The sequence below is a fragment of the Salmo trutta genome, chromosome 2, assembly GCF_901001165.1.
Source record: "Salmo trutta chromosome 2, fSalTru1.1, whole genome shotgun sequence".
Classification (NCBI taxonomy): Eukaryota; Metazoa; Chordata; class Actinopteri; order Salmoniformes; family Salmonidae; genus Salmo; species Salmo trutta.
The window spans coordinates 59,999,642-60,071,730 of record NC_042958.1 but is presented as its reverse complement, the minus strand read 5'-3'; the positions used below and the strand labels follow the sequence as shown (position 1 = coordinate 60,071,730).

Genomic DNA, 72,089 nt, shown 5'->3' with positions numbered 1-72,089 from the left:
ACATTCCTGCAACCCGCCTCACCCAATGTGGTACGGATCAGCTATTTCTTTTAGACCTTATAACTGGAACCTCCATCAGAAGCTAGTGAGCTAATTAGCTACTAGCTATTGTTAGCCTCTGCTAGCGGTCTTTACCTTTAGCTCGGACTCCTGCCGCTTTAGCCTGGATAGCCCGGATAATACCTGCCAGTCTGCACAGCGCGATACCAGCCCTGAGCATATCGGACTGCTTTTTTCCACTACATCACCGGATTCCTGCCGCAAGCTCTGGACCATTACACCGGATCTTTGAAAGCTAGCTAGTTGCTACCGAGGAGCTATTGTGGCTAACGCCCTTGTCCAGACGCATGCACCAGTTAGCCCCGAGCTAGGCCCATTTCCCGGCTAGCAAACAAAGTACACCAACTACAACACTTCTCTTGTCAATTGGCCTGGACCCTTTGTCGACACGGAGCCCGCCGATCCATCACGACTGGTCTGCTGATGTAACTCGGCTGATGTGCTCTCAACCGGGCTCTGCGTCGTGGATGTTTGGTGATGATCCATCTGCTAGCTCCCTAAACGGCGTGTCTCCCGCTCGCTCAACATAGTAATCGACTACCAAACGGTTCCCTGTTTCATCTAGTGCTGCTCATTGGACCCTATGATCACTCGGCTACACAGCCAATGCCTGCTGGACTGTCCATTAACACGGTACTTCATTTTGTTTATCTGTCTGCCCCAGCCTCAAACTCAGGCCCTGTGTGTAGCTAACTGACCCTCTCTGCCCATTCATTGCCATATACCCGTTGTTGTTGTCCTAGCTGTTTACCCGTTGTTGTCTCACCCGTTGTTGTCTTAGCTCTCCCAATCAACACCTGTGATTGCTTATGCCTTTCTCTAATGTCAATATGCCTTGTATACTGTTGTTTAGGGCAGCTCTCATGGTTTTATTTTACTGAGGAGCCCCTAGTCCTGCTCAACATGCCTCAGATAGCCCCTTTGTCCCACCCCCCACACATGCGGAGACCGCACCCAGAGATGCAGCCTCTCTCATCATCACTCAATCCCTAGGTTTACCCCCACTGTACTCGCACCCTACCTTACCCTTGTCTGTACACTATGCCCTGAATCTATCCTACCACGCCCAGAATTCTGCTCCTTTTATTCTCTGTTCCCAACACACTAGACGATCAGTTCTTATAGTCTTTAGCCGTACCCTCATCCTACTCCTCCTCTGTTCCGCTGGTGATGTAGAGATTAACCCAGGCCCTGTGTCCCCCCAGGCGCTCTCATTTGTTGACTTCTGCAACCGTAAAAGCCTTGTTTTCATGCATGTTAACATCAGAAGCCTCCTCCATAAATTTGCTTTATTCACTGCTTTAGCATACTCCGCCAACCCTGATGTGGTAGCCGTGTCTGAATCCTGGCTTAGGAAGGCCACTAAAAACTGACATTTCCATCCCCAATATTTCACTGGTCATCCCCAAAGTCAGCACCTCCTTTGGCCGCTTTTTCTTCCAGTTCTCTGCTGCCAATGACTGGAACGAACTGCAAAAATCCCTGAAGCTGGAGACTTATATCTCCCTTACTAACTTTAAGCGTCAGCTGTCAGAGCAGCTTACTGATCGCTGCAGCTGTACACAACCCATCTGTAAAAAGCCCATCCAACCAACTACCTACCTCATCCCCATATTTGTTTTTGTTTTTCTTCTCTTTTGCACACCAGTATTTCCACTTGCACATCCTCATCTGCACATCTATCACTCCAGTGTAAATTGCTAAATTGTAATTACTTCGGCACTATTGGCCTATTTATTGCTTTACCTCCTTATTTGCACACACTTATTTGCACATTTTTGTATTGTGTTATTGACTGTACAATTGTTTATCCCATGTGTAACTCTGTTTTGTCGCACTGCTTTGCTTTATCTTGGCCAGGTCGCAGTTGTAAATTAGAACTTGTTCTCAACTGGCCTACCTGGTTAAATAAAGGTGAAAAAAAAAATTTAAGAGTGGAGGCTGGTGACGTGAAAAATGTATGATGATGGAAGACCCTCAGTATAGGCGCGGACCAAACAGACACGACAAAGCTTGTTTCAAAAATCATCAAAGACAAATTATTGTAGAACCCTTTCCTGCAGCCTCATGAGTGGAATGTTATTAATATTTGTAATTTCATAATTAAATCAACATTAAAAAAATGTAACTCTGAAAATCCGCTGTTTCTATGTGAAATGTCCATGTGTGAAGTGTATACTTTTGTTTCAAAGTAGATTTGTTTAAGACTACCAAGAAACACTGTCACCCTGATTTAGCACACTGCAGTAAAAGGTTAACCTAAAACATGAATTGTAAAAATACTATGGGGAATGGAAATGAGAGGACTACTGCACAGGGTTGGGAAGGGATCACATCAGTGATTGAATGAGGTATTGAGGCATGAGTTGAGGTGTTCAGAGGCTTCAGTGCAGGACAGGCTCATCATGGATGAATGGTGTAGGAGAAGAGCTTGACTTCAACTGAGGGCAGGACAGGATTTTCCTGGGAAGGAAAAAAACAACAACAATACAGTTAGACAAAAGAACTAAGAATGAGTTAGTTCAATTAAGGATTAAAATCACATTCAAATAAAAATAGCAGACACATGCTATTACAGCAGAGCCATCTGCCATTTGGGCAACAAATTTCTCCATAAAATTTAACTCAGACATCTAAAAAAAAAAATCTAAGTCATATAGACTTCCCAAGAAACGGTCCTGAATAAAGCCCTGATCATCCACATAACTGATGATGACTGACAACTGCGAGCGACAGCTGATGTCTGTTGTATCATCCATTTGCAATGTGAAAATAAATCACTGATTCAACCTCTCTTTTAATCTCACTTTTAATGGATGATGCAATGGAAGCCATCAAATCATTCTGAATTGATTTTGACATCCCAGAGAAGACAGTAAAAACATCCATATGCTCAGCAAGTAAAGCATGGCAACGTGCAATTAGCTCTGCAAGGTCCTTGTAGTAGTCAAGTGTTAGCTTAACTTTCCCTCCCGTAAAAGCTAACTCTTATATGCCCGAAAATGCAGTAGTGTTGATGAGCTGCTTGAAACATCTGTTTCTTCTTACCTTCTCATTGTGTTGCACAGTTTGAATACGCAGACCTTCTTCCATTACATGATCAATGCATCTTTTTCCAGAAGCTTGAATCTGATGTAGACTATGTAAGGGGTTCCTCAACAAAATTCCACTACATTGTCATTAGTGTTAGCTAGCTATTCTGGCAGAGAAAGCTACACTCTGCTAGCTACTAAAATTAGCAAGACAAATTGAAATAAATGTATCTCATTTTAAATAAAGCTCTAAAACCAAGAAAAAAAGATATAAAATCTACCTCCTCCGTCTCCTGTAGTTTGAACAAACAAATTTGAATAGAATAATATCCTAAAATCCTCAACTATCCCTATTACTATCTCAATCTATCCAACAATGTCATCAACTCACCAAGTTTCTAAATCACACATGCGTAGTACTAGGTTCATTCTCTGATTCTTTGATTGGATGGACAACATGGATGGACAACATGTACTACAAACGCTTTGATTGGTTGGAGGACGTCCTCCAAAAGTCGACATAATTACCATATAAGTCTATGAAAAGTGGGTGAGGAGCATGCGCCTCCTAGGTTCTTATGAAATCAATGTAGCCAGAGGATGGGAAATAGCTGTCCTCCGGTTACAGCATGGTGATACCCTAGAGGGTGCTGTTGAGACTACTGTAGACCATCACAAAACAGTTTTAATTAGGTATTTGGTAACATGTGAATATATTTAGTATAGTTTTATCAAAAACTTTTTTCTGTTTTATAAATGTTGTATTTTTCTGAAATTCACTAAGTAGGATGGTCCTCCCCTTCCTCCTCTGAGGAGCCTCCACTTATGGCAGTGGGGTTAACGTGACAGCCGAGTTGAGACGTTCGCTCCTAGTTAGGCAAGCTATGTCAAGCTATGTACATGAACAACTTTTTGTCTTGTGATAAATAATCAGTCGTGCTTTGCATTAGAGCCCTGGACACCAACTCTTTTAAATAATTGAAATTGGAGTGATTAAGTCAACCTCCAGTGAGTGACAGATGTAGGATTAGCGTAGCTAGCTTGGGTTGTGGTGAGCTCAGGGAGCGAGTGACACTGGGATCACAGGGTCTGGAGAAGAATCAGCTCATGGAGTTATGTAATGGGGTTTGGTTGTGTCGATGAGAGGCTTTGGGGGGTTTTGGGATGTCAGTGTCACATGTATGGGTGAAGATGCCATATGTTGGATTACTGGTGGATAGTAATAATGGGTACATACGGTATCACATGAAAACAGCCCTCTATGATGGTAACTGCAAGACATGGTCAGTGAGGTTCTGTGCATGATAGGTAGCACACACAGATCCAAAATGGCTATCATCACAAAATGTTAATACTAGCTGTCATGCTGCTTCAAAGTTCAAGCAATGTTGTAACATGGATTCGTGTTGCAGCATGGAAAGGGTGCACTTGCACGACATGGGAGAAGATAAACTCTTATGTAACTGAGACTAATGAGACAAGGGTCACTTTAATTTCAGATATGTCATACAAATGCCACTCTGAAAAGCTCGGACCTAAAGGACTTATTCATGGTTAATGTATCAGAGTAATCGTAAGGGTTACAAATATATTTTGGTTAACTAGAATGATATATGTTTGTTTGAACTTGCCATGTCTATTCCAGGGGCGGCTTTAGCAGTTTGGGGGTGCGTTTCAAAATGCTGTTAAAAATTATGAAATATATAGGCCATATACAGCTGTTTTTAACACTTGTGCATTACAATTCAGTCAGTGGGGGCCCCCTGGGCAACTGGTGCCTGTTTCAATTGACACCTATGAAACATAGCAAAGTCTGCTTTTGGTCCATTCTACTCATTACCCTTACGCATATATAAAAGTTTGATGTTGCTGGGAACCAAACATGGCAGAATATTACAAGGAATAAAGATCGAACGTGTTCTGTGTTCTTAATATTTGGTTATTTGGTTAAGTAAAGAAACTCAACCAGAAAAACATACAAAAAGTGTCACTTTCTTTAGATTCCAGCATGTTCCTAGCTGTACCCCCTGTGGCTGGAAAGGCTTGAATTCAAATAGGTCTATTAGCAGCAGTCTGAGCCCCTAGGGTGAGTGTGTCACCACTGCCACGGCCTCTCCCTTGACACCCACACCACGGTCCCTGTGAATAAAACCCATTACAGTTTTTTCCAAGCAATTTTTGGATCTGTGTTGAAACAGCAATGGTGAAATACATTAGCAGAACATCTGATAAGTGTCTTGCCTTAGTACCTCTTGCATATCTTAAACCACCTTTTGCAAAACTTTAAATACAAACGTCATCAGTAAATTCACTGATAATGGTGACTATATGCGAGATAAAAAAATGCACAGATTGTGAGTGCAACAATAACCTTGTGTGAGAAACAAACTTCCCTTATTTATAAGATTTATATGTTTGGTTGTAGGCCCACCTCTTTCAAAAACAATTTGGAGTACTCTGTAGGTTCACACTTCCCTGGCACCACCAAGTCTGACAACAGGGAAATCTCCGGTCCTTCCCAGCTCAAAGATGTGCTTACTGCACCCTGTATTGCTTGGCGACGTCTCCTCGAAGTTGTAGGTCATCTTGGGTCATCTGATCTCAGGATCATTCTCCTTGGTAACCCCAATTGAGAGCCCAGTCTTAACACTGCTCTCTGAAGTTCTGGGATGTCATTGTAGTCCTTTGGCGTTTTCAATGCGTAGACACTTCACCTTCGAGATTTGTTATTGTAGATGTGTTGATTATTGGAGGAGTGTTGTGTTAGCTGGGGCGTGTCACCAATCAAGCCCCCAAGCACAGGAGTTGAACATTTACTGACCTAGATTAGAGATAAAACTAGCTAGTTTTAGAATGTTGTGTTGTACAACAGCTGACTAAAGACAGGGCATTCAGATCAAGAACATGAGATCTGCGGTTGAGAATGTTTCCATGGTAACAGTGTTGCTTAATTTCATGATGAAATTTTGAAACAAAGTTGCCTCTTGTGGCAAACGAGTGTGATGAAATACATACACCAGAAACAGGGTACAGTTTTAGACTTGTCAGAAATGTCAGCAATCCAGGCTAGCTGTGTACAGCAAAATAGCTAGCTAGTTTCTTTGCTGAACACAGAACATTAGCGCACTGCTCTTTGAAAAGTAGCATTATGACTAACTAGTGAAGAAACATTTTATATTCAAATGAAACAAACCAATGTCGCAGTCTGCTTACAAGCTACCAACCAATGTTAGCTAGCTAATACAAACTATTGGACGTGTATCTCGAAAACAATCAAAACAAGTAATCCAAAATACTACTCACATACATATTTACAACCAAATAGCAACATTTCACTTTATATCTAGAAAGATATATTATCAAGCTTGCTATGTCTTACCTTTTCAGCAGGAAAAAAATCTAATTCTCGGTCAGTTATGAATTCCTTCAAGTTCTCTCCCATGTGTGAACGTAAATCTGAGGTTTACTCTCGTCTTGGCCCGGGGCTCTGTCGCTTTCCTTTTTTACCTGTCTGCTCTCCAAATTTCTGCCGGAGAACCGCTGCATCATTGCTGCTGGGTCAGGTCGTTAGGCCATCGCGTCTGCAAATGCCTGTAAGCTAGCTATCTCCTCTAGCCATTAGCCAAGTGTTGGCCATGGGCTAGGCTACTAGCTAGCGATCACACCCCCTCCTCACTGACGGAAAACACGCCACTCATTGTGCGTCCCACAAAATGAATACATGGGTTCCCAGGCAGGCTAGGAGTGAGCTATTGTTACTGTTGCATCACAATGGATGAATACTAGTGACTTGTTGGAGCTTATGAACATACTTTTTTTTTTACATATTGCAGCTTTAAGTGTTCTGTTTACAAAATATAACGAAGGTTACATATTTTACCCACGGTTATGTGAGCTATATGGATCACTCCAATATATTGGTATCACTCCGCGGTAGAGGTGAGGATTTACAGATTTACTCCCGTGTACACCTGTGTCATGGCAGGGGTCCGCCCATATATAGACAACATGGCCGCGACACACGTTCTCTACATCATTTGAGGTGCCTCTAGCACCGTAAAGGATTGGAGTGATCCATATAGCTCACATAACGAAGGCTATGTATGTAACTGGTTATGTTTCACTATATTGGATCAGTCCAATATATTAGTATACCAGTACCAGATTTAGTCAGTGCTAGAGGGACCTGGCCAGTCAGCGGCGAAGTCCCAGCGCGGGACCAAGGCGCAGGGGCCGTCAATGTGGAAGGGGGGGGTCCTGGCACTGACCCCGGAAGGGAAGGCGACGGCCAGGACCGCTGAACCAACCGCAGAGGGAGGTGCCACATTTACCCGATAGTACCTAGCAAAGGTGCAAGAGGAAGCCCAGCCCAGGGGCACTCCTCTCAGTAGAGCCCAGGACGTAGCCACACCTCGTGTTGAATGTGCCACCACAGACACCAGCACTGGCCTGCCAGCCAGGTGGTATGCTGTCGGTAATCGTGTTCAAGATCCAATGAGAGAGACTCTGCTTTGATAACCCAGCCCCCAGGACACTCTCACCATAGCAGACAAAGAGCTGGTCTGTTGTTCTTACTGACCGTGTCCGAACCCACTTAGGCAGCCAGTTCCCGCACAGGGCACAGCATGCCAGAGGGAGGCCCGGACTCCCCTACAACTGCCACTGGGGGGGGGGGGGTCGTAAGCAGACAGGATAAAAGGGATGTTCACATGCCTGTCTGACAGAACCTTCGGGAGGAATGAAGGGTTGGGGCAGAGAGATATACTCCTCCCACCGGGTTCCATCCAGTAGCACTCACAACTTACTGAAAGTGCATGGAGCTCACCCACCCTCTTCATGGAAGTAATCGCTATCAAGAAAGACACCTTCATAGAGAGGTTTTTCAGGGAGGCAGACTCCAATGGTTCGAAAGGCGGCTTTGCCAAAGCTGCCAAGATCACATCCAGATCCCAGCTCACCATTCAGCGGGTCCTAGCTGGACGCAGGCAACAAACCCCCTTCGTAAACCTGGAGACCAAGGGATGGCGCCCCACTTGCCTGTTCATCCACCCCACATAGCAGGCAGATATAGCGGCCAAATACCCTCAGCGTAGAGGCTGCCAAGCCCTCATCCAAGCGAGACTGCAGGTATTGAAGGACATACTGCACCCCGCATGACTTGGGCACAACCTCAATACCAGTGCACCATGAGCAGAACAATTGCCGGCGCAACTGGCATGCTGCGGTTGTAGCCAGTGCCCTTGTGCTCTGCATGGTGTACATTACACCCTCCTGTAGGCCTAACATGGACCATTGGTGCCGTTCAGCGGCCAAGCCCACAGACTGAGGCGGTGCGGTCTCGGATGCCACAGTCCCCCCGACCTGAGACAACAGGGACAGGAGAAGGCTGAACCAGGGTTGTCTGGGCCAGTATGGGGCCACCAGCAGCAGACGATGCTCCGCCATCTTGGTCCTGTCCAGCACAGCCTTTTCATGGGAAAAGGGGGGAATGCATAAAGCTCCAGCCCTGGCCAATCGTGAGCCAGAGCATCTAATCCCAGAGGCCCTGTTGGCTCCGACATGGAGTACCACAGGGGGGCAGTGTGCATTCTCCAAGGAGGCAAACAGGTCCACCTGTTCCCTCCTGAACTTGTCCCACAGGTGTTGCACCAACTGGGGATATAGGCTCCAGTCCCAAGGTGGCGGGCCCTCTCTCTCTCTCGAGAGAGAGCATATCCGCTGCTACATTCAGGATGCCAGGTACGTGCGCTGCGCGTAGAGACGCTAGACGTCCCTGAGCCCAGAGAAGGAGCTCCTGTGCCATAAGATGGAGGCGGTGGGACCTCAGTCCACCCTGATGGTTGATGTAAGCCACCACTGTGGTGTTGTCCATTCTCACAAGGACATGTTTTCCCTTCAGATGTGGAAGGAAAGACAGAAGGGCCAGCAGTACAGCTCAGAGCTCTAGTGTATTGATGAGCCTGCCGCTCCAAGGGGGTAGCCAACAGCCGCTGGCCGACCTGCCCTTGGTCACACCACCCCAACCGTTCTGGGAGGAGTCTGTGCTGACCAACTCTCAGCATCTCCACCCCACCTGAGAGAGAGGAGTGACAGCGCCATCTCAACAATGCCCTGAGGCACTGTGCGGTCACCCGCAGCTGGCGGTGACGGTGACGCTTCGGGTGCAGCCGGTGGGAGTTGAACCACTGTTGAAAAGGCCGGACATGGAGCAGACCTAGGGGAATTAGCAATGAGGCCACCGTCAGCAATCCCAACTGGCGTTGGCATCCGCCCCTGCCGAAAATGGTCGGGGCAAGATAAGATCGCCTGAACCCTTCTGGTGGGCAAGCGTGCTCTCATGAGGATTGAGTCCAGTTCCATGCTAATGAAGACCACTCGCTGGGTGGGCATCAGACGACTCTTCTTGTCGTTTACAATAATGCCCAGCCCGCCGATGTGGGTCAGGAGCATGTCTCTGTCTGACAGGACCTGGGTCCTGGTCGTGGCACAAATTGATCAATTGTCCAGGTAATTGAGGATCAACAATCCTCGGGACATGAGATGTACTAGGACAGTGTCCATGCACTTTGGGAAAGTGCAGTGTGCCAAGGAGAGACCGAAGAGAAGAACCATGAATTCGTAAGCCGTCCCTTCAAATGCAAATCAGAGGTACTGCCAATGAGCTGGGTGAACAGGAACATGGAAGTACGCACCCTTAGGTCCAGCGTCACAAAACACTGGTTCCTGGACACGGCCTGCAACATGCGGGCTTTGGACAGCATGTGGAACCTCAGTACCTTCAAGCACCCATTGAGGTTGCGGAGGTCCACAATCGGTTGAAACCCTCCGTCTCTTTTTGGGACCACAAAATAAGTGGAGTAGAACCCATCAAGCCATTCTGATATCTCAACCCTGCGGATGGCACCCTTGTCCAACAGTGAGTAGATCTCCAGTCGCAGGGTTTTCTCCAGGGTGGTCAGCAACCATGCTAACACGAAGGCCCCTGAAGGACGGGGGCCGGTACCGGAATTGGAGTTGGTACCCCTTGAGCATTGTGGACAACACCCAGGGGGACTCTACACCCTCCTCCCACTTTGCCCTTTGAGACTGGGAGAAGCGGCCGAGGCCAGGGAAGGGTGTGTCAGGGGTCCTGCCGGGGCCCGCCTCAGGGAGGGGCTCCACCGCACGCTGTGCCCCTCCCCGCTGTTGTCCCTCTGTCCGAGGTGATGGGGCAGGAAAGGGACCCCACTGTCGTTCGGGTGCAGGCGGGTGGCAACGGTCCGTCTGCCTGAGGCGGCGGCATGAACCGTCTCAGGGTCTCCCGGTCCCTACGAACCTCTTCTGCAAGGCCTCGCAGAACTCAGTAGAGATGGGGACAGATGGAGAGCCATCACTGTCCACCAGTTTGATGTCCAGTGCAGTGGCTACCCGACTGAGTAGGCTCCTCATAGCCTCTCGAGCCGCTGGGGGCGATTAAGCCCCGCTGCCGGCTTCTGATGGCCTGTCAGCCTGGTAGCCCCGCTCACGGTGGAGAACACTGCCAGCATTGTCCCCCAGAAACAGCCTATCACTGGCCAACAGGAAACAGCTGTCGTCGCCATCGAAGCTATCAACCTCCTGACACAGGGCATGCGCCCTCCATCCAAGGTGGTCCCTGCGGTTCTACTCCTGGCCCCATCCAGGACTGGCAGCAGCTCTACCTGCAGTGGCTCCGGCCACACTTCCTGGGAGGGGTACTGGGCGCAGTGCAGGGACTAACAGCTCGCTGACGCACCACTCCTAATGGAGGGAGCTCGTCCCCAGCCTGAGCCCGAGCCTGGCCACCCACTCGCGCATGGCCTCCAATCGCACTAGGGGCAGGCGTTCTGAGAACACCACACAAAACAGGCATCCAGTAGGGCACTCCACCGCCCTCTCTGCGTGGCTCAAACCCAGGCAGTGCATACATGAGGTACGCGAATCCCACCATCTCACCTGTCACAAAGGGAAGCCATAAGCTCAGCCAAGCCAACAAGGCCACGGAGCATGGGTCCGACGCCCTAGGAAAGCTTATGTCATGACCCGCTTGGAGGTATAGGAACCCGGTGAAGGATAAACTATCCAGTACCTCTGCAAAAAAACAGGGAAGACCCATGTGGTAAAAGCAGGCATACAAAAAAAACAGGGAAGACCCATGTGGTAAAAGCAGGCATACAAAAAAACAGGGAAGACCCATGTGGTAAAAGCAGGCATACAAAAAAAACAGGAAAGACCCGGGTGGTAAAAGCAGGCATACAAAAAAACAGGGAAGACCCATGTGGTAAAAGCAGGCATACAAAAAAAACAGGAAAGACCCGGGTGGTAAAAGCAGGCATACAAAAAAAACAGGAAAGACCCGGGTGGTAAAAGCAGGCATACAAAAAAAACAGGAAAGACCCGGGTGGTAAAAGCAGGCATACAAAAAAAACAGCAACCAGGTAATGGATTTGATTTATTTATTTTTTTACGCCAACTTTAATATTACCTAGCCGGTTTAATATCCAAGCAGTAAAAACAGCAGCATATGATGGAATAACTCCGTTAAGGAACTCCAAAGTTAATGTCTCAACATAGTGAAAAGCCCACCATGATACTCTTACACTCTGCAGGGGAAAGAACAAGAAAGAAAAAAACCTGCATGGTAATTAGCAGAGAACCAGCCGTTAAAGCACATAGAACAAGCCAGTCGGCAAGTTGTGTAAGGTAAATTACAGTTTGTGGCAGCAAGAGCTACCATACTAACAGGCTGACCACACCGCTCGCGTCACGTGCGTTGCAAAATAAATGTAGAAATCTATGTTATTCAATTATTGCACCCACACTGCTCGAGTGTCTGCGTTGCCAAGGGCTAAAATAGAAATGCGTTCTATTTCTGACGCAGATCGTGCTGCAAGTCCTGCCTCTCCCATCTCTTCATTGGTTTATAGAAGCAGGTACCCACGTGCCATCTCCTCATTGGTTATACTCACGTAGGTGACTGAAAGACGAATGAGGTCAGTTGGCGGTAATGCACCTAATTTATGAAAGTTGCCAATGGCAATATAAAGTCAAGAGAAGAAAAAGCCTGGAAGGAAGAGAGATGACTAGAAACGATTTGGTTGAACGTTTTGTGGGTGGATTAATTGGCGGAGTAGAGGACCTTGTGCATATTAGGTAAAATAACAACTCAATGTTTATATCCCAGGACAAATTAGCTAGGAACAGCAAGCTAGCTAAATAGGACAACTTAGCTAGCAAGTGCAAGCTAGCTAGCTAAATTGCCATAAAGTTTTAATGCTTTTCGACCTGTCCCCAAATTAATGTAATTGGTTCAGAGTTAGTTTTGATATTTTAACCTGCGTGTCGTGATCGCGTTTGGTGTGGGGGGACAAAATAAATGTATGCATGATGGCACACGCACACAGCCGGTTTGGGTTCCGTGTAATGGATGCACACAGAGTCATAGGGTTGCTTAGGGTCCCAGGAACTCAGTCGGGGTCTATACTTACTGTTATAGTAGAATAGTAGAATACAAAAGGTGCAATTTTTCTCTTGTTATGTCAGTCACTGACAGTCACTCAGGCATGTAGGGCCCTGACATCCAGTGGGCCCTGTGAGAGCTAAACTCATGACTATGATTACATTTCCACTATTAGCAGCATCTAGGCTGTATACTTTGAAGAAGCTGAGACAGAATGGCTATATAAGGAATGAAACATATAGGACCAGGGCCCTGCTACCATTATAACCTATACAGCTGTCAGATGTGGGCGTTAACAAGCAAGAACTGAGATGGAAAGATGACGGAGAAAGGTCAAGGAAAGCTATTTTCATATAGAGGGAGGGGACTCTATACGTTATGCAAAGACAGAATCCTATAAAGGCAGGACTCTGTAATATGAGAATTTAGTCTTTTCCATCAAGGGGCTAGGCTCTGTTACGTTTGTAATAAAGTCTTTTCATGGAAGGGCTCGGCTTTGCTACTTTGTATTAAAGTCTATTTTGAATTCACAAGTTCTACTAAGAGTGTTATATTTCTGAGTCAATATTCCACCACAGCCCCAACTGATTTTGTTAGTCACTCTCACTCAGATATCATTAACATGGCATTAGTCATAGCAAAATGTGTAGAATTGCAGGAAATCAGCTGTAAAACTGAAAAAAATTTCTCTCTGCCCCATGGCAAAATTTGTAGAATAACATAAAATTTGTCATGAAATTGTCACACTCTGATCTGTTTCACCTGTCTTTGAGCTTGTCTCCACCCCCCTCCAGGTGTCACCCATCTTCCTCATTATCCCCAGTGTATTTATAGCTGTGTTCTCTGTCTGTTGCCAGTTTGTCTTGTCTTACCAGTGTGTTTCCCTGTCTCCCTGCTTGCTCAAGTTCTGTTTCCCCGGTTCTGACCATTCTGCCTGCCCTGACCCTGCCTGCCGTTCTGTACCTGCCTGACTGACTGGTTTGTGAACCTCTGCCTGTCCTGACCCTGAGCCTGCCTGCTGTTCTGTGCCTTATTGACTCTGCCCTGGATTACAGACCTGTGCCTGTCTTTTGCCTGCTCCCTGTTTGAGTCAATAAACATCTGACTCTAGCTGTCTGCATCTGGGTCTTATCCTGAGTTCTGATAGAAATTAGGGTGGGGAAACTAGAGCCGGCCCTGATTTGGATAGTTGTACTTCCAATTTTGGTCATCATTTAGTGACTGCATAGAAAATGTTATGATTTACTGGGATTTTTTAAGACAGATTAACTTTCTGTTTTGTCTGCTTCGACTCGATAAAAGTATGGTTGCGTTAATCTTTTTGCAGGCAGTAGTGTTCTTTTGATGAATCTACTTGTATTTATATTTTGAGAAGGCATTTACTGTTTTGCACAAGGCCCCAGAGTTCTGTGTCTTGTGAACTCTGCTTTGGAAATTGACAATTGTAAAACTGTAATTAACATACGGAGGCCTCCCCTTTATATGTTTCCCCCATGTTTTTGAGGCACCCAGAAAATATGTTATCAGGTTTGACCATTAATGCACTCAAATTCCTACTATTTGCTGAAATTGTTAAAAAATTTGAGAGAGTGAGGATGATACCCATGACCCCCAAGGGAATGTCAGCCCCTTCTGTAGTCCAAGTTAACATATCCACACACGCCCCGGCCAGCTGGGGGCTTTCATTCACATACTATGAAACAAGGAACAACCCAACAACACACATTCCTTTCAAGAGAGGAGACTGACTGACTTTGGGAGCCAGAGTGTGTAGTACATTACTGTACAGTCAGCCATGCTCTCTGTGAGCCTGCCATATAGGTTAATTAGCCCCACATCACACTCTCAATGGCTGGGGCTCTGGCAGGGGCTCTTGGTGACAGTAAAACGATGGGCAGTCGTGTTGAAGGGGCTATATAAAGCACTACCGTGTCAAGCTGTACGGCTCTCCGGCCGCTTTCATTGCTCAAAGTACTCGCTATTAGTTACCAAGATGATATCACTGAGTGATAGACTTTTAGCTCGGTGGTCTCTAGCTATTCAATCAGCCTACCTCCGCTTTTAAATACATGAATAGAACATTCTTCCACTGCAAATCCACCACCTTGTGAACAGTGTTTGATGCCACAAGGCAAGATTAATTATTATCATATGTACATTTGCATCACAATTAGGCCTAATCTTTATAAAGCCAACATTACTACGTGGTAAACATAGCCCTGAATTCAGGGGCTTTGCACCAAGTAAGAAAAACATTTCATTTTATTCTAACATGAGAAGCATTGGCCAACTTTATCACAATGAAATTCAGTATCAATGGTTTCTTGAATAACTTTAGTTAGCTCTATCTTAGCCTAGTATAGTGCCCTGTGTGGTGAAGTCATGAGAAAAGACCAGCAGCTCTTTGGTCTGTCTGGGAGGGAACTGGCATCTGTCATCAACTACTCTAATAGCCCTTTCACTGGGAGAAAGCATGGATTTGATTCTCATCTCTTTAGCTCTCCATCCACCCCTCCCTTATCGCCATCCATGCCAGCAGGAGTAGCATCTTTCTATTACTGATATCACTGTGTCCCAATTGGACACAGGACCTTCTCCGGCCGAGACAGAGTCTCCTGTGTAAGGCAGAATGGGGGCCATTGTGGGGGGGGGAGGGGGGGGGGGGGCTCTGGGGAAAAGAACATCCACACAAAGACAGGCTGGGTTGGAGGCGTGGGGTGTTCGGGGAGACAGCACCTCGTCCAACCTGTCTATGGCTATGCCCCTTTAAGCCAGGAACAACAACAACCAGGGAAACCTGACCTCATAGGACACCTCACTTGTTTTTTATTTTATTTATTTCACCTTTATTTAACCAGGTAGGCAAGTTGAGAACAAGTTCTCATTTACAACTGCGACCTGGCCAAGATAAAGCAAAGCAGTTCGACACATAACAACACAGAGTTACACATGGAGTAAAACAAACATACAGTCAATAATACAGTAGAAATATAAGTCTATATACAATGTGAGCAAATGAGGTGAGATAAGGGAGGTAAAGCCAATAAATAGGCCATGGTGGCAAAGTAAATACAATATAGCAATTAAAACACTGGAATGGTAGATTTCACAGTAGATGAGTGTGCAAAGTAGAAATACTGGGGTGCAAAGGAGCAAAATAAATAAATACAGTAGGGGAAGGGGTAGTTGTTTGGGCTATTTATAGATGGGCTATGTACAGGTGCAGTGATCTGTGAGCTGCTCTGACAGCTGGTGCTTAAAGCTAGTGAGGGAGATAAGTGTTTCCAGTTTCAGAGATGTTGTAATTCGTTCCAGCCATTGGCAGCAGAGAACTGGAAGGAGAGGTGGCCAAAGGAGGAATTGGCTTTGGGGGTGACAAGTGAGATATACCTGCTGGAACGCGTGCTACGGGTGGGTGCAGCTATGGTGACCAGCGAGCAGAGATAAGGCGGGACTTTACCTAGCAGGGTCTTGTAGATGACCTGGAGCCAGTGGGTTTGGCGACGAGTATGAAGCGAGGGCCAGCCAACGAGAGCGTACAGGTCGCAGTGGTGGGTAGTATATGGGGCTTTGGTGACAAAACGGATGGCACTGTGATAGACTGCATCCAATTTGTTGAGTAGGGTGTTGGAGGCTATTTTGTAAATTACATCGCCAAAGTCGAGGATCGGTAAGATGGTCAGTTTTTGTGTGGGAGGTCCACTTTCAAAACATAGTCATGATAGGACTGATGTTATTAACCTATTAGTGATAATCATGATGACATGGTATCATGTTGAGAATAAATAGTCTAGTATGGCACAAGCTAATATATACTAAAAGTAGCCAGTAACACTCAAGATTGCCAGTCAAATGGAGTTTCAGCATCCTGCTTTTAATGGCATGCACGTCACTACCTTTCAACTCCAATGGTTTGTATGGTCACTAAGGGCACTTAAGGATGGGCCATTGGCAGAAGTCTAATATGGCGCCTGAGACGGGCACACAGAGGACATTGCTGCTGACAAAGACAAGTGAAACTGGAGACACACAGTGACAGGTCCCCATTGCTGCAGACAAGGACCTTACTGAGAACCCCCCAAAATGAATGGCCCTATTACATAAGAACTCCATTCTTTCTCACGTCATTTATTCACTCTTTGGTAATCTAATGTGGTATAGTTACATTATGTAAGATGTCAGATAACACTTGTTGTTCTTAGGTTTTCCAACATTAATTTAACTAGTCATGGTCTATTGGCGGAATATTCAAAACACCCCCTGAAGGGGGGGGGGGGGACAGTAGACCTATTGTGGCATTTTCAGTGTCATATGTTAAACCATTAAATTAGTAATTGTGTCTCAATATCAGATGTATTGTTATTCTACACCTAACCTATCCTCTGAAGATTTGTTCGCGTTCCAAGTTCTCAGCTAAACTGTTGCAAAGGAGCTCAACATAAGTGTGAAAGGGGGGACATCTAGTGGCGGGCCAATGGGCCTGTTGTTTCATCAAAACTGTTTCTCTTGACCAATCAGTGTATACGATGTTTTTCTCGTAGTTAAAAAAAAGATGGCGTTCATTGTCTTGTAAATCCAACATTAAGCAACATTTATCTATTAAATTCATACATTGTCGACGTTTCATGTAAGTATTTATTTAACTGGTTATTTATCTAGCTAGCTACGTATCATAGTCTTCACATTGAGTAGGCCAAGGCTCTCGTTGCAAGCTAAAACAGTAAGCTGCTAACTACTTTGCTGGGGAAGACAGCTTGCTAGCTAGTCGTTGTTGTTAGTAGGCATGTCTCAAATGTACATTGCAATACGTGAACAACTTTCCTGCAAACAGTCTACACGGGGAACAACAAAAAGCTATCTAGAAAGGCACTCTGGGTACGGTAGTATCATACTAGTAACGTTACGTGCATGATGCATAATAACGCTGGTAAATTACATGGCGTTAAAGTTCTCTATAGTTTTCTCTAAGTTCTTCAGCATGACCTTTCCAGAATTTTGATTAGTGATGGCTTCAATATACGGTTGTTACTCGCCAAATAGTGAAAAGCGACTTCTCACCAAAGTAAAGATGTCGGTAGTGTTTGGACGAACTGTTATCTGTTATTAGCTTCGACCGCAACTGAGGATTCTGAGGGGACATTGCGTTGGTAGGGTGGTAAGTTTCGAAATGGAACTTTTGTTCTCGTATTGTATCCCGTGTTATAGAGTAGCTTTTCAGAAACACAGAACACATTTTTCTCGGGGATATTACTTATTTAGGTGAAGATAAGGTGGTCTTTGTCCTTTGAGACACTGACAGCCAAATACTCCATCTAAAAGTGAATCGATTCTCACTTGCGATGCCTTTCATATCACGTCAAAATAATTTCACAAAAACAAAATACATACTTTGTACACTGTTTTAACCAGCTTTATCCCAGTTGCAGCCAACAGTATTTTTCAGTGACATCACGTTTCTGGCTGCCTTCCGTTACACACAGGTGTTCAGAGCATTTCAAATAGCTAATTAGTACTAATTAACACGCGATGTGATATGGAGATGGCAGTGTGGGGACGCTAACCGTAACCCTATGAAATTGTGTATCAATTTAACGTTTCGTTTTTTAATTTTTATTATTTCTCGCTGATATGAAAGATAAGGTCCTTGTGCCTACAAAACCAGGTGGTTGGGGCACTTTATAAAACTCCCCCATACAAAGAGGCTTTCCTCAAATGACTTATGTGTAATGTAATGGAACTGAGTCACGATCAAGAGCTAGCACTTGCTATGAGATATCTTCTTTTCAAGTGATCAGAAAAGGTCAAAAAGTTAGCGGACAGGTCAATGATTCCCTTGTCAATAAGAAACCAAATCACATGTCTGGAATCATAAATTCCAAATCAAATTGAATTTCTTACACGCTTCCTAACCACAGGTGTAGACCAACAGGGAAATACTTTCTTTCGGGTCCTTTTCCAATAATGCAGAGTTAAAGATAAAATAAACATATAAATAGTGACACAAGGAATAAATACACAGTGAATAATGAGTCAAAATAACAATATGTCCTATATACAGGGAGTACCAGTACCGAGTCGATGTGCAGGGATACGAGGTAACTGAGGTAGATATGTACATATAGATAGGGGTAAAGTGACTAGCTAACAGGCTAGATAAGACTGAGCTGTAGCAGCAGCAGCGTATGTGGAGCAGTAGCAGCAGAGTATATGTGTTTGTCATGTGTGTGTGTTGGGGTGTAAGTATATGTGTGGGTAAAGTCCAGTGTGTGCATAGTCAGTGCAAAATAGTTAGTTAAAAAAAGGGTCAATGCATGTAGTCCAGGTAGCCATTTGATTAGCTATTTAGCAGTCGTGTGGCTTGGGGGTAGAAGCTGTTTAGGGTCCTGTTGGTTCCAGACTTGGTGCATTGGTACCGCTTGCTGTTCGGTAGCAAAGAGAACAATCTATGGCTTGGGTGGCTGGAGTCTTTGAGGCCTTCCTCGGACACTGCCTTTTATAAAGGTTCTGGATGGCAGGGAGCTCAGCCCCAGTGATGAGCTGGGCTGTATTCACCACCCTCTGTAGCATCTTGCAGTTGGGTGTCTTACAGTTGCTGTAACAAGCCATGACGCAGCCAGTCAAGATGCTCTCAATGGTGCAGCTGTAGAACTACTTGAGGATCTGAGGGCCCATGCTAAATCTTTTTTTAGCCTCCTGAGGGGGACGAGGTGCTGTCGTGCCCTCTTCACAATTGTGTGGCTGTGTGTAGACCATGTTAATTCCTTAGTGATGTGGTCACCGAGGAACTTGAAGGTCTTGACCCGCTCCAGTACAGCCCCATTGATGTGGATGGGGGCGTGCTCGTTTCTCCGTTTCCTGTAGTCCACGATCAGCTCCTTTGTCTTGCTGACGTTGAGGGAAAGGTTGTTGTCTCTGACCTCCTCCTTATAGGCTGTCTCATTGTCGTCGGTGATCAGTCCTACCATCGTCGTGTCATCAGCAAACTTGATGATGGTGTTGGAGTTGTTCGCAGTCATGGAACAGGGAGTACAGGAGGGGACGAAGCACACACCCTGAGGGGCCCCTGTGTTGATGGTTAGGGTGGCAGATGTGTTATTGCCTACCCTCACAGCCTGGGGGCGGCCTGTCAGGAAGACCAGAATCTTGTTGCAGAGGGAGGTGTTCAAAATTCAACACTTTTTGTCCAATATCTCAAGATACAGTGGTCATGTTGTATATTTTCAGGGCTGATGTAGAACACAGAGACTATTCAAATAAAAGTAAAATACACACACCAGGGGTGGTAACAGAGTAGATATAACTGGGATTTTCGTGAACAAAAAGTAGAGTTACAATTTACCAATTAGTAAAATTTTGGCAGCATATATCACAGGTATGTTGTATTCAGTAGCCCAACTGATTAAGCCTAGAGAGACAAATAATACGTCCAACCGTGTGCCCTTGCCACCTTTATGCGCACACATTGCTTAATTAACACAAACTTATCAGCATCACACACATCACACACACCAGGGTTTGAAAAGCCGATTAAATTTACTGTTGTCGGCCCCAAAAAAATCCAATTGCAAAATAATGGTTTTTATATTTATTGCTGGAAATACATTTTACCATCATGCTTATTGGTCTATAGGTTAATTTGCATAATTTAGTGGAATTAAATTGCGCTGTGTGTATTTTTGTGAACATTTTTGAGCGCGATTTCTCCTGCAGCTCCTAAATTGGTTGCTGCTGGAGTAAAACGTGCGCTTTTATAACCTCATTCATTGCGCTACAATTCTAAATGCAATCGCGTGATAAAAACAGTTTTGGTGCATGATTAAAAATACCTAGTATTGTTATTTCTCAACGGGTAATGGAAGCGGGCCTCATATTTACCATTTCAGTGCAGGCAACAGGCTAACAGCGCATCACCCACCACTTTACAATGAGAGCTGGGGGCAGTATGCATTTTGAAAACATACTTAATTGTTTGAAACCTGAATGTTTTATTTATGAGGCATGTTTTACCTTTATTCAAAGTAGCCTATAGGGAAAATCCCACCATGGAAACATGGAGGCAATTATTTTATAAAGACTTCATAGGCCGCGCAGTGAGTTTCGAGTTTGATTAATTAAGCTTAGGCTACAATTTAACCTATAATTTCTACAGTTCTTCTTGCCCGTTCTGATTTTAATATACGCATTTTCGTGGAACACTTTCATTTCATTAATAACGGTTTCGTTTCTCAAAGTCATTGTCACGTGGTTAGTCATACAAATCTGACTTAAAATGATACAAATCAAGAAGTTATAAGTCAACTAATGCGAGATCATCAGCCTCTACCATATGGACACATTGTGATCCGTTGGCGGATAAATAAGTTAACTCGTAGCCTATAGGCCAATGCAGCATTGCTCTTTCACACTGAGGATAGGTGATTATGGAGGGGGAGTTTGATGGAAAGATTTTTCAAATAGCTTACTGTGAGGAACTATAGTTTTAATATATTATCATTTGCAATGGATGTTAAACAAAACACTCTCCTACATTTCTGTGCAGTGGTGGAAAAAGTACTCAATTGTCATGCTTGAGTAAAAGGGAAGATACCTTAATAGAAAATGACTCAAGTAAACGTGAAAGTCGCCCAGTAAAATACTACTTGAGTAAAAGTCTAAAAGTATTTGGTTTTAAATGTACTTAATTATCAAAAGTAAATGTAATTGCTAAAATATACTTAAGTATCAAAAGTACAAGTAAAAGTATAGATTGTTTCTTATTCCTTATATTAAGCCAACCAGACAACACAATTCTCTTGTTTTTATTTATTTATGGATAGCCAGGGGCACACTCCAACACTCAGACATCATTTACAAGTAAAGCATTTGTGTTTAGTGAGTCCTCCAGATTAGAGGCAGCAGGGATGACCAGGGATGTTCTCTTGATAAGTGTGTGAATTGGACCATTTTCCTGTGCTGCAAGGCATTGAAAATGTAACGAGTACTTTGGATGTCAGGGAAAATGTATGATGTAAAAGTACATTCATTTTCTTTAGAAATGTGGTAAAGTAAAAGTTGTAAAATATAAATAGTAAAGTACAGATACTCAAAAAAAAGTACTTAAGTAGTTCTTCAAAGTATTTTTTTACTTAAGTACTTTACACCACTGGTTCTATGCATGCTCAGGTGCGCACGCTCCCTCAACATCATCAGGACAGAGAAACCAGACACATGCTCATTGCTCACATGGCACACTCCGAACAAAAGACAATGAAAGAATGGACACATCTAGTAAATTATTGTTATGAAATAAACCAAAACCAAGTGTAGCAGGTTGGGAACTCTGCAAATAACGTTTCCACTCTTGAGAATGAGAATGCTAAATGACTGTAATTAATATACGCATTGACAGAAATGAATGTGCCCAAATTGCGGGCTTGCCAAAAAGGCACTGGCCTATGAGCTTGTGATTTGAAACAATCCACAGCTATTTGTTTAAAGAAGCGAATGATCCTCCATTCCTTTGTGGCTAAGTCATGCTTTCTGGTGAAGTATTTTATTTATTTCTGTATAGAAAAGAGTAATTACACTGTATAGAAAGAAGTAATTACACTGAACAAAAAATGTAAACGCAACAATTTCAAAGATTTTACTGAGTTATATTCATATAAGGAAATCAGTAAATTGAAATAAATTCATTAGGCCCTAATGTATGGATTTCACATGACTTGGAATACAGATGGTAACAGATACAATAAAAAAGAAAAAAAGAAAAAGAAAGAAACAGTCAGTATCTGGTGGGACCATTTGCCTCATGCAGCACGATGCATCTCCTTCTCATAGAGTTGATCAGGCTGTTGGTTGTGGCCTGTGGAATGTTGTCCCACTCCTCTTCAATGGCTGTGCGAAGTTGCTGGATATTGGCGGGAACTGGAAAGCTCTGTAGTATACATCAATCCAGATTATCCCAAACATGCTCAATGGGTGACATGTCGGGTGAGTATGCAGGCCATGGAAGAACGAGGACATTTTCAGCTTCCAGGAATTGTATACAGATCCTTGCGTGATGGGGCCGTGCATTATCATGCTGAAACATAAGGTGATGGCGGCGGATGAATGGCAATTCTGTTGGGATACAGAACCAGAATCCCTTAGTTGCGGCACAATCCCTTAGTTGGGGTCAAATAAGGTAGTTATTTCTGTGTGCAGGGTGTAATTTATCCAAAATACAAAATAAACTACTTTTGAACACTTTGTTTACCGCCAGACTACTTCTGGTTCATGTGCATGCGTTGGATCTGCACTACGAGCTTCATTGAGCATCCGACGCTACATGCATGGGCTAGCATCAACGTCGTGAGCCAGCAGTGTCACTAGGCACAACTTTGTGGCTACAGTTTCACCAAGACGTACATAATGGAGCTGATCCATCTTATGACATTTACATATGCTAAAAACTCTTGATTTCCATGTAATGTGTGTGTTTGATAATGTGTTTAGCTTTTGTCGGTATGAAGGTGGTCAATTTGAAACAAGCCATCCTCCAGGCTTGGAAGGAGCGCTGGAGCGACTATCAGTGGGCCATCAACATCAAAAATAACTTCCCAACGGGAGCCACATGGGACTACCTCAACCTGGCAGGTCAGCTGACTTGTGTTGATCATGCATGCGAAGTGGAAAGTAAACATTTAATTCATATGATTTCAGGGTATGAAATAAGTCATTTCTTTATTTCCCTATGTTCCAGGGGCTCTTATGGAGCAGGCAATGATTGGCCCTTCTCCCAACCCGCTCATCTTGTCCTACCTCAAGTATGCCATCAATTCCCGGGTATGGTTGACATTTTGAAACCCGTCTTTTACCCTATACATAGCGTCAAAATAGACATATATGATCTGTATTCTTTGGTTGTAGCGATATTGAAGGGTTAATCTTCATATTCTGCACATAGTACGAAAGGCAGTGTTCAAGATTTGCTATTGTGCTTGATTTATTATGCACAATAATTACAAATGGAAATGTCTTTCCTCAGATGGTGTCTTATTCAAGTGTACTCTTAGCCATCAGTAAGGTAAGTTTGGCCTCCTTTTTCTATCTCTCTGGCTAATACCAACTGTCTGACCGCTACTAGACATGCATCATTTCATCGGATGACAACTTGTCTGACAAATGCCCCTGTTTGTTCCCAAGTTTGATGATTTCTCCAGAGAGCTCTGCGTCAAGTCCCTGTTGGAGATTCTGGACATGTTCTCCCACCCTCTCAGATGGGCATCCTTTTATTAGTCCTTCCTTTAAATTTGGCATTGGTGTTAGCCCTGGAAAATGTTTCATCCTGGCTCTGCGTATAAAGAGGTGCAACCTGACAAAGATGACATGCCTTCTATTTACAGTGGGGGGGGGGGGGGGGGGGGGGGGGGGGATTTGATCCCTTGCTGATTTTGTACGTTTGCCCACAGATAAAGAAAGGATCAGTCTAATTTTAATGGTAGGTTTATTTGAACAGTGAGAGACAGAATAACAACAAAAATATCCAGAAAAACTCATGTCAAAAATGTTATAAATTGATTTGCGTTTTAATGAGGGAAATAAGTATTTGACCCCCTCTCAATCAGAAAAATGTCTGGCTCCCAGGTGTCTTTTATACAGGCAACGAGCTGAGATTAGGAGCACACTCTTAAAGGGAGTGCTCCTAACCGCAGCTTGTTACCTGTAAAAAAGACACCTGTCCACAGAAGCAATCAATCAATCAGATTCCAAACTCTCCACCATGGCTAAGACCAAAGAGCTCTCCAAGGATGTCAGGGACAAGATTGTAGACCTACACAAGGCTGGAATGGGCTACAAGACCATCGCCAAGCAGCTTGGTGAGAAGGCGACAACATTTGGTACGATTATTCGCAAATGGAAGAAACACAAAAGAACTGTCAATATCCCTCGGCCTGGGGCTCCATGCAAGATCTCACCTCGTGGGGTTGCAATGATCATGAGAACGGTGAGGAATCAGCCCAGAACTACACGGGAGGATCTTGTCAATGATCTCAAGGCAGCTGGGACCATAGTCACCAAGAAAACAATTGGTAACACACTACACCGGGAAGGACTGAAATCCTGCAGCGCCCGCAAGGTCCCCCTACTCAAGAAAGCACATACACATGCCCGTCTGAAGTTTGCCAATGAACATCTGAATGATTCAGAGGACAACTGGGTGAAAGTGTTGTAGTCAGATGAGACCAAAATGGAGCTCTTTGGCATCAACTCAACTCGCCGTGTTTGGAGGAGCTGCCTATGACTCCAAGAACACCATCTACACCGTCAAACATGGAGGTGGAAACATTATGCTTTGGGGGTGTTTTTCTGCTAAGGGGACAGGACAACTTCACCGCATCAAAGGGATGATGGACAGGGCCATGTACCGTCAAATCTTGGGTGAGAACATCCTTTCCTCAGCCAGGACATTGAAAATGGGTCGTGGATGGGTATTCCAGCATGACAATGACCCAAAACACACAGCCAAGGCAACAAAGGAGTGGCTCAAGAAGAAGCACATTAAGGTCCTGGAGTGGCCTAGCCAGTGGTTTTCTGGATTTTTTGTTGTTGTTATTCTGTCTCTCACTGTTCAAATAAACCTACCATTAAAATTATAGACTGATCATTTCTTTGTAAGTGGGCAAACGTACAAAATCAGCAGGGGATCAAATACTTTTTTCCCCCACTGTACCATTTGTTATTATTAAATATGGTTAAAGTGCTAATCGTTATGAGTCTGCTGGTCGAAGGATTTTCTCAGCGCTACAGAGAGAGTGCATTTCTGATGTCAAGTCACCTTTGATATTGAAAAATAATCTGCAGAATAATCCCAAACCTCAATTCACATGGTAGCGTGGTTGCTGACAGGCTGTGCCTGGTACTGCGAGAGGCTCAGGGAGCTGGGGCCGTCTGCCAGCACAGAAGCCAGCCTGAGGGCCTGCCAGGAGAGGCTAAGGGACCTGGTGAACAGCACCAAGAACAGGGCCCTGGTCCACATCGCACGCCTGGAGAACCAAGGTCAGTCAGGAGCTACGGAATCTTCTAAGGGATTTTCCTATCACGACCTGTGCTTAGCTGCATATTATTTTGATCAAACTGAAATGACAACAAAATATTAATATTGTTGTTGTAGCATTTGATTGAATGGATTTCATTGGTATGTTTAACTCCACATCATATCTGAGGGCTTGGCTCCGTCCATTGTATGTGTATTCTTTCAGTTCGTAGGATAAATCTTACTTTGTCTTATACCGATTTTCTGCTTTTCCCCTGATGTGTTTCAAAAGCCTCCTGGACCAATGTGGAGCAAGCTTTGCTCAAAGTGACAGAGGGCCTCAGCAGTCTAACCAATCAGACACTGAGAGGCAAGCTGGAGGAGTGTATTTCACTGGTGAAGAGGTGAGAATGTAGCACTTTTGGAGCACAAGCCATTGCCTTTGTAAACAATAATTAAAGCCACAATGGCTGTTTTTTTATAAATAATCATCTGACCTTTCTTCCCGGTCAGTATTCCTACGATACTGTTGGAACAGTCCGACCCCCTGCACCACTCATCGTTCCCCTCGGTCCACGCCTTCATCATGCTGGAAGGAACCATGAACCTGTCGGGGGAGACCCAGCCACTGGTTGAAAAGCTGATGATGATCAAGAGGATGCAGGTGAGCCTTGATTGGTCTAGAGCACGGTTTCTTAAATATTGGTTGGGACCCAAAGTGGGCCCTGGCCATGTGAGAGGTGGATCTCGAGTCGTGAGAATAAATGTATAATCACACACTATTTATTCTTAATTTGGGTCACGGGAGGACGGTCAATTTATAATTTGGGTTCTTGAGCTGAAAAGGTTTAAGAACCCCTGGTCTAGAGTTAATGTATGCAAAGCATATGCAAGTTTCACTTTAAATTGAGGGAAAATTGTAATTCAGTTTACTTCCTGAATTGGCTGAATTGAAAGGGAATATTGACCCCCCAACTGTGGTGCGTTCCCCTGTGCAGCGTATCCCTGTTGGAGATCTGAAGACGTGTTTCACTGGCCTCATAGTCACCAGAGGGCACTGAAGAGCTGAAGTGGACCGCCTTCACCATCCTCAAGGCACTTCTCACAATGAAGGCCAGATAGTTACAGGATGTGATTGTTTTATTTTCCTTGGAGCAGGCATTTGAATGTGTTCTTTTCACTGGAGCCCGTGAACCATCTCTCATCTCTAGATCCCCCACAGGTTCTCCTCAGACTGAAGAAGTATCCCCAGGGAGAGAATGTACAGTACAGGTATAGTGCTGAGTTATTCTCTTGACATCATGATAAAGGAATTTTATATCCTAATGCTATAAATTAACAATCAATAAATATATCCTTGACTAATCCACAGGGTTTGTAAGACACTGGGATAATAATTAGGCAAGGACTCAGCTTTCTGCAAAAGGTCTGTTCAGTTTATTCAGAGAACGTTCTGAGGTTCGAATAACAAAGATGTTCATTTTATCCTCTCTCTCCGCTACGCACACACATCCACAGCCAAAAGTAGGTAACCTATGCACACACATACGCACAGACAGTAGGTGAACAGTATCTCTTCCTTGACCTGCTACTACTGTTCCAGCACTGCCTGTTCCTTTCCCCATAGATTAGGAGAACCTTGAAGGCTCCTCCCGGTATCTCTAAATACACACACATTTCTCTCCCTTTCCAGCCTGTACTAGACCTTTATGAGACTAACGTTCAGTACATTAATTATTAATTATCCATGCTCCATAACTACTAATTAATGATGGATTATTGATTAATTTGCCCTTATTAGATAATTCTCTTATCATTCTATGTGTGTGTTTTTAAAATGAGTCAATTTAAAACTTCTATGTGTATCACAACCCTATGTATTTCCTTCTCACAATATAGCATTTTTTCTCTAGAATGATCATTCGTATGGACCCTGACACATTGTTCATATCTCACGCGTAAACCAAACACTGCAACCAGTTTTACTTTTAGGTCTTACTGCCTGTCTTTTCTCGTGACTGTTGACTGAACCATATATTCACCTCACACGCGAACAATCATCCTAGAATAAACACTCTATCTCTCTCAAATCAAATCAAATTTATTTATATAGCCCTTCTTACATCAGCTGATATCTCAAAGTGCTGTACAGAAACCCAGCCTAAAACCCCAAACAGCAAGCAATGCAGGTGTAGAAGCACGGTGGCTAGGAAAAACTCCCTAGAAAGGCCAAAACCTAGGAAGAAACCTAGAGAGGAACCAGGCTATGAGGTGTGGCCAGTCCTCTTCTGGCTGTGCCGGGTGGAGATTAATGTTCAAATGTTCATAAATGACCAGCATGGTCAAATAATAATAATCATAGTAGTTGTCGAGGGTGCAACAAGTCAGTAACACAAGAGTAAGTGTCAGTTGGCTTTTTCATAGCCGATCTTTGAGAGTATCTCTACTGCTCCTGCTGTCACTAGAGAGTTGAAAACAGCAGGTCTGGGACAGGTAGCACATCCGGTGAATAGGTCAGGGTTCCAGCAGGTCTGGGACAGCAGGTCTGGGACAGGTAGCACGTCCGGCGAACAGGTCAGGGTTCCATAGCTGCAGGCAGAACAGTTGGAACTGGAGCAGCAGCACGGCCAGGTGAACTGGGGACAGCAAGGAGTCATCAAGCCAGGTAGTCCTGAGGCATGGTCCTAGGGCTCAGGAGATCCGAGAGAGAAAGAAAGAAAGAAAGAAAGAGAAAGAGAGAATTAGAGAGAGCATATTTAAATTCACACAGGACACCGGAAAAGACAAGAGAAATACTCCAGATGTGACAGACTGACCCTAGCCCCCCAACGGGCTATGCATTCTCTGGAAAATAATGCAACTCAGTCGGAGGTCAGTTCCACTCCGCTAGCACGTTGTGGAACACACCTTCCACGTCGTTCATTATTTTCCCTAGAATGCATAGCCCGTTGTTGATTATCCCTTACACATGCATTTATAACACAAATGACAGGTTATACAGTGTCTGACAAGCTTTTCGCTCCATGTCTGTTTTTTACAGCTGCGACTGCAGGAGTGCAATGAGCTGGGTTCCCTGTCGGACTCCAACACGACCAACCTCACTTCTAAACGGTACGTACAGGTAGCCATCCTGCACCTTCAGATGTGTAACATCACTAGAAGAGAATGATACAGTATAAATACATCAAGTTTGGCACTAATATCTTTCATTCTGTCTCCCCCTTTCACACATTCCTATCACTACATCACTGTCTGTCAGTGTATTTCTCTCTCTCTCTCTCTCCCTCTCTCTCTCTCGTGTGTAACCTTTTCTTCAGGGGTGAGGACAGAGAGTACTCCCCACGGCTGAAGACTGCAGAAAATGCCAACATCCAGCCCCACTACGGTGTGTTCTAATGAACACAACGCTGACTTTTACCCGCTACTATATCCCTAGATTAGTACTGATGATAAGACTGTTAGTTCACCTTGTCATGAAGCCATATCACACTGTCATCACACTGTCATCACTGTATCTGTCTTCCCCTGTTGTGTTAGACGGTGGACGCAGATCACTCCCAAGTCTCCAGAGGGCCTGCTGGGTGTGCTGGGACACATGCTGTCTGGAAAAAGCCTGGACCCCCTCCTGGCTGCTTATCGCAGCCACGGGAAAACTCAAATCCTTAGCCCGGATTTTCATCAAGTGAGACAGACATCAACACACTGACATGTATTATATTAAAGTCCATTAGGACAGTTCAATCCACTGTATTGACAGACTCAAATGATGTTACTGTGGAGAGTCTTAAAGATACAATCTGTAATTTGGTATTGGTTACTCCAGCCGCATTCCTCAGCTTAATAGCAAACCAAGTGGCGGGGCTGACGTTTTGGTTGAAAAACAAATTACGGATTGTGGCTTTAAAGTCCAAATGGGAATGTCCAAATGATGGAAGAGGGACATAATGTTTGCAGGAGATGATTTATTGATGCTCTGTCTTTGCTCTTCAGGCTGAGTGAGTCTCTGAAGCTCATCAGTGGAGAAGGATGTGAGTACATGAGTTAAAAATGTTTCACAGTTCCTGTGTTACTGAGTATGGGACTTTTTGAATGAGATTTTACATTCATTTTGGCGACATGCTGAGTGTGGGAGTTGTTGAAACTGATTTGATATTGACATTGGGCACTATTTGTTCTATCTCGTTGCTGCCAAGTCGGCCTCGGTGCGAGCCCTGCTGTTCGACATATCCTTCCTCATGCAGTGTCACAGGGTGCAGACCTACGGATCAGAGGTTGGTCTCACACCTAGTACTAATTGTTAAGTTCATGTTTTAGGTATCCCTATATTTCTGTTATTACGGGGCTATCACTCAGTCAAGAGGGCGCCTGCACAGAGAGTCTTGTCGTTGATTGACCTAGCCTAGAGTGGAATGGCTACCTTGTAGTGTGTTCATACGGTATAGTAAACTTTGTTAAACTGGAACCTTGCCGTTGTGTCATTTCGAGTTAACATTGGTAGCAGAGGATGGCTAATAACTACAATGTGCCACCTCGCTTCGACGAGAAGAGGTCGTACGAAAGTTGGAAAAATGAACTTGGAATCTGGACACGGGTTACTAATCTGGACGCGATAAAGCAAGCACTTGCGGTGGTATTATCGCTCGAGGGAAGAGCGAGAGATACAGCACTGGAAATATCCATTGAGGATTTGAACAAGGATGATGGTATGGGAACTTTGATCAGAGCACTGGATTCTGTATTTCCTAAAGAAGAGAAAGGCCGCGCCTACGAGGCATATTCAAACTTTGACAGTGTTACGAGAGATATTTCGGTTGCAATGATGGACTACATCATTGATTTCGAACAGAGGTACAATAGGATGCGCAAGTACGACATGGTTCTCCCGGATGCAGTGTTAGCTTTCAAGTTGCTAGATACTGTCTGTCTAGATGGTAGGGAGAAACAGTTGGCTTTCACTGCTTGTACTGTGCTGACTTTTTTTACCATTGGGTTAAAGACTGTCCTCATAAAAATGAACAAGTTAAACTAACAGAGGAAAATGTACACACAGAGATATAGCAGTGTAACATTACACTGTTTTCAAATGAATCTGCTTCTGATACTGAGATCTTTATAGTTGAATCCTTAGGATCTGCTGTGATTGATACTGCATGTACACGGACAGAGTGTGGTGCAAAATGGCTTGATAGCTATGTCAGTGAACTAAATATGAAAGAAGTACAAAATATGATTGACACACCAAGCAACAGAGCTTTCAAATTTGGAGATGGGAGAATTGTCCATTCTACCAAGAGAGTTAAGATACCAGCAAAAATTGGTCAGACTAAGTGTCACATTGAAACAGAGGTGGTCCCTACAGATATCCCCTTACTATTAAGCAAAGCTTCCCTCAAGAAGGCAGGGGCTGTACTAGACATAAAAAATGACAAGGCAGTGATGTTTAAACAACCAGTGACTCTTGAACTTACTACCTCAGGCCACTATTGTGTAAACATTTTAGACAAAGACATCACACAGAGTCCATGGAAAAATGAGATTCTGATGGACACAGAGCACATGGAGATTCTGACAGTCACAGAGAACATGAACACAAAAGAAAAACGCAAAGTATTGTTAAAGCTTCACAAACAGTTTGGACATGCTACAGTTGACAGACTTCAGAAGTTACTCAGCAGTTCAGGGAATAATGATGATGAGAGTATTTCCATTCTACAGCAGATAGTTAACAGTTGTGAGACATGTCAAAAATACAGTAAACCTAAGCCCAAACCAGCTGTTGGTTTGCCACTGGCTTCCAAGTACAATGAAACAGTGGCTGTAGATCTACATGAGTTAGGACCAAGTGTGTGGTACCTTCACATAATCCACCACTTCACACGCTTTAGTGCTGGAAGCATTGTGAATACAAAGAAACCCAGTGACATCATCAAGCACTTCATTCATTCCTGGGTAAGTGTGCATGGCCCGCCCCAGAAATTGTACAGTGACAATGGAGGAGAATTCAATAATAATGAAAAAAGAGAAATGGCAGAGAACTTCAACATGGAAGGAAAGACAACTACTGCATACAGTCCATGGAGCAATGGACTTCTGGAGAGACACAATCAAACACTCACAGAGATCATGCTGAAAGTGAAGCAAGACAATGGATGTGACTGGAACACAGCCCTAGATTGGGCCTTGATGGCAAAAAACTCAATGCACAATGTTCATGGTTACAGCCCATACCAACTAGTGTTGGGGCAGAACCCTAATCTTCCCTCTGTACTGGTTGACAAGACACCAGCACTAGAAGGGACCAGTGTGAGGGCATGGGTGGGACAGCACCTGTCAGCAGTACATGCAGCGAGAAAAGCGTTCACTGAAGCAGAGTGCTCAGAAAGAATTCGCAGGGCTCTGCGGAAACAGCTACGACCCACCGATGAGAAGTACGAAACTGGAAACAAAGTGTACTACAAACGAGTTGACTGTCGAGTGTAAAGGACCGGGAGTAGTCATTGGCCAAGATGGTGTGGTGATATTTGTGAGGCACGGAGGCATCATTGTCAGGGTGCATCACTCAAGATTGCGGAAAGTAAATGATCAACAAGATAGAGGGGCTGTTGCTGAGAATCAGTCTCTTAATGAAAATGACAAAAAGGACACAGTAACAGACACAAACCTACCAGATGTCGCATCCAATGATATGGACACTGAAACTGACACAGGAAATGGAGCAGAGACCTTCAACCATGCCTCAGATAATACTGTTGAGAATTCAAATTAGGAAAACATTCAACAACAGCCACATACATGTGTTAAGAGAACATGGTTGTTCCAATCTGAAAACTGGACAAACTGTTAAATACATGGACAGAGAAAGTGGTATTCCACATACAGCAACCGTCATTGGACGAGCAGGAAAAGCCAAAGGAAAACACCAGAACTGGTACAACTTGCAGTACTCTGAACCAGCTACACTTTCTGGTACAACAGGGTCAGCTGACCTGTCACTTGTAGATCATCTCAGAATTGAACCAATGGAAAATTGAGAAAAACAGAATGACATTCAAAATGATGATGTACTTGAAACAAAGGATGTGTCATTTGACTCAGCTAAGCTAGATGACCTCAGTAATGGAGGAAAAATGGAGTGTTTTGAGGAAGTCAAATACATTGGCCAAAAATGTGTCTCAACAAGGTGGGTGTGTACCCTTAAAGAATTCTTAACTGGAATAGTGCCTAAAGCACGTCTAGTGGCTAGAGGTTTTGAGGAGCTGGCTGCTAAACTCCCAAAACACTCACCGACATGCGCCTCAGAGTCACTCAGATTGCTGATGTCAGTGATCTGCCAGAAAAAATGGAAACTTAATTCCATATACATCAAATCTGCATTTTTGCAGGGAACAGAGCTGTCAAGGGACATTCACATCCGACCTCCGCCTGAAGCTAAGAGCGAAGGAACACTGTGGAAACTAAAAAAGTGTGTGTATGAACTGGCAGATGCATCACTCTACTGGTACAACAAAGTCAAGGCAACAATGCTGAATACAGGTGGAAAAATGTCACAAGTGGATCCTGCAGTCTTCTATTGGCTTGATCAAGACTGCAATGTGACTGGAGTACTTGCCTGTCATGTTGATGACTTTATTTGGGGTGGCTCACAGACCTTTGCTACAACTGATTCCACACCTCAAAGCTGTTTACCAGGTCGACCACAAAGGAACAGCTTGCTGACTGTCTGACTAAAAAAGGAGCATCCGGTCTTGTGCTCCTACAGGCTCTCAGTAATGGAAAGTGGCAGCTTGAGTAATACAAATAAAAACTGTCACACAACCCATTTGTAATGGGGAACTTGAATAATACTTGGACATTTAATTATGTTGTTGATGTTTTATTTGTCTTTAAAGAAAAGGGGGATATTGTTAAGTTCATGTTTTAAGTACCCCTATATTTCTGTTATTACGGGGCTATCACTCTCTGCGCAGAGAGTCTTGTCGTTGATTGACCTAGCCTAGAGTGGAATGGCTACCTTGTAGTGTGTTCATACGGTATAGTAAACTTTGTTAAACTGGAACCTTGCCGTTGTGTCATTTTGAGTTAACACTAATGCTATCTATCATAGGGATGTAGGTCAGTATTCATAAAGTGTCACAGAGCAGGAGAGCTCTTTGCCACATTTATATGATGTGTAGTATGATTCATGTAACATAAGTGTCATGGTCAGAACCTGGTCCTCATATAAATGGATGTTATGTCCCCCACTCCCTATTATTATATGATATGAATCCGTGTTGCGACCCCTCAAGGTGATCCTGTCGGACCTCAGCCCCTCGGAGGAGACCACTTTGAGACATGGCTGCAGACCTGCATGCCGGAGGAGAGCAAGACCCTGAACCCAGACCACCCCTACTTTAGGATGGAGTCTGGCAAGGTGGAGAGCCTGGTGGCCCTCCTCAACAATGCCACTGAGATGAAGCTAGTGTGAGTGATCTTTCACTCTAGGGTCAGAATCAGACTGGCATTCAGTGTTTCTCAGCTGCTGGGTGAAAAAGGAGGAAGGAACAAGCCCATGCTATGGTTAAAATGTTGTTCCCCATGTTCCATTTATTTATTTTTTTTATGAGCGTAATTTAAACCAGTGAGTCCTTTCTGCACCTTCTCTTTTCCCTCCTAGAAATCTAGCTATTTGCATGACTCATTGTTTTCCTGAAGCTGTACTGATTGTTTTGTACCGCTGTGTGTGTCAGTCAAATGAAGTGGCACGAAATCTGCCTCAACACACCTGCAGCCATCTTGGAGGTGTTGAACGCCTGGGAGAATGGCGTGCTGTCTGTGGAGGCCATGCAGGTGATTCCAGTATTGTGTGTCATGGTCTATTTTGCTCTCGAAACCATGTCGACAGTCACTCGTTGAACCACAGAAGTGAACTTGCTCTTGCCGTAGTGGAAAATGAGTCATAGCATATGTCTGCTGACATTATGACTTGTGGTTGCATGTGTGCTGTTTTTAGTCCCTTCCTCATTTAAATCATTCATAAAGTTAGTTAATTTGTCGTATGGGTGGCCTGGAAGCATGAGTGTAGAAGATAACAGGCAACATTGAGGGCAAGGTGTGCATCATGGCTATCTGTGCTGTGGCCTGGCTGGTGCCCATGTGAGGATGCTGGGACTGGACGAGAGGGAGAAGCCCCAGACCATGATCCGTCAGCTCATGACCCTGCTGTATGAGGAAAACACACTGCAGTTCTACAACGAACAGTACACATGCGCACACACACACACACACACACACACCAGACCAGGGTTCAATACATGTGTATTTGATTATTATTTAATACTTATTTTCTGTGTATTTGACTATTTTCAAATAATGTGGCCCGAATCAACTACTATTGGAAGTATTTTCTAATAATTTCCTATAAATAGCTTACTGTTTGATAGTATTTTCAAATACCATGGTTAAATGCATAGAAGTACATTTGAGTCAGTGTTTTTGAGCGTTTTCAAATACATGACAATACTTTCCAAGTGTATTTCTAAATACTTTCCAATATTCAACTATATATTTGTCTATTCAAATAAAACATATCTGAATACTTCAAAACGTACAGTACCTGTTAAAAGTTGAGACACTCAACTTTTTCATTCAAGGGTTTTTCTTTATTTTTACTATTTTCTACATTGTAGAATAATAGTGAAGACATCACAACTATGAAATAACACATGTAGTAACCAAAAAAAATGTTTAAACAAATCAAAATATATTTATATTTTAGATTCTTCAAAGTAGCCACCCTTTGCCTTGATGACAGCTTTGCACACTCTTGCCAGTCTCTGAACCACCTTCATGAGGAATGCTTTTCCAACAGTTTTGAAGGAGTTCCCACATATGCTGAGCACTGCTTTTCCTTCACTCTGCGGTCCAACTCATCCCAAACAATCTCAATTGGGTTGAGGTTGGGTGATTGTGGAGGTCAGGTCATCTGATGCAGCACTCCATCTCTCCTTCTTTTTCAAATAGCCCTTACACAGCATGCGGAGATCATCCTTTCACCTACTCTGCGTCTCACAAAGACACGGCGGTTGGAACCAAAAATCTCAAATTTGGACTCATCAGACCAAAGGACAGATTACCACTGGTCTAATGTCAATTGCGAAGACGTTGTCAATGCGCTTATTAATGAAGCTGGTGACCGATGTGGTAAACTGCTTAATGTTTCTGATGAATCCCGGAACATATTCCAGTCTGTGCTAGCAAAACAGTCCTGTCTCCCTGTCTCCCTCCTGTCTCAGCCTCCAGTATTTATGCTGCAGTAGTTTATGTGCCGGGGGGCTAGGGTCAGTCTGTTTCATCTGGAGTATTCTCTTGTCTTATCCGGTGTCCTGTGTGAATTTAAATATGCTCTCTCTAATTCTCTCTTTCTTTCTTTCTCTCGGAGGACCTGAGCCCTAGGACCATGCCTCGGGACTACCTGGCATGATGACTCCTTGCTGTCCCCAGTCCACCTGGCCATGCTGCTGCTCCAGTTTCAACTGTTCTGCCTGCGGCTACGGAACCCTGACCTGTTCACCGGACGTGCTTGTTGCACCCTCGACAACTACAATGATTATTATTATTTGACCATGCTGGTCATTTATGAACATTTTAACATCTTGACCATGTTCTGTTATAATATCCACCCGGCACAGCCAGAAGAGGACTGGCCACCCCTCATAGCCTGGTTCCTCTCTAGGTTTCTTCCTAGGTTTTTGGCCTTTCTAGGGAGTTTTTCCTAGGGAGTTTTTCCTAGCCACCGTGCCTCTTTCACATGCATTGCTTGCTGTTTGGGGTTTTAGGCTGGGTTTCTGTACAGCACTTTGAGATTTCAGCTGATATACGAAGGGCTATATAAATAAATTTGATTTGATTTGATTTAGGGTAGCATTGCTTCATTGGACCACTTCCGTATTGAGCGCATCACCGGTACTTACTTTTTGAGTTTTTGCTTGGAAGTAGGAGGATAACGTTATGGTCTGATTTGCCAAATGGAGGGCGTTGGAGGGACTTGTAAAGAGTAATCTAGAGTTTTGTCACCTCTCATTGCACAGGTGACGTGCTGCCTCTCGTTCTTCAGGTCGGCAAACAGCTGGAAGAAGTAGTGCGGGTCCGTTTTCATGTTGCCACTCGTCAGATTAATGATGGACAGGCAGCGGTCCCAGGAGATCTCCCTGAAGGTCTCCACCAGGAAGGGTCTCAGTGGGTAGGAGATCTCGTTGCCCACATAGGAGCAAGTCCGGTAGAAGCAGGTGATCACAACGTCCTGCAGCTGGTGCTCTATGGCCTCCTCCGAGGAGACCACCTTGCGACAAAGCATTAAGACAAAAACCACGTTGGCCGGGGCGAGGGTGCTCTGGTTCCCCCAGCCGTGGCTGAGCAGGAAGCGGTCCACACTCTGCAGCCACAGCCCTGGGTCGTTGGGACAGGTTCTGGAGCCGGTAGCAGTGCCGGCACAGGAACTAACCCAGGCAACGCAGTGGCTCGCCAGTGGAGGCCTGGACCATCACCCTCTTGGGTGTGTCAGGGCCACAAAGTAGTTGTTCAGGGGAGCCTTCTTGACCGGCGAGGAGGTGTTGTCAGAGCCCTTTACTAGGTCTGGGGTGCTCTGATCCTGGGTGAGAGTGGACAGGTTGGTGCAGGACTGCGGCTTCTCCAGGTTCTCGTTGTTGAGGTGGATCATGTTGTTCTGGTTGTTCTCGTTAGGTTGCACCTTCTTGGAGCACTTTTTCCGCTTGATGTTGAGCGAGCAACGCTTAATGTTCTTGTCTTTGGCGTTGTTGCTGTGCTGAACTGCCATGTCGTGCCCCACCATGGCAGGCCCATCTCCGTCCTACATTTTCCCACTTATTCAATGCCGTTGTGCATCGACATTAGGTGTATGTGTGTTCGTAAATGTGAGAAATATAGTACAATTGATTTGTTCCTGTCTTGGCTAAGTAAATGACTTCTGTGTGGCTGCTAGTGCTAGCAAGCCTATAGTGTTGCATTTCAGTCTACAGTGTATGAATAACCTGTTTGCTGGTGGTTTTGCATTGATCTACAGTACCAGTCAAAAGTTTGGACACACCTACTCATTCCAGGGTTTTTCTTTATTTTTACTATTTTCTACATTGTAGAATAATAGTGAAGAAATCAAAACGATGAAATAACACACATCATGTAGCAACCCCAAAAAATGTTAAACAAATCAAAATATATTTTAGATTATAGATTTTTCAAAATAGCCACCCTTTGCCTTGATGACAGCTTTGCACACTCTTGGCATTGTCTCAACCAGCTTCATGAGGTAGTCATCTGGAATGCATTTCAATTAACAGGTGTGTCTTGTTAATTTGTGGAATTTCTTTCCTTAATACGTTTGAGTCAATCAGTTGTGTTGTGAGGGGTGGTATACAGAAGATAGCCCTATTTGGTAAAAGACCAAGTCCATATTATGGCAAGAACAGCTCAAATAAGCAAAGAGAAATGACAGTCCATTATTTTAAAAGCTCTACAGAATCGGTGTCCCCCCCGCGGGACTGTTGAGCTAACGTAAGCTAATGTTATTAGCATGACGTTGTAAGTACATATAACATTTCCCAGGACACACTCATATCTGATATGGGCAGAAAGTTTAAAATATTGTTAATCTTACTGCACTGTCCAATTTTACAGTAGCTATTACAGTGAAATAATACCATGCTATTGTTTGAGGAGAGTGCACAGTTGAGGAGAGTGCAATTTTAAAATGTATTATTAAACCAATTAGGCACATTTGGGCAGTCTTGATACAACATTTTGAACAGAAATTCAATGGTTCATTGAATCAGTCTAAAATGTTGCCCATACACTGCTGCCATCTAGTGGCCAAAATCTAAATTGCGCCTAGCCTGGAATATTACATTTTGGCCTTTCTCTTGCATTTCAAAGATTTAAAAAATAAACACGTTTTTTTCTTTATAATGTTTTACCAGTGTGACGACCCTCCCACTCTGTCTGCCGAATTCTTTCTCTTTGCTCTTGTTTTCCTTAATAGGATGTGGGTGGGCGGAGCTGGGAGGGTCGTCAGCAACATGGGACACACCTGGGCCCGGGTGTGTCCCAGTATAAATGCACCACTTCCCCATTCATTAAGGAGACTCTCTCCATGCAGACACTGATAGATTTTGGTAGTGGCATTTTTTTTTTTGTGGCTGTTTGCGTTGGCACCTTTTAACACCCCTCATTATCACATTTATGCACGCAACCACTCACTTACACTACTGACACACACACACACACCATTGTTAATTGTAATTAGTTTACTTTAGTTAATAAATATATTTTGTTATTCCTTATCGCCACGTTGTCTCCCTTTTTGTTATGAACTTTGAGCCGGTTCGTGACAAGTGGGGGCTCATCCGGGATCTTGAAGGTATTGTGTTTGGGAGAAAACATGGAGTTAATGTTCAACTCTATGTGCTTTGTTTGCAGTTTTTGTTACAGCTTGTTTGAGTTGTAATGTTTGGTGCCCAGTATTGGTTACCTTTGTTTGTTTGGTAAACTTGCCAGTGCGGTGGATAGTGGGTTGTGTGCTGCATTGGAGAGTACATTGGTTAGTTTCCAAGCCCTTGCCCAGGTTGGAGACTCTCTTGATCTACTCGCCGTTGGGACATCGGTCCGAGGAGGTGAGTATGGTCGGCTGTGTACCTCAATGGGAGATTTGGGTAGGGTAGTAACATTTACTACCCGGAGCTATAGCCTTTTTCCCCTGTTAGGCTTAACAACGTGTTTCATTTTGGAATACGTTGGGCATCGTTATTGAAATCTGTGGACTGAGCAGTTGTCACGGGGGCACACCCGTGGCTTGGGGGAATCTGCCAGCGTGCTAGGTGGCTTATTTCTTTGCCAGCGGGCTACAGTGTGTAATTACCCACTGAAAATCTGTACGAAGACTAGGGTTGAGTTACTGTAGGTTTTGGGGACGCTCCATAGATATCTCTCTTCTGTGGTGCCCAGTGTGATTGTTACTTCTCTTGTGGTCTGGTGTGTTCAGCAGAGGGGAAGGGCAAGATTTTTTTTGTATTTACTTCTGACTATGGCGCCTAATGTAGACAAGTTAATTTCGCTTTCCATCAGAGGAACTGTTAGAATGATGTACTACAGAACAGCTGTTGAAGATCGCTGAACACTACAAGGTTGAAATGAGTGATAAACGTCTAAAATTCTATTAGGTTAATATCGAAGGCCAATCTGATGGAGTGGTATTCTTGTAGTTACCACTAGGGCAGCCTCTGCTGAGGACTCGCCTCTCCCTGTAACGTTACAATGGCTGCTCCATCTGTTAGTCGTCTTTTTGAACAGCAGAAAGAACTGCTTCTGTTACAGCTAGAGCATGATTGTGAGAAGCTAGAGCATGACCGTGTAAAATATGAAAAAGAATTGGCATTTAAACAGGATTTAGAGTGCTAAAATCATGCTGCAACAAGAGCGGCTAGAGCTGGTTAGGGAAGGAAAGCTTTCAGGGTTGAGTTTGCTCTGGGAAGATGACCCAGATTTACCTAGGGGTTGTTGCTCTTTTGGTTGTGCCCCGGACACATTTGATATTGTTGGGAACTTACGGTTGTTGCCTAAATTTAATGAGAAGGACCCTGAGACATTCTTTTTGTTGTTTGAGCGTGTTGCTGACGCTAGGAGTTGGCTGGATTCTGACCGCACTTTAATGTTGCAGTGTGTGTTGACTGGTAAAGCGCAGGAAGCATATTCAGCTCTTAGTGTAGCCGACAGTGTCAGTTATGATAAGGTTAAAATGGCTGTTAGACTTACGAATTGGTCCCTGAGGCTTACTGCCAACGATTTAGACCTTTAAAAAGGGATAATAAACAGACTCATGTTGAGTGCGTGAGTTCTTTACAGTTTAATCGCTGGTGTTCTGCCTCTGCAGTTATGACTTTCCAAGGGCTGTGTGATTTGATTATGCTACAGCAATTTAAGGACACAATCCCTGATCATATAGCCACGTACATTAACGAACGAAAAGTAAAGACTGTCGCTGAAGGTGCGGATTTGGCAGACGAGTGTCTTTTGACTCACAAGTGTCTTTGCAGAGTCCTGTATTCAGAGTGAGAGGGGGAGTTCGGTGAGATTTGGGCCTCGCTCACGAGATACTTTGGTTCACGGCCAGAGTTTCATTCAACTAAGGTTGAACCTGACTCCCATGGTAAAGCTGACTTTGGTCAAGAGTGTCACTACTGTCAAGGTTTGGGTCATTGGAAAAACAAATGTCCGGTTCTCAGGGCTAGCGGTAAATTCAGTACATGCGCTTACGTTAAATCTAAGCCTACGGCATTAGCTGCGCCTGTTCCACATCAGTTCACTCCTGACACATTGTCTCATGCCCAGGGGCATGTGAAAGTCCATATTGACCCGGACTATTTACCTTTCATTACGGAGGGTTTTGTGTCTGTTAGGAAGTAAGGACCTAGTGCCAGTGAAGATCCTGAGACACAGGGGCCTCTGAATCGTTTGTTGGAGTCTGTTACCCTTCTCTGCTGAAACTGATTCGGCGAATAGGTTTGAACACTGTCAGTTCCATTGCATAAACTGATGTTGGATTGTGGACTGGTGAAAGGTGAGGTTATTGTGGGGGTGCGCCTTCGTTGCCTATTGAGGGTATTGACGTTATCCTTGGGAATAACTTGGATGGTGAGCGTGTATGGCCTGTCGTGTTTACATCTCTAGTGGTTTCTGCTAAGCCGTCATTTGTAGGGATTCCTGATAGTGCGTGGAGTTTCCTAGAGGTGTTCTTTGTGTGCAGTGACGTGTTCTATGAGCCGTGGCGACCTGGTCATTGCGCCAGCTAACGAGAATGCGACAAAGAAATCTGTCACTACTTTCCCTGTTATTCCGTTGTCTGTACTCCGCTCCGATCTAATCAAGGCGCAACGGACTGACCCCACATTAGAAGAGTTGCGTGACCAAATTGTGCCTGTGGAACAGTTGGGAGATGTTGCCCATGGCTATTTTCTCAAAGAGGATGTCCTGATGAGAAAGTGGGTGTCATGTTAGTTGTTTTCTGGGGGAGGCGATTAGTCAGGTTGTACCAGTTAAGCCTCGTGAGTTGGTGTTGACAACTTCCCACAATGACATTGCTGGACATGTGGGTGTGAGGAAGTCCTAATATGTGATTGTAGGTTATTTCTTTTGGCCTAGGTTAAAGAGGAATGTTTCTGAGTTCATCGAAACTTGTCACACCTTTCAATTAACTGGTAAACCTACTCAAGCTATTAAGCCAGTACCACTGTTTCCTATTCCTGTACTCAGCCAACCTTTTGAGTATCTGATTGACTGTGTTAGTCCTCTGCCTCGTTCTAAAAAGGGTAGTAGTTACCTGTTCACTGATGTGTCAGACCACTAGGTTTCCTGCTGCCTATCCTCTCCGGTCTATCACAACTAAGTCTGTGCTAAAAGCTTTCACTCAGTTTCTCTCACTGTTTGGAATCCCGAAGGTCATTCAGAGTGATCAAGGATCTGATTCCACCTCTAATCTGTTTGGTCAGGTTCTCCAACAGCTCCATATTAAACACTTTGTCTAGTGCCTATCACATGCAAAGTCAAGGCACGCTGGAACGTTTCCAATAAACACTTAAGTCTTTGTTGAGAGCTTATTGTACTGAGATGGATTGGGAGGAGGGTTTGCCTTGGTTACTGTTAGCCACTAGAGCGGTTTCACAGGACAGCATGGGTTTCAGGCCAAATTACCTTGTTTGGACATAGGGTGCGTGGACTTCTATCTGTTCTCCAGGATGACTAGAAGTCTCCCGAGCCCCCTCAGTCCCTGTTATCTTGTGTGTGATTTCCGGCGACGCCTGTACGCCGCTGGTGAAATGGCTAAAGAGAAGCTATCTCCACAGGTGAGGATGAAGGGCATATTTGATCGGCGAACTGAGCCTCGTCACTTTAGTCCAGGTGACCAGGTTCTTGCTCTGCTGCCAATTGTAGGTTCTCCTTTTCAAGCCAAGTTTCAAGGTCCATATACGGTTGTGTGCCAGTGCACTGAGCAAAACTATCTAGTTGCCGCTCCAGAATGGAGAAAAGCACACCAACTGTGCCATGTAAATTTGTTAAAACCCTGTTATGCACATTCCTCTGATGCTGAACAGTGGGAGTCTACAAAGGACGGAAAACCTGTTCTTTTGGCTGATACCGTTATTTCGCTGGGTTCTTGTCATGCTAGGTCTGTGCATGGGGAGGAAGATGTTCCTGGTCCTGATGATTGCATACTGCAGGGTAGATTGTCTAAAATAGCCAAGGTCTGAATTTCTCAGTCTTCTCGCTCAACTACCTGTTGATGGGCGGGAAGAGATGGTCGGTCTGACCCTCCCACTCTGTCTGCCGAATTCGTTCTCTTTGCTCTTGTTTTCCTTAATAGGATGTCGGTAGGCGGAGCTGGGAGGGTCGTCAGCAACATGGGACACACCTGGGGCCGGGTGTGTCCCGGGATAAATGCACCACTTCCCCATTCATTGAGACTCTATGCAGACACTGATAGATTTTGGTGTTGGCATTTTTTGTGGCAGTTCACGTTGGCACCTTTCAACACCCCTCATTATCACATTTAGGCACGCAACCACTCACACTACTGATTACTGACACACACCATTGTTAATTGTATTTAGTTTACTTTAGTTAATAAATATATTTTGTTATTCTTTATCTCCATGTTGTCTCCCTTTTTTTTTTTTTTTTTTAACTTTGAGCCAGTTCGTGACACCAGATCTAGTGGGATATATTTTACGACATTAATTTCACATTTCCACAAGCATCAGTGTTTCCTTTCAAATGGTATCAAGAATATGCATATCCTTGCTTCAGGTCCTGAGATACCCAAATCTAACTGCCTGTATGTCATTTTAGACAAATTTTTAAAAAGGGTCTGATCCTTAAGACATGATGGTCAGTCAATCCGGATCATTTCAGGTACATTGAAAGTTTTTTCAAGTGCAGTTGCAAAAACCATCAAGCGCTATGATGAATTGACTATGATGAAACCACCACAGGAAAGGAAGACCCAGAGTTACCTCTGCTGCAGAGGATAAGTTCATTAGTTACCAGCCTCAGAAGTTGCAGCCCAAATAAATGCTTCACGGAGTTCAAATAACACACATCTCAACAATTGTTCAGAGGAGACTGCATAAATCCGGCCTTCGTGGTTGAATTACTGCAAAGAAACCACTACTAAAGGACACCAATAAGAAGACTTGCTTGGGCTAAGAAACACCAGCAATGGACATTAGACTGGAAATCTTCAAGGCACACTTAACCAGCATGGCTACCACAGCATTCTGCAGCGATACTCCATCCCATCTGGCTTGCGCTTAGTGGGACTATCATTTATTTTTCAACAGGACAATGACCCAACACACTTTCAGGCTGCTTAAGGGCTGTTTGACCAAGAAGGAGCAGGATGGAGTGCTGCATCAGATGACCTAGCCTTCACAATCACCCGGCCTCAATCCAATTGAGATGGTTTGGGATGAGTTTGACCGCAGAGAGAAGGAAAAGTGCTCAACATGTGGGGACTCCTTAAAGACTGTTGGAAAAGCATTCCATGTGAAGCTAGTTCAGAGAGTGTGCAAGAATGTGTGCAAAGCTGTCAAGGCAAAGGGTGGCTACTTTGAAGAATCTAAAATATTTTTGGATTAAACACTTCTGGTTACTACATAATTCCATATGTGCTATTTAATAGTGTTGATGTCTTTGCTGTTATTCTACAATATAAAGAAAACCTTGCATGAGTAGATGTCAACTTTTGACTGGTACTGTATGTCCCAAAATGTCTGTGGAAACTGCTTTAGGTGCACATGGTTTAATCCCTCTATTTGAAATGGGGGGGGGAATAGAAAACAGTTGTAATGTGTCAAGCCTCACTGGAGAGATAAATGTGCTACAAACATAAATTGCCTTTTCATGTAAAACTCAACATGAGAAAGAAACTATTGATACAAGATGGCGCTGGAGAACAAGGCTGACGTTTGACGTATTCCTAACCAATTATGGTTTTGTTTGTCTTTGCGTTTAACTTTTTTTATATTATTTTGTACATAATGTTGCTGCTACCGTCTCTTATGACCGAAATTAACTTCTGTACATCAGAACTGCGGTTACTCACCACGGACTGGCAGAATCCTTTTTTTCCTTTAACGAGTCCGACGTGAATTATTATATATATATATTTTTTTTTTTTTACTGCTTCCCCGGGAACAGGCCTAGATCCCCATTGTTTGTGTGAAGAGAAGGCGGAGAAAAAGGGGCCAGAGGGTGAGCTGCCTTCTGAAAATGTGTAGGCAATTGAATAAACCCCCACTTCCTTCCATTCTGCTAGCAAACGTGCAATCTTTGGAAAATAAAATCGATGACCTACGCGGAAGATTAAACTACCAACGGGACATTCAAAACTGTAATCTCTTATGCTTCAGAGTCGTGGCTGAACAGAACAGCGGCGTCTGGTAAGACAAGGGGTGGCGGACTATGTATTTTTGAAAATAACAGCTCGTGCACGATGTCTAAGGAAGTCTCAAGGTTTTGCTCGCTTGAGGTAGAGTATCATGATAAGCTGTAGACCACACTATCTACCTAGAGAGAATTTCATCTGTATTTTTCGTAGCTGTCAACATACCACCACAGACTGATACTGGCACTAAGACATCACTGAATGAGCTGTATTCCACTATAAGCAAACAGGAAAACGCTCACCCAGAGGCGGTGCACCTAGTAGCCGGGGAGTTTAATGCAGGGAGCTTAATTCCGTCTTACCAAATTTCTATCAGCATGTTAAATGTGCAACCAGAGGGGGAAAAAAACAATAGAACACCTTTACTCCACACACAGAGACGCATACAAATCTCTCTCCATCCCCCTTCATTTAGCAAATGTGACCATTATTCTATCCTCCTGATTCCTGCTTACAAGCAAAAGCAGGAAGCACCAGTGACTCGATCAATAAAAAAAGTGGTCAGATGAAGCCAATGCTAAGCTACAGGACTGTTTTGCTAGCAGACTGGAATATGTTCCGGAGTACACCATCAGTCATTGGCTTCATCAATAAGTGCATCGATGATGTCGTCAAATTTTAGACTTGCTAACTGGTTGTAGTTATACACGTGACACATTTAACAAGTCAGCAAGTCTGACATTTCAGAGTTCCAGTGTAGCACGTGAACGAGGCATAAAACCACCAAAAGACGCAGCCTAATTGTAAACAAAGCCACGTGTCTGAAGCACCAGTAGCTCAACGCGCTGTCATAACTATGTTAAAAAGACATTTTTATTTTAAAAACAATTCCTATTGGGATGGTCTATCCTTGCATGTAACAAAAGTCACATGGATATAGATGTTTTTATTTTAACCAAGCATTCACGTTTTTAAATGGCCTACACTTTTCCCCCAAAAAATAAACTCAGCAAGAAAAGAAACATCCTCTCACTGTCAACTGTGTTTATTTTCAGCAAACTTAACATGTGTAAATATTTGTATGAACATAAGATTCAACAACGGAGACATAAACTGAACAAGTTCCACAGACATGTGACTAACAGAAATGGAACAATGTGTCCCTGAACAAAGAGGGAGGGTCAAAATCAAAAGTAACAGTCAGTATCTGGTGTGGCCACCAGCTGCATTAAGTACTGCAGTGCATCTCCTCCTCATGGACTGCACCAGATTTGCCAGTTCTTGCTGTGAGATGTTACCCCACTCTTCCACCAATACACCTGCAAGTTCCCAGACATTTCTGGGGGGAATGGCCAAGGCCCTAGCCCTCACCCTCCGATCCAACAGGTCCCAGACTTGCTCAATGGGATTGAGATCCGGGCTATTTGCTGACCATGGCAGTACACTGACATTCTTGTCTTTCAGGAAATCACGCACAGAACGAGCAGTATGGCTGGTGGCATTATCATGCTGGAGGGTCATGTCAGGATGAGCCTGCAGGAAGGGTACCACATGAGGGAGGAGGATGTCTTCCCTGTAACGCACAGCATTGAGATCGCTTGCAATGACAACAAGCTCAGTCCAATGATGCTGTGACACACCGCCCCAGACCATGACGGACCCTCCACCTCCAAATCGATCCCGCTCCAGAGTGCAGGCCTCGGTGTAACGCTCATTCCTTCGACGATAAACGCGAATCCGACCATCACCCCTGGTGAGACAAAACTGCGACTCGTCAGTGAAGAGCACTTTTTGCCAGTCCTGTCTGTTCCAGCAACGGTGGGTTTGTTCCCATAGGCAACGCTGTTGCCTGTGATGTCTGGTGAGGACCTGCCTTACAACAGGCCTACAAGCCCTCAGTCCAGCCTCGCTCAGCCTATTGCAGACAGTCTGAGCACTGATATAGGGATTGCGCGTTCCTGGTGTAACTCGGGCAGTTGTTGTTGCCATTCTGTACCTGTCCCGCAGGTGTGATGTTCGGATGTACCGATCCTGTGCAGGTGTTGTTACACGTGGTCTGCCACTGCGAGGACGATCAGCTGTCCGTCTTGTCTCCCTGTAGCGCTGCCTTATGCGTCTCACAGTACAGACATTGCAATTTATTGCCCTGGCCACATCTGCAGTCCTCATGCCTCCTTGCAGCATGCCTGAGGAACGTTCACACAGATGAGCAGGGACCCTGGGCATCTTTCTTTTGGTGTTTTTCAGAGTCAGTAGAAAGGCCTCTTTAGTGTCCTAAGTTTTCATAACTGTGACCTTAATTGCCTACCGTCTGTAAGCTGTTAGTGTCTTAACAACCGTTCCACAGGTGCATGTTCATTAATTGTTTGTGGTTCATTTTAAAAAGCATGGGAAACAGTGTTTAAACCCTTTACAATGACGATCTGTAAAGTTATTTGGATTTTTACGAATTATCTTTGAAAGACAGGGTCCTGAAAAAGGGACGTTTTTTTTTAGTTTGACTAGTCATTAAAGTAATTTTTTTTTGAATACATTATTTGAATGCGTGTCTGTCGCTGTGTATTTACTCTTACTGTATATCATTTAGGCTATGTATCAATCCATTTCTCATTCCTACTTCCTATGTGTCTCAGGAGCTGCTGAAGGAGACTCGCCAGGAGTGGGCCAACCGGGTGGTGGAGCTGCTTTACAGCATTTTCTGCCTGGACACCCAGCAGATCACCTTCACCCTGCTGAGCCACATCCTGCTCACAGACTCGGCCTACTGGCACAGCCTGGCAGACCCGCCCAGCAAGGCCCAGGCCAAGTAAGACTGAGTCCTCCTAGTCTAGTTTCTCGGATTCTCAATGACAATGCTATGATAATGTGCCATGTGCTAGCTAGCTAAGTCATAGGGACTTGCTATCTGGCTTAATAGGTGACTGTAGAGGCCAGTTTCCAGAACACAGATTAAATCTAGTCCTGGCCAAAAAAAACACTTTTAAATTGAGATTCCCCATTAGTCCAGGGCTAGGCTTAATCTGTGCCTGGGAATCCGGCCCTAGTTATACATGGTCCCTGTACAGCAGGGTTCCGTCTGCTCAGCTCCAGGGACCGGTTCAGCAGGCAGACGTTGTGTAAAGTTGCAGATAGAAATGATATGAAAGAAAGTTATAGAACATGTCAAGATTTTTTAAATTTTTATAATCATAAATAAAAAAACACATAACATGATGCTTCCGCCACAATACTTGAAAATACAAAGGGATCAACAACATTGCATTCAACCCATAATATGGCCTTTCGACAAGGTGAAAAGAAAGAAGCCTGTGTTAAAAAATCCACTCCAAATTATTCTGTTTGCAGTAAGGCTGTTAAGTAATACTGCAAGACAACACGGCAAATCAATTAACTTTTTGGCCTAAATTAAAAACTACAGGTTTGGGTCAAATCCAATACAACACAGAGTGAAACCCTCTCTATTTTCAAGTATTGTGATGGCATGTTATGTGTATGCTTGTCATCGACCAGGATTGTGGAGTTTTTCAGGATCAATATAAATATGAATGGAGCAAAGCTCAGGTAAAAAGTTAGAGGAAACCCCACCTCAGTCTTTTGAATACCTAACCCTGGGATAGTTTTATTTTTCAGTGAGACATTTACTCAAATGTTTATGCCAAAAACACACCAGAATGGCTTTCCAATAGGTGTTCCTGAGTTGTTTAGTCTCAGTCCTGACTTAAATGTGCTTGAAAATCAGAGCCAAGGTTTGAATATTGCTGCCTATTAATGATTGAATCAGCTTGAACAATTTTGACAAAAATAATGAGTATATGTTTCCCTAAGAGTTGTGCAAAGTGGTAGAATCTTAATGGAGAGTTATCCAATTATGATATTTAAGTTTTTTAAATTATTTGATTTTTATTTGGAACATTTTCTATAACTTTCTTTCACTTTGAAAATGTGGAGTCGGTTGTGTAGATCTGTATGAAAAATCTGTAATTTAATACCTTTTATACATGTAATTTTAAGGTAGCAAAATGTGAAAAAAGTTAAAGGGGGGTGTAGACTTTCCATAGGCACTGTATCTATGGAGAGCCAAGTTTCAAAATACAATATTTACATGGCGTTTTACTTTTTACTGTGCCTTAGGGGTTGACTGCATTCAACCAGATTCCATGAAGGTTTTCAAGAACAAGTAGGGTTCTGAACCCCCATCAACTACAAGTTGACACAAGTTCTCTAAACCAAATGACAGGCAAACAAAAAATGTTGTGCTCAACAATAATCGAAAGAAAAAGGGTTACTTTTTTTCCTATGTCACCAGGGTGAAATGGGCAATTCTAAAAGCTCCACTAGGTAAGCGTAATTTACTTTCCTTAACATGATTTAAACCTGCCATTCTGTATAGAAACAAAACGTCCCTGCATCAAATCACACAGTATATTGCGTTACCCTGGAAAGCAATAGCACGCTTCTGTTGAACGACGAGGGTTAGTGGACTAATTAGTGTCAGGTAGAAATGCAGTGTGCAAGAAGGTGGTGGAGAAGAACATTTTGGAAAAACACACTTTAAATTAAGTGGGATGTCATGTGTATGTATAGTGGAGGGAACAAGGTCATTTAGAAACTTGTCTTTCCCCACTATGGACTTGAAATAGGAGGAAGTGTCCTCATAGACTCATTCATATGTTAAGAAATGTTTTAATTTCTTACACCGGTACTTCAATTGAAATCCATAAGGGAAGAGGACCAGTGAAAACTTAGGGTGTTAGCCAATTTTGACTTGTGGCAACTAGTGTTATCTCATAAGGTTAGCTGTGTGAGTAAGGTTAGGATTAGGTAGGTTTACAATCCGATTTTAAGAAGATAAATTGTAGAAACCGATGGGGTTTAGCCATAATTCTGACTTTGTGGCTGTAATAACTAGTGACGACCCAATTTAGGGCAAATTAGAGAATTGAGAAGTAAAGAGATTCTTTGAATAAGGTTGTCAGAGCAGTGACACCAAAATACACCGAGTTGATTTACATGCACACTAATAATTTGATTTTAAACTGATTATGGCAGTAGGCCGAGTATGGCATTAGTCATATAAACGCCTTACTCTGCTTATCTTAATCGGTGTAAGGTCATAATCGAAGTAAGCATACGCCAATTAAAACACCTGGTTTTCTGAGCAATCTTTCGAATTACTAGGACATGTAGACGCCTTAATCCGAGGTACATCGGTGTATTTGATCTGCGCATGTGCAAGCACCAGCAGCGTGGGCTTCCTTCTTTTGCGCGAGTGAAGTGAGTTCGGGAAAACTGAGTATGCATCTTAGAAATAGTTTTCACATACCAACTTTGTGTCCGAACTTTGTGTCACAGAAATAACATGGTTGCTGTGGTAGAACGTTTGTTTATTTGCTATTTTCGGCATTTATCAAATGGTCCCATGTTTCATGAGCTGAAATAAAGATCCCAGAAATGTTCCATACGCACAAAAAGCTTATTTCTCACAAGTGTTGTGCACAAATTTGTTTACATTGCTGTTAGTGGGCATTTCTCCTTTGCCAAGATAATCCATCCAGAACCTCCACATCCGGCTTCTTCACCTGCGGGATCGTCTGAGACCAGCCACCCGGACAGCTGATGAAACTGTGGGTTTGCACAACCGAAGAATTTCTGCACACAGTCAGAAATAGTCTCAGGGAAGCTCATCTGCATGCTCATCATCCTCACCAGGGTCTTGACCTGACTGCAGTTTGGCGTCATAACCGACTTCAGTGGGCAAATGCTCACCTGCGATGGCCACTGGCACGCTGGAGAAGTGTGATCTTCACGGATGAATCCCAGTTTCAATTGTACCGGACAGATGGCAGACAGCGTTTATGGGGTCGTGTGGGTGAGCGATTTACTGATAACGTTGTGAACGGAGTGCCCCATGGTGGTGGCGGGATTATGGTACGGGCAGGCATAAGCTACGGACAACGAACACAATTGGATTTTATCGATGGCAATATGAATGCACAGTGATGTTGTGCCATTCATCCGCCGCCATCACATGTTTCAACGTAATGCATGGCCCCATCTGTACACAATTCCTGGAAGCTGAAAATGTCCCAGTTCTTCCAGACATGTCACACATTGAGCATGTTTGGGATACTCTGGATTGACGTGTACGACCGTGTGTTCCACTTCCTGCCAATATCCAGCAACGTCACCCACCCATTGAAGAGGAGTAGGACAACAATCAACAGCCTGATCAACTCTATGCGAAGGAGGTGTCGCGCTGCATGAGGCAAATGGTGGTCACACCGGATACAGATTTTTTTTTTTTAAATGTTATCCACACCCCTACCTTTGTTACCAACAGATACAGAAAGTATCTGTATTCCCGGTCATGTGAAATCCATAGATTAGGGCCTAATGAATTTATTTCAATTGACTGATTTCCTTATAGGAACTATAACTCAGTAAAGTCTTTGAAATTGTTGCATTTATATTTTTGTTCAGTATATTAATCTGACTTCACAATAATCGTATTATTGTGTGCATGTAACCGTACTCGCTTACAAAACTTCCATATGGGGTCTTTAACCTTGGCTGCCTATGAACCACAATAACCCCCCTACTCTCTTGACTTTGCTAATGAAGACACTTTTTCCTCTTTCTCCATTCCTGTTGATTGTCACTATAATGACCTTTAATCTTTTCCCTGTCTCCTGTGGTTGTGTTGTAGGTGACCGCTCCATGTCCACCTCCCTGTCGGCCTCCCAGCTCCATACGGTCAACATGAGGGACCCTCTCAACCGCGTCCTAGGTTAGAACCATGCGCCGGTCTCAAACCTTTAGCACCTATTAGGCATTGTGGCTTACCAGTATGGCTTACCAGGGCATGCCTTTAATGTTTTAGTGCTTCTCATAACGATTTCATTCTAGCTTACAGTGGGGGAAAAAGTATTTGATCCCCTGCTGATTTTGTACGTTTGCCCACTTACAAAGAAATGATCAGTCTCTAATTTTAATAGTAGGTTTATTTGAACAGTGAGAGACAGAATAACAACAAAAAAATCCAGAAAAACGCATGTCAAAAATCTTATAAAATGATTTGCATTTTAATGAGGGAAATAAGTATTTGACCCCTCTGCAAAGCATGACTTAGTACTTCGTGGCAAAACCCTTGTTGGCAATCACAGAGGTCAGACGTTTCTTGTAGTTGGCCACCAGGTTTACACACATCTCAGGAGGGATTTTGTCCCACTCCTCTTTGCAGATCTTCTCCAAGTCATTAAGGTTTCGAGGCTGACGTTTGGCAACTCAAACCTTCAGCTCCGTCAACAGATTTTCTATGGGATTAAGGTCTTAATGTGCTTCTTCTTGAGCCACTCCTTTGTTGCCTTGGCCGTGTGTTTTGGGTCATTGTCATGCTGGAATACCCATCCACGACCCATTTTCAATGCTCTGGCTGAGGGAAGGAGGTTCTCATCCAAGATTTGACGGTACATGGCCCCGTCCATCGTCCCTTTAATGCGGTGAAGTTGTCCTGTCCCCTTAGCAGAAAAACACCCCCAAAGCATAATGTTTCCACCTCCATGTTTGACGGTGGAGATGGTGTTCTTGGGGTCATAGGCAGCATTCCTCCTCCTCCAAACACGGCGAGTTGAGTTGATGTCAAAGAGCTCAATTTTGGTCTCATCTGACCACAACACTTTCACCAGTTGTCCTCTGAGTCATTCAGATGTTCATTGGCAAACTTCAGAGGGGCATGTATATGTATTCTTGAGCAGGGGGACCTTGCGGGCACTGCAGGATTTCAGTCCTTCCCGGTGTAGTGTGTTACCAATTGTTTTCTTGGTGATTATGGTCCCAGCTGCCTTGAGATCATTGACAAGATCCTCCCGTGTAGTTCTGGGCTGATTCCTCACCGTTCTCATGATCATTGCAACTCCACGAGGTGAGATCTTGCATGGAGCCCCAGGCAGAGGGATATTGACAGTTCTTTTGTGTTTCTTCCATTTGCGAATAATCGCACCAAATGTTGTCACCTTCTCACCAAGCTGCTTGGCGATGGTCTTGTAGCCCATTCCAGCCTTGTGTAGGTCTACAATCTTGTCCCTGACATCCTTGGAGAACTCTTTGGTCTTGGCCATGGTGGAGAGTTTGGAATCTGATTGATTGATTGCTTCTGTGGACAGGTGTCTTTTATACAGGTAACAAGCTGCGGTTAGGAGCACTCCCTTTAAGGGTGTGCTCCTAATCTCAGCTCATTACCTGTATAAAAGACACCTGGGAGCCAGAAATCTTTCTGATTGAGAGGGGGTCAAATACTTATTTCCCTCATTAAAATGCAAATCAATTTATAACATTTTTTACATTCGTTTTTCTGGATATTTTTGTTGTTATTCTGTCTCTCACTGTTCAAATAAACCTACCATTAAAATTATAGACTGATCCTTTCTTTGTCAGTGGGCAAACGTACAAAATCAGCAGGGGATCAAATACTTTTTTCCCTCACTGTATATGTTTGATTAAGTCGCTCTGGATAAGAGCGTCTGCTAAATGACTAAAATATGATTTAAAAAAAATAATAACTCTTACTAAATCTGGCCCCACGTCTCTAGTACACTTTCTCCCTCTAAAGCCAACCTGTTCCTGAAGATCTCATGAAGGAGTGTGTGGAGTGCCTGGAACAGGGCAGCTGTAGGAGTATCTTGCAGTTCATGCCTTTCACCATGGTGAGTGGGAGAGAGGGGAGTTGACCGTGGGGGAGATGAACTGTGGTAGTCTAGGGGAAGGAGAGTAGTGATAAGTTGATTGTTAGTTCTACGCAACTTTGGTAAGAATGTGACCTCTGACATTGGATTTTTACTCAACACATTCTGGGGAGACATATTCCTGCAATGATGATTTTTTTTTATTTCTTCTGATAATGATAATTTTACTATTTCTGCCTTCTATGTTTTTTTTTATCTTAGTACATCTGACCCCAAGTCTCTAGCTGACCTCGTTCTTACATCCACACTTTTATAATGATGCTTTTAATGTATGATAAGAAAAAAATTACTTCTCATTCCTCTTGTTTCTTTGTTCATACTTTTATTGAATTGTATTATTTTATAATTTGAAGAGCTACAGTTGAAGTCGGAAGTTTACATACACCTTAGCCAAATACATTTAAACTCAGTTTTTCACAATTCCTGACATTTAATCCTAGTAAAAATTCCCTGTTTTAGGTCAGTTAGGATCACCACTTTTTATTTTAAGAATGTGAAATGTCAGAATAATAGTAGAGAGAATGATTTATTTCAGCTTTTACTTCTTTCATCACATTCCCAGTGGGTCAGAAGTTTACATACACTCAATTAGTATTTGGTAGCATTGCCTTTGAATTGTTTAACTTGGGTAAAACGGTTCGGGTAGCCTTCCACAAGCTTCCCACAATAAGTTGGGTGAGTTTTGGCCTATTCCTCCTGACAGAGCTGGTGTAACTGAGTCAGGTTTGTAGGCCTCCTTGCTCGTACACGCTTTTTCAGTTCTGCCCACAAATGTTCTATAGGATTGAGGTCAGGGCTTTGTGATGGCCACTCCAATACCTTGACTGTGTTGTCCTTAGTCCATTTTGCCACAACTTTCGAAGTATGCTTGGGGTCATTGTCCATTTGGAAGACCCATTTGCGACCATGCTTTCATTTCCTGACTGATGCCTTGAGATGTTGCTTCAATATATCCACATAATTTTCCATCCTCATGATGCCATCTATTTTGTGAAGTGCACCAGTCCCTCCTGCAGCAAAGCACCCCCACAACATGATGCTGCCACCCCCGTGCTTCACGGTTGGGATGGTGTTCTTCGGCTTGCAAGCGTCCCCCTTTTTCCTCCAAACATAACGATGGTCATTATGGCCAAACAGTTCCATTTTTGTTTCATCCTTGATGAGCGGTCTTTCAGGTTGTGTTGATATAGGACTCGTTTTACTGTGGATATCGATACTTTTGTACCTGTTTCCTCCAGCATCTTCACAAGGTCCTTTGCTGTTGTTCTGGGATTGATTTGCACTTTCGCACCAAAGTACGTTCATCTCTAGGAGACAGAATGTGTCTCATTCCTGAGAGGTACGACGGCTGTGTGGTCCCATGGTGTTTATACTTGCGTACTATTGTTTGTATAGATGAACGTGGTACCTTCAGGCATTTGGAAATTGCGCCCAAGGATGAACCAGACTTGTGGTCTACAATTATTTTTCTGAGGTCTTGGCTGATTTATTTTGATTTTCCCATGATGTCAAGCAAAGAGGCACTGAGTTTGAAGGTAGGCCTTGAAATACATGCACAGGTACACCTCCATTTGACTCAAATGATGTCAATAAGCCTATCAGAAGCTTCTAAAGCCATGACATCATTTTCTGGAATTTTCCAAGCTGTTTAAAGGCACAGTCAACTTGGTGTATGTAAACTTCTCACCCACTGGAATTGTGATACAGTGAATTATAAGTGAAATCTGTCTGTAAACAATTGTTGGAAAAATGTAATGTGTCATGCACAAAGTAGATGTCCTAACCGACTTGCCAAAACTATAGTTTGTTAACAAGAAATTTGTGGAGTGGTTGAAAAGCTAGTTTTAATGACTCCAATCTAAGTGTATGTAAACTTCCGACTTCACAACTGTATATAAATAATTAGAATCTGGAGACTGCCACAGCTGGTAAGAAGTGTGTGTCCTGTCTGTCTGTGTGCCTGCCCCCAGGTCTCAGAGCTGGTGAAGCTTCCTGTACTGGCCAAGCCCAAGGTGGTCCTGGGCATCACTGATCTGACTCTGCCCCTGGGGAGGAGTGTAGCGGCAAAGGCCAGCTTTGCCTTATAGATCCCTGATGGTTCCCATTGCCCAGGGTTCAGCTCTCCCACCTCTGCCTTCTCCATGGATTCTATTTCCCCAGTCACTCAGGGGCGAAACCAGCTTCACACATAAATCAACATTTTATTTAGTCATGCATTAGTGTCAATGTGAGAGAGACTAAGAGAAGACTTGACAAAGTGGAAGTTAGGATTCACACTTCAAAGCTTGGGACTCTGCTTAGATGGTGTTTCATCACGTTGGCATAGAAATACCAGTTATGATACTCCGAAGTTGGTTAACAACTGTTATGTAATCCTGATTGCTTCATCATTCATTCGAATTTAGGTTTCCTTTCATTTTGATAGTCTCTATGGTCAGTAATACAAAACTGTAAAATTAAATGTTTTCACAATCTTGGAATCAGTATTCATAGAAAGTGTACATGTTGTCATCTTTATAATAACGTCTCATGAAAATGTAAATACCTTCTAAATTAATTTAAGATATTTTGTGTTTTTCAGTATGCTGATATTTTTCAGAATTCTAATATTTTCACTTAAATACAAAGTATATACAGTACCAGTCAAAAGTTTGGACACCTACTCATTCAAGGGTTTTAATTTATTTTTACTATTTTCTACATTGTAGAATAATAGTGAAGACATCAAAACTGAAATAACATATGGAATCATGTAGTAACCAAAAAAGTGTTAAACAAATCAAAATATTTTTTAGATTTTAGATTCTTCAAAGTAGCCACCCTTTGCCTTATAGGCTTTGCACACTCTTGGCATTCTCTCAACCAGCTTCACCTGGAATGCTTTTCAAACAATCTTGAAGGAGTTCCCACATATGCGGATCACTTTTTTGGCTGCTTTTCCTTCACTCTGCGGTCCAACTCATCCCAAACCACTCAATTGGGTTGAGGTCAGGTGATTGTGGAGGCCAGGTCATCGGATGCAGCACTCTATCACTCTCCTTCTTGGTCAAATAGCCCTTACACAGCCTGGAGGTGTGTTGGGTCATTGTTCTTTTGAGAAAAAGTCCCACTTTTAGTCCCACTAAACGCAAACCAGATGGGATGTCTTATTGCTGCAGAATGCTGTGGTAGCCATGCTGGTTAGGTGTGCCTTGAATTCTAAATAAATCACAGACAGTTTCACCAGTAAAGCACCCCCACACCATCATACCACCTCCTCCATGCTTCACGGTGGGAACCACACATGCGGAGATCATCCGTTCACCTACTCTGCGTCTCACAAAGACATGGCGGTTGGAACCAAAAATCTCAAATTTGGACTCATCAGACCAAAGAACAGATTTCCACCGGTCTAATGTCCATTGCTCATGTTTCTTGGCCCAAGCAAGTTTCTTCTTCTTATTGGTGGCCTTTAGTAGTGGTTTCTTTGCAGCAATTTGACCATGAAGGCCTGATTCACGCAGTCTCCTCTGAACAGTTGATTTAGAGATATCTGTTACTTGAACTCTGTGAAGCATTTATTTGGACTGCAATCTGAAGTGCAGTTAACTTGAATAAACTTATCCTCTGCAGCAGAGGTAACTCTGGGTCATTTACTCTGGCAGTCCTCATGAGAGCCAGTTTCATCATAGCGTTTGATGGTTTTTGTGAATGCACTTGAAGAAACTTTCGAAGTTCTTGAAATGTTTTGGATTGACTGACCTTAAAATAATGATGGACTACCGTTTTTCTTTGCTTATTTGAGCTGTTCTCGCCATAATATGGACTTGGTCTTTTACCAAATAGGGCTATCTTCTGTATACCACCCCTACCTTGTCACAACACAACTGATTGGCTCAAACGCATTAAGAAGGAAAGAAATTCCACAAATTAACTTTTAACAAGGCATTCCAGGTGACTACCTCGTGAAGCTGGTTAAGTGAATGCCAAGATTGTGCAAAGCTGTAATCAAGGCAAAAGGTGGCTACTTTGAAGAATCTGAAATATAAAATATTTTGATTTGTTTAACACTTTATTGGTTATGACATGATTCCATATGTGTTATTAAATAGTTTGTCTTCACTATTCTTTTACAGGTGTAGAAAAGAGTAAAAAAATAAAGAAGAACCCTGGAATGAGTAGATGTGTCCAATGGTAATGTTCATTAATTGACCTTCAGCGCTCCTTGCTAGAGTAATAGGCTACCTACCTGTAACATTGTTTACAGTGACTTCCTCCCTTTGCTTGCTTTGTTTTTGTCGTTATCAAACATATGACTACTGAATGTCACTATCCCATCAATAGGGCCCTGTGTTTTGTTTAATCATGTCACATGACCTGGATTTTAACCTTATAAAAAGGGGACAGTTTGATAAAGCTTTAAGTCAGATGGTCCAGCACCATCCTCAGATTTTGTCTTATTCTCATTTCTGGATAAGGAAACAAACTAGGTCATATGACATGAATAACCAAAACACAGGGCCTTACCCATGACGGATGATCACATGGCATTGTTTTGAGACAAAGGGACGTATTCTTTAGGGCACATCAAAGCAAAACATTTTGCAACTGAAAATGACTAAGCATTGTTATTGGTAGTTAATCCCTGTTTCAGACCATTTTCTTCCGTTTGATGCCAAATGAACACGACCACAATAACCATAATCCCCATGTTCAACCTCTTCACTGTCACATGGTGGTGTGATGCTCTCTAAGTGATATTCCCCGGGCCTTTGAAGGAACACCCCACTGGTGATTCTTAGTGAGCTCGTGCTTATCAGTAATCTAGCCTTGCATAACTTCCTAAATGCAATCCCTGGATGGGGGTGGAAATAAGTGATGTCATTAGACGTAACAGTCTAAATGTTACTTTCGGGTTTACAGAAGATGCTTACTCACTGTCTAATAATCCTTCAGTTCCTCTGTAGACGGTCAACCAAGCATCTAGCCCCACCATTTTAAGGAACAACTGCTTTTACTAGACAACCCTTGTCCTACCATATTTGGCAATTGCAAACCTCATTTTTGTAATTATACTTAACAAAAATATAATATAACATGCAACAAGTTACAGTTCATATAAGGAAATCAGTCAATGGAAATAAATTCATTAGGCCCTAATCTATGGATTTCACATGACTGGGAATACAGATATGCATCTGTTGGTCACAGATACCTTAAACAATATATTTAAAAAAAGGTGTAGATCAGAAAACCAGTCCGTATCTGGTGTGACCACCATTTGCCTCATGCAGTGTGACACATCTCCTTTGCATAGAGTTTGAACAGGCTGTTGATTGTAGCCTGTGGAATGTTGTCCCACTCCTCTTCAATGGCTGTGCGAAGTTGCTGGATATTGGCAAGAACTGGAACACGCTGTCATATGTCGATCCAGAGCATCCCAAACATGCTCAATGTGTGACATGTCTGGTGAGTATGCAGGCCATGGAAGAACTGAGACATTTTCAGCTTCCAGGAATTGTGTACAGATCCTTTCGACTTGGGGCCATGTATTATAATGCTGAATGATGTGATGGCAGCGGATGAATGGCACAATGGGTCTCAGGATCTCATCACGATATCTGTTCATTCAAATGTGGTCTGCGGTTGTGAGGCCGGTTGGATGTACTGCCACATTCTCTAAAACATAATTGGAGGTGGCTTATGGTCGAAAAATGAACATTCAATTCTCTGGCAAACCGCTCTGGTGGACATTCCGGAGGTCAGCATGCCAATTGAATGTTCTCTCAACTTGAGCCATCTGTAGCATTGTGTTGTGTGACAAAACTGCACATTTCCGAGTGGCCTTGTTTTATCCCCAGCACAAGGTACACCTATGTAATGATCATGCTGTTTACCTTCCCTGGGCTAGTCCCACCCTAGTCAACAACCAGTGGAATCGCGTGGCGCGAAATACAAATACCTCAAAAATGCTATAACTTCAATTTCTCAAACATATGACTATTTTACACCATTTTAAAGACAAGACTCTCGTTAATCTAACCACATTGTCCGATTTCAAAAAGGCTTTACAGTGAAACAAAACATTAGATTATGTCAGGAGAGTACCCTGCCAAAAATAATCACACAGCCATTTTCAAAGCAAGCATATATGTCACAAAAACCAAAACCACAGCTAAATGCAGCACTAACCTTTGACCTTCATCAGATGACACTCCTAGGACATTATGTTATACAATACATGCATGTTTTGTTCAATCAAGTTCATATTTATATCAAAAACCAGCTTTTTACATTAGCATGTGATGTTCAGAACTAGCATACCCACCGCAAACTTCCGGTGAATTTACTAAATTACTCATGATTAACGTTCACAAAATATATAACAATTATTTTAAGAATTATAGATACAGAACTCCTTTATGAAATTGCGGTGTCAGATTTTAAAATAGCTTTTCGGCGAAAGCACATTTTGCAATATTCACTATCCGAAGGGTGACGCGCGAGCGCATTTCGTGACAAAAAAATACAAAATATTCCATTACCGTACTTCGAAGCATGCCAAACGCTGTTTAAAATCAATTTTTATGCTATTTTTCTCGTAAAATAGCGATAATATTCCAACCGGGCGTCATTGTACTCATTTAAAGGCTGAAAGAAAAAAATGGAGAATTCTCATGAAAGCGCTTCTCAGTGTCACTGTTTCCAGGCTGACCACTCGCAAACAGAGCTGCTGTACTTCGCCCAGAGACTGCAGACACCCCATTACACTTTCTGAGAGCCAATGGAAGCCTTAGAAAATGTCACGTTACAGCAGAGATGCTGTATTTTTGATAGAGATGCAACTGAAGGACAACAAATTGTCAGACAGGGCACTTCCTGTATGGAATCTTCTCAGGTTTTGGCCTGCCATATGAGTTCTGTTATACTCACAGACACCATTTAAACAGTTTTAGAAACTTTAGAGTGTTTTCTATCCAAATCTACTAATTATATGCATATTCTCGTTTCTGGGCAAGAGTAGTAACCAGTTTAAATCGGGTACGTTTTTTATCCGGCCGTGCAAATACTGCCCCCTAGCCCCAACAGGTTTTAATCAGCTTCTTGGTATGCCACACCTCTCAGGTGGATGGATTATCTTGGAAAAGGAAAAATGCTCACCAACAGGGATGTAAACAAAACATTTTTGAGAAATAAGCTTTTTGTGCATATTGAACATTTTTGGGTTCTTTTATTATTTCAGCTCATGAAACATGGGACGAACACTTTACATGTTTATATTTTTGTTCAGTGTATATTTGGTGAGCGCTAATGCATTGCATTTGACAAAATAAAATGTACCAATAACTCCAAAATGAAGTGTAACATACAGATACTTGCATGCAATTGTCTCTGTAAAAACAGTACATTTTCATAGAACTTATGAAATACAAATGGTGGATTCATGTATAACAAAAAAAACTAACTCAATGACACCCTGGGACAAAAGTTGATAACAGCTTATGAAGCTTACTACAAGGGTTGCTCACAAAGCATACAGGTGAATAATTGAGTAGGCTTGCAGTGCGTTTGGAAAGTATTCAGACCCCTTGACTTTCTCCACATATTGTTACGTTACAGCTTTATTCTAAAATGGATTACATTTATCTACAAACAATACCCCATAATGACAAAGCGAAAACAGGTTTTTAGAAATGTTTGATAATTTATACAAAATAAAAAACAGGGCCTCCCGAGTGGCGCAGCGATCTAAGGCACTGCATCGCAGTGCTTTAGGTGTCACTACAGATCCAGGTTCGATCCCAGGCTATGTCACAACCGGCCGTGACTGGGAGTCCCATAGGACAGTGCACAATTGGCAGTTCTGGCCGGAGGGCTTAACTTGGCTTATCTCACACTAGCGACTCCTTGTGGCGGGCCGGGCGCCTGCAGGCTGACTTCGGTGGTCAGTTGAGCGGTGTTTCCTCCGACACATTGGTGCGGCTGGTTTCCCGGGATAAGCGGGCGGGTGTTAAGGAGCACGGATTGGCGGGTCATGATTCGGAGGACCCGAGACCCCCCCAAAAAATTACATAAGTATTAAAACCCTTTGCTATGAGACTCGAAATTGATCTCAGGTGCATCCTCTTTCCATTGATCATTCTTGAGATGTTTCTACAACTTGATTGGAGTCCACCTGTAGTAAATTAAATTGATTGGACATGATTTGGAAAGAGGCACACCTGTCTATTTATGGCCCCACAGATGACAGTGCATGTCAGAGCAAAAACCAAGCGATGTTGAAGGAATTGTCCGTAGAGCGCCGAGACAGGATTGTGTTGAGGCACAGATCTGGGGAAAGGTACCAAAAAAATATCTGCAGCATAGAAGGTCTCCAAGATCACAGTGGCCTCCATTGTTCTAAAATAGAATAAGTTTGGAACCACCAAGACTCTTCCTAGACTTGGCCGCCTGGCCAAACTGAGCAATCGGGGGTGAAGGGCCTTGGTCAGGGAGGTGACCAAGAACCCGATGGTCACTCTGACAGAGCTCCAGAGTTTCCCTGTGGAGATGAGAGAACCTTCCAGAAGGACAACCATCTCTGCAGTACTCCATCAATCAGGCCTTTATGGTAGAGTGCCAGGCGGAAGCCACTCCTCAGTAAAAGGCACATGACAGCCCACATGTAGTTTGCCAAAAGGCACATAAAGGTCTCTCAGACTGAGAAACAAGATTCTCTGGTCTAATGAAACCAAGATTGAACTCTTTGGTCTGAATGCCAAGCGTCACATCTGGAGGAAACCTGGCACTATCACTACGGTGAAGCATGGTGGTGGCAGCATCATGCTGTGGGGATGTTTTTCAGCGGCAGGGACTGGGAGACTAGTCAGGATCACGGAAAAGATGAACAGAGCAAATTACAGAGAGGTCCTTGATTTAAAAACCTGCTCCAGAGCACTCAGGAACTCAGACTGGGGAGAAGGTTCACCTTCCAACAGGACAACAACCCTAAGCACACAGCCAAGACAACACAGGAGTGGCTTCGGGACAAGTCTCTGAATGACCTTGAGTGGCCCAGCCAGAGCCCGGATTTGAACACGATCGAACATCTCTGGAGACCTGAAAATAGCTGTGCAGCGACGCTCCCCATCCAACCTGACAGAGCTTGAGAGGATCTGTAGAGAAGAATGGGAGAAACTCCCCAGATACAGGTGTGCCAAGCTTGTTGTGCCATACCCAAGAAGACTCAAGGCTGTAATCACTGCCAACGGTGATTCAACAACGTACTGAGTAAAGGGTCTGAATACTTATGTAAATGGGATATTTCCGTTTTTTTTTTTTTTTTTACTGACTTGCCTAGTTGAATAAATTTAAGAACAAATTCTAATTTACAATGATGGCCTAGGAACAGTGCCTTGTTCAGGGGCAAAATGACAGATTTTTACCTTTATAGCTCTGGGATTCGATCTAGCAACCTTGCGGTTACTGGCCCAATGCTCTAACCACTAGGCTATCTGCCGCCCCAAAATATATATTTGCTAAAAATTCTAAAAACCTGTTTTTGCTTTGTCATTATGGGGTATGATGTGTGTAGATTTGAGGGGGGAAAAAACGATTTAATCAATTTTAGAATAAGGCTGTACTGTAACAAAATCTGGAAAAAGTCAAGGGGTCTGAATACTTTCCAAATGCACTGTAATTACAACGTATAAAAAAGCATTTCAATTATATTTTAAGCATTTTATAAATACACATCTAATCATAAATAGACTAAATAATAAATAGATCATAAATAAATAAAATAATAGATCACCATAAAAACATGGCAATTTCAAGTCAGTTTTGGGTCAATCCCTCTCCCCATTTGCTTGGGCTATGTTCCTTAGACTGCGGACTATGTCCTGGCCAAAGCTTTGGAGCTGCACCAGAGTCAGATGTGTGGCTACCTGAACCTCATAGTCCCCAGTGAGACGAGAGGCCAGGCTTGTGGCTGTGGGCTGCACCGCCAACGGGCTCTCCGCCACTTGGACCGCTTTCAGCATCTGGAGATACAAAGAACTCTAATTAATCAGCATTTATGTCGGAACAGTATTTGAATCCAATGGATTTTCTAATACTGTGTCTGCGTGCATGGTGTATAAGTCATTTTACAGGGAGCCTCACCCTGTTGATCTGGATGCGGAGATCTCTGATATCAGTCAGCAGTGCAGTGATGCTCTCTGTGTTGGCCAGGCGTTGTACGACAGCTCTTAGCAGGTCCTGGTGCACCTGTAGTCCCTCTGACATACGTCTCAGACAGGTCTCCTGATGGAGAGACCTCAAATGTCAAAGCAATGCCTTGTTTCTAGGGCTGATATCATTTTCAGATGCCATATTTCTTATAGTTTCTAATCCGGGCCTAGAGTTGTTCCTGGGCAGGCCTGGCCGTCACTATAGTACTATAGGCTCCAGGTAGTAACATATTTCATCCTGAACCTGGTCTTCATTTTCACGTGAATTAGGCATAGAGGCTGTAGTGCAGTCTGATGCTCACCAGAGTAAAGTTATCCGTCAAGGCGTTGAGTGTGGGAGCAGAGGGGATGCCAAGGTTGATCGCCAGGTATTGTAGTTTCCTGTTCTCACTGCTCGAGTTAAGAATCAGGGTCTGAGAGCCAAAAGACATGATTAGAAAACCAATGTTTAGAATTAGAACATTGTACGTCCATTTAAATACGTATCTAAACTGAGTGGAATTTCCAACTAAAATAACTGATTCCACCTATCAAAAATGGATACATTTTGTGCGTAATAGTAGGCCTATATAGGCTACAGTTGCCATTTTTTGGTGCACGCTCAGACCACCATAAACATTAAAAACATAGTCCAGAATGGTAATAGCTTATTCAAGGCTTGTGTATGCTATTAAATATACATTTCCTGTAATATGGAGAATGATAATACATCTGATTGTATTAGGCCTATACAGCTCACTCTCCCCACATATACATAAACGGTACTGTCTGGTACAGCCTGCCACGGGCAGAAGTAACGTTAGTGGCTTAGCCGAGGCCGATCCACTTACCTCAGAATGAATGCACGATGCGTGTGTCGCAGGAATAGCCTCCAACACCTTTTTGATCAAACTCTGGCTGTTTTCTACGGACAGGTTGAATTCTGGATCGTCGACTAGTTGACCCGCCTCGCCAGAATACTCCAAGATCGGTGCGCTTTGACCGTAGCTGGCCATGTTGCAGAGAATGGCGAAAACTGTAGAGAACAATGTTGACTGTTTATAGCTTCCGAACCTCCGGGTTAATGCAATGTAGAAGTCGGGGTTGTGATGAAACGGTGAGATCATTGGTTGACATGAATATGCAATATCTGTCCCCTTTGCCCTAGCAAATTACACGCATCCCCGTGAGTATAACCTAGTTAAAAATAGCAACAGAGGAATAGGAACCCCTGTCAAAAATACCTGCACCTTTAAAAATAAATCCATAGCTATAACTTCAAACTATCTTTTGATAGCCTTGATTCCATCACCTTTTTTGACTTGGTCTGAAGTATCCTTCTTTCTCCGAAATAACTTTGGTCTGAACTAAAAAGTTGAAACACCCGAATTGTACACTTTTGGCGTTTAATAGCTGTCCATCTAATGAATTGTCTACTAGAATATATTCCACATTTTACTTTACTTGTTGCATTCTTTCTCATATCCAGTTGTTGTGCAGTCAGTCCGCCTAGCAGCGGTGAAGGAGGGACTTGTACTACTCACCTATCACAATGTTCATTGCCTTTGGGTTGATGACACTTCAAGGAATTTGCTGATACAATTGACCGACCAGTGAACGCAAGTTGTTAGATACCATCATAGCCTTTACCCACTATATTTATACTAGTTGATGGGAATTCCCTTTCTATCACAATACTAGTTGTACAGTATCGAGTTGAATCAGTCATCTTTTCTTTGTAATATCTTTTGTAGTGAAAGTGTTGTTGGAAGTGTACAAATATTGCAATTGAATGGGCTGTGTTATAGACACATTTTAATTGAATACAGACATAGTACATGTATAGTACTATGAACATGGAAAGGATCTTGAAACAACTTGAACATCTAAAACACATCTTTAAAATGTGTTGGCATGGTGTTATAATTTGGCAGCTGTGTTTATTGACAATGGAGCCTGGCTTGGCAAATTATGACATTAATAACTTCATGTTCACATACATTTTAGGATTTTGGTTAGGAAAAGCTGTGTAGACCAGCAGATTTTCTGAGGAATATTGAAGTCATTCAATTCTGGGAAAAAAATAACTATCTGGAATTCCTACATTCCAAAAACTGAGCCTGTCCTCAGGCAATGTTAATTAGAGGAAAACATACGTATCTGGAAAGCCCAATGAAACAGAACTGTCCTGACATGCACTGAGAATACAAAACATTAAGAACACCTGCTCTTTCCATGACAGACTGACCAGGTGAATCCAGGTGAAAACTTTGATCCCTTATTGATGTCACTTTTTAAATCCACTTCAAATCAGTGTAGATGAAGGGGAGGAGACAGGTTAAATAAGGATTTTAAGCCTTGAGACATGGATTGTGTATGTGTGCCATTCAGAGAGTGAATGGGCAAGACAAAATATTTAAGTGCCTTAGAACAAGGTATGGTAGAAGGTGCCAGGCACACCGGTCTGTGTCAAGAACTGCAACGCTGCTGGGTTTCACACTCAACAGTTTTCTGTGTGTATCAAGAATGGTCCACCACCCAAAGGACATCCAGCTAACTTGACACAACTGTGGGAAGCATTGGAGTCAACATGGGCCAGCATCCCTGTTGAATGCTTTAGACACCTTGTAGAGTCCATGCCCAGACGAATTGAGGCCGTTCTGACAGGCAAAAGCTGTTCTTAATGTTTGGTATAGTCAGTGTATACTGGAGGGGGGACCACCGAGAGTTCCACAGTAGTTTTCATCACAGGTCTGAAAATACTACATTTTAGTAATCCACTATAACAAAACATTACATTTCAGGAATTACGTCACCTTTACGAAACAAAAAACATCTCACATGTGCAGTGGATTCATAAATATCCTTATTCCCTAAAACTCTGGATTTGATAGTGTGGTCAAATCATAAATTCCACTTAGTTTCACTTGTGTTCTTAGTCTCGATTGCCATCAGTGAAAATTCTTAAATGGGAGTTAGGATTTGCCCTGATTTGAGCAAGTGGAGTGAGTGATGTAAAAGAGAACTGGAATGAGGCTCTGTGGGGTTTCATACAAGACTGCCATCTTGTGGCCTCTTGTTACCCAAGCCTCAGTTTCTGATTTACTCAACAGTGGCATTCATCAGCACGTGCAAACAGGTTCCTCTCAGCCTATAGGTGGGTTTCCTAGTCTTAATTTGCTTCTTCTAAGGGGAAAATCTCAAACTGACATCCAGCCACGGCTCTTCTCTTATATGTGACTAAATCATAATCTATATGTGTTTTATTGACTGTTGTTTTGACTTATGTATTCATTTCAACATTATTTGTACAAATTGACCAAAGGCTGTCTTATGGATTCCAATTCTATACTAGATTCCTTGCAGTGTTTTGTCAGCACTTCTCAACCATGTCTTGTATAGTTGTATAGTCCTCCTTGTAGCAGATCCGGTTTCTCTTCATGCTTTGACACTAAAACTAAGTCTGTGATCAGTCAATGTGGATTGTTACATCTGGCCATGCATGGAGAGCTCCACCAAACCGGACCCCTGAAATCCACACGGCCTTAATCTTCATTCAACCAAACCTAGACATGAAAGGAGGCCATTATTCACTGCTGTGCTCAATGTAAATGTTACTGACCGGGTATTGAACCCAAAGTTTCCACACAACTCAAGACAGTGTTAGCTCCAGAACTAACATGAGTCTTTAGTTCTCAGGCAAGGTCACTTGTCACACATACCGTCAAATGTTTTTGCACAGTAAAAGGACTGGTTACACTTGGTATAGACCTACTGCCTGTACATGGGTCATCTGGTGGATACAACTCTACAGCAAGTGTGCAGCCGGGAGAGATTGGCATTTCTCCCCTGTCTGAGTGTATGCAAGGTGAAGCAGCTTGATGTACAAGATCGCCCCCAGGACATAAGATCTGTGTATAGAAACATTGGTCTCCCAGCAGGGTTATACCATGTTCCCTGATAGCGACACAAATAATGTGAATAAGTGGTCCAAACAGTATATAGTCAAAGTCAAATGTTGGGATTCGTATTTATTTTACTTGGTAAATTTTCAATTCTGACAGCTACATACATTTTTATTTATCTCTGTGACATATCCTGTGAGAATTACGGTGTGCCGTCCTGCAGCCTTACTGTAAAGCCTGAGTAGATAGACGAGTCACTACTCTGTGCTGGAAATTACAACAACGTACACTCCAGTTGGAGGAATCTAGATGTCATTGCGCATGTTTTACATCTGACACTGATGTTGGTTAAGTAGGAGTCATGGAGAAGTTGAGCAAGAAGGAATGGTTACAGTGGAAACGGAGCAAGTGTGTGTTGAGCAAGACAAATGACATCAACTTCAAGAAATGGGAGACAACACTGCATGCCAAGGCATTAGCCATGGGCCAAGCTATTTTGAGAAACTCATCATTTTCTCAGCAGACCCAGAATAGGTTTGTTCTAAAGGAAATGGTTCATCCCTTCCCTCCCTCCCTCCCTCGAAATTGTTAAAGACATGTTCCAGATTGTTCATGTACCTAGAGACTACTGTGTACTGTATGTACAGTACATTGAGTGATTTCATCTGAGTAAGCTAATGTGCATACACTTGCCAGAGTCTTGTTCAAACTTACCAAAATAAATTGGTCTCTCATTGCAAAATCGACCCTGAGACCTATACGACTGGTGTGGTTGACATTATTGGAGTTTGTCTAAGATGACCATCACAGGAGGTTGGTGGTGCCTTAATGGGGAGGATGGGCTCATTTTTATTTATTTTATTTTACCTTTATTTAATCAGGTAGGCCAGTTGAGAACAAGTTCTCACAACTGCGACCTGGCCAAGATGAAGCAAAGCAATGAGACACAAACAACAACACAGAGTTACACATGGAATAAACAAACGTACAGTCAATAACATAATAGAAAAAAGTCTATATACAATGTGTGCAAATGGTGTGAGGAGCTAAGGCAATAAATAGGCCATAGTAGCGAAGTAATTACAATTTAGCAAATTAAAACTGGAGTGATAGATGTGCAGATAATGATGTGCAAGTAGAAATACTGGTGTGCAAAAGAGCAAAAAAGTAAATAAAAACAATATGGGGATGAGGTAGGTAGATTGGATGGGCCATTTACAGATGGGCTGTGTACAGCTGCAGCGATCGGTAAGCTGCTCAGATAGCTGATGTTTAAAGTTAGTGAGGGAAATATAAGTCTCCAGCTTCAGCAATTTTTGCAATTCGTTCCAGTCTTTGGCAGCAGAGAACTGGAAGGAAAGGCGGACAATGGACGGGTTGGCTTTGGGGATGAAACGGATGGTACTGTGATAGCAAACTGGATGCAGTTTGCTGAGTATAGTGTTGGAGGCTATTTTGTAAATGGCATCGCCGAAGTTGAGGATCGGTAAGATACCCTCGTAAAACTGACTGTTTGGCGGTGTGAGTGAAGGAGGCTTTGTTGCGAAATAGGAAGCCAATTCTAGATTTCATTTTGGATTGGAGATGCTTAATATGAGTCTGGAAGGAGAGTTTACAGTCTAGCCAGACACCCAGGTATTTGTAGTTGTCCACATATTCTAAGTCAGAACCGTCCAGAGTAGTGATGATAGTCGGGCGGGGGGGTGCGGGCAGCGATCGGTTGAAAAGCATGCATTTAGTTTTAATAGCGTTTAAGAGCAGTTGGGGGCCACGGAAAGAGTGTTGTAATGGCATTGAAGCTCGTTTGGAGGTTTGTTAACACAGTGTCCAAAGAAGGGCCAGATGTATACAGAATGGTGTCATCTGCGTAGAGGTGGATCAGGGAATCACCCGCAGCAAGAGCGACATCGTTGATATATACAGAGAAAAGAGTCGGCCCAAGAATTGAACCCTGTGGCACCCCCATAGAGACTGCCAGAGGTCCAGACGACAGGCCCTCCGATTTGACACACTGAACTCTATCTGAGAAGTAGTTGGTGAACCAGGCGAGGCAGTCATTTGAGAAACCAAGGCTGTTGAGTCTGCCGATAAGAATACGGTGATTGACAGAGTCGAAAGCCTTGGCCAGGTCGATGAAGATGGCTGCACAGTAATGTCTTTTATCGATGGCGGTTATAATATCGTTTAGTACCTTGAGCGTGGCTGAGGTGCACCCGTGACCAGCTCTGAAACCGGATTGCACAGCGGAGAAGGTACGGTGGGATTTGAAATGGTCAGTGATCTGTTCGTTAACTTGGCTTTCGAAGACTTTAGAAAGGCAGGGCAGGATGAATATAGGTCTGTAACAGTTTGGGTCTAGAGTGTCACCCCTTTTGAAGAGGGGGATGACCGCAGCAGCTTTCCAATCTTTAGGGATCTCGGACGATATGAAAGAGAGGTTGAACAGATTGGTAATAGGGGTTGCAACAATGGCGGCACATAATTTTAGAAAGAGAGGGTCCAGATTGTCCAGCCCAGCTGATTTGTACAGGTCCAGGTTTTGCAGCTCTTTCAGAACATCTGCTATCTGGATTTGGGTGAAGGAGAAGCTGGGGAGGCTTGGGCAAGTAGCTGCGGGGGGTGCGGAGCTGTTGGCCGGGGTTGGGGTAGCCAGGAGGAAAGCATGGCCAGCCGAAGAGAAATGCTTATTGAAGTTCTCGATTATCGTGGATTTATCGGTGGTGACAGTGTTTCCTAGCCTCAGTGCAGTGGGCAGCTGGGAGGAGGTGCTCTTATTCTCCATGGACTTCACAGTGCCCCAAAGCTTTTTGGAGTTAGAGCTACAGGATGCCAATTTCTGTTTGAAAAAGCTAGCCTTTTTTTTCCTAACTGACTGCATGTATTGGTTCCTGACTTCCCTGAAAAGTTGCATATCGCGGGGACTATTCGATGCTAGTGCAGTCCGCCACAGGATGTTTTTGTGCTGGTTGAGGGCAGTCAAGTCTGGAGTGAACAAAGGGCTATATCTGTTCTTAGTTCTACATTTTTTGAAAGGGGCATGGTTTTTTAAGATGGTGAGGAAATTATTTTTAAAGAACGACCAGGCATCCTCTACTGACGGGATGAGGTCAATATTCTTCCAGGATACCCGGGCCAGGTCGATTAGAAAGGCCTGCTCGCAGAAGTGTTTTAGGGAGCGTTTGACAGTGATGAGGGGTGGTCGTTTGACCGCGGACCCATAGCGGATGCAGGCAATGAGGCAGTGATCGCTGAGATCCTGATTGAAAACAGCAGAGGTGTATTTGGAGGGCAATTTGGTCAGGATAATATCTATGAGAGTGCCCATGTTTACGGATTTAGGGTTGTACCTGGTTGGTTCCTTGATCATTTGTGTGAGATTGAGGGCATCTAGTTTAGATTGTAGGACTGCCGGGTGTTAAGCATATCCCAGTTTAGGTCACCTAACAGAACGAACTCTGAAGATGGATGGGGGGCAATCAATTCAATTCAACTCATAGTAATGGCTGGAAAGGAACTAATGGAATGGTATCGAACTCAAACATGTTTGATTCCATTCCAGCCATTATTATGATCCTGCCCTCCCCTCAGCAGCCTTCTGTGATGACCATGTAGATCTGGGGTTGGAGATTTGATCAAAAGCAGGGAAGCCTTTTTACTCTGCCATCCACTTACACATATTCGGGGACAGGGGAGCTGTGGTGTACGAATAGAAGGGGAGAGAGAGTGGGGAAAAAGGAAGAGAAAAGGTTGCATCTCAATAGTCTTACACAGCTTCCTCATCTGGTATCCTTTCATTCACACTGAAAGAATTAGACAGGTGAAAACACGTTTATTTTAGGCATCCACCATATTGCTTTTATGGGCTTCCAACTCATCATACAGGAGAAGGAAAGCAGACAGGGAAAGGAAGCAACTCTAGACTATTGAGATGTACTCAGGGACATCCTCACTCACTCCTCGTCAATAGCCTTCACCTTAGGCCGGAAGAGGAAACAGTCTGTCCATCCAGGCCCTGGCTGGAAACATTTTAATCTGCAACCCAATGCCATGTGGGGCTGCGCTCTGTGGGATTGGATGGGTAACCTTATCCCCCACTTTGTGTCCCATTACCCAGCAGTTGTAATACTCACACCAGTGTAACATGTCTGGGGGTAGCGGGCGGGGCAAGGTGAGCCTGAAATTTAAATTAACCACAACGACAGCTAATGCATGTGCTAGGGAACAGGGGTGTTGCATTACACGTGTGCTGCCCCACATCCTCACAATACATCCAGATACACAAACACCCACGCACAAGTT

At 43.5% G+C, this 72,089-nt stretch overlaps 1 protein-coding gene and 1 pseudogene across 1 annotated transcript; one reads left to right on the top strand and one right to left on the bottom strand.

Moving 5' to 3' along the window:
- Positions 1-17,042: 17,042 nt before the first annotated feature.
- On the top strand, positions 17,043-56,273 carry LOC115163279 (mediator of RNA polymerase II transcription subunit 24-like; annotated as a pseudogene).
- A 7,082-nt stretch (positions 56,274-63,355) lies between these two features.
- On the bottom strand, positions 63,356-65,492 carry csf3a (colony stimulating factor 3 (granulocyte) a). The gene is made up of 5 exons (XM_029708910.1): positions 65,430-65,492; positions 64,737-64,921; positions 64,209-64,319; positions 63,839-63,979; positions 63,356-63,717 (listed from the first exon to the last, which is right to left on the bottom strand). The coding sequence occupies exons 1-5, from the start codon at positions 65,443-65,445 to the stop codon at positions 63,523-63,525; spliced, it is 648 nt and encodes a 215-aa protein (XP_029564770.1). The 5' UTR covers positions 65,446-65,492; the 3' UTR covers positions 63,356-63,522.
- Positions 65,493-72,089: the final 6,597 nt, after the last annotated feature.

What these genes read in the sequence shown, in the direction of transcription:
- csf3a (XM_029708910.1), bottom strand. An exon ending in TGACGGATAACTTTACTCTG is followed by an intron (nt 63,980 to 64,208) that starts GTGAGCATCAGA and finishes TCTCTCCATCAG; the next exon opens with GAGACCTGTCTGAGACGTAT. An exon ending in TCCGCATCCAGATCAACAGG is followed by an intron (nt 63,718 to 63,838) that starts GTGAGGCTCCCT and finishes TTGTATCTCCAG; the next exon opens with ATGCTGAAAGCGGTCCAAGT.